This window comes from Oryctolagus cuniculus, chromosome 3 (genome assembly GCF_964237555.1).
Source record: "Oryctolagus cuniculus chromosome 3, mOryCun1.1, whole genome shotgun sequence".
NCBI lineage: Eukaryota > Metazoa > Chordata > Mammalia > Lagomorpha > Leporidae > Oryctolagus > Oryctolagus cuniculus.
The window spans coordinates 22,409,434-22,481,124 of NC_091434.1; the positions used below are offsets into that span (position 1 = coordinate 22,409,434).

The window sequence follows — 71,691 nt, forward strand, 5'->3', positions numbered from 1 at the left end:
GAGATGCTGCCCACTCGGGTGTGAGTGCACACAACTTCTTGAGGATAGAATTGCCTCCACTCAGTCTAGGGCCATCCTTGTGTAGGGTAGGGATGATGCTCAGGGCAGGGCCTGATGGAAGATCCAGAGGAGACCCAGTTTGAGGTGGGGCTGCAGCACATGTGGTGGTCTCCAGGAAGCTGTCAAGATGTCTGGAGTGAGAGAGAAAGTGAAACTTAGCTGCATGACCAGGAGCAGGTGCTCCGAGTCTTTAGCCATGTTGAACCAGCATGGAAGATGGCAGGATTCAGATGGTGTACATGGCTCGGATGTTGGCAGTCATCCACTCCTTATCCCTGCTGACTCCCTGCCTCACTCACATCTTTTCTGTTCTCTCTTGAGGACTTCTCTCCATCCGCCTGCCTCAATCCCATCTGTGGCTCCATATTCCATAGGTGAGAATGTCTTTGGCACCTCGTCTGGAACCCCTGCCCACACGGAGTGAGTGGTGCTCAGAGCTCAGAGTACCCACAGGGGCTGCTCAGGAGGGGGCAGCAGCCTCTTGAGGCCCCACTCTCTGCACATTCTCTTCCTGCCAAGGGGCATCTCCTGGGCTCCATCAGCCCTCGGCTGAACAGTTCACTGCTTCCCCAAGCTGCTCCCCACTCACCGTCACTCATTTCAGTTGCCCTCTCCTGTCCGTTTCCCTCACCCACCAGGACTCAGAAATGATGGGCTGGGAAGGGTTCATGTGCCTGCACCTCTGCAGGAGCTGTGGGCATGGGCTGTGAAACCGTTCATTTTTGAACCAGAACAAGGCAGCTTCTCCCACAAACCCACAGGCTCACAGGAGCCAGGCAGAGTGGGAAAAGGCCACTGCAACCACACTTCCTGAACCAATACATTTGCAGTTTGGACCATCCTGCAAAATGCATGCAATATGAAGATTACATGTACTATCTCTGCTGAGTCTGGAAGAGACGTGGAGCAGGTGTTCACACAAGGGGTACCCGATTGCCTTGGTTGTTTAGCTACGGAGATCAAGAGACAGTGGGGTGGAAAGCCCAAGGGGCTGGGAAGTCGCACGTGGTGACCAGCCCTTCCTGCAGATCAGTACCAATGCTCCTCTTATGTCTGACATCCCAGCATCAATTGTAGATGTGCCTAAAACATAACCCAAGTCAGATGACACTTCCGAGAGGCGCCGCCCTCAGGACATCATCTCTGGATCTTCAAAAGCTAGTTCCAGGAAGAAGTATCCCTTTCCTTAGCAATAAATCTTTTTGGCTCACGCTGACTTATCCCTGGGGACTGCCAGCCAACAGACTCAGTAACTCAGTAATCACACACTATGTATATGACATGGCCATATGAGGGCCACACAAACAAATGAAGATGTGAGTTCCCTGGCCTCCTGTATGAACTCTCTAAAGCAGCTCCTGCCCCCAACTTGTCTTGGCTGCTCTTTTGACCAGTTTTCCTGCCGGGAAAGCCCTGTCCACTGTTGTACCTACCTCCTCTGAGAAGCCTGATTCTGCTCAACTTTATTGACGTTTTCCTTCCTTGCCCTCCCAAAGCCCCAATTGCCTGAATTTTTTTACTGGTCCCTGCGGCCTCTCTGCATTGTTGGCTGCCTTCTTCTATACCTCCATGGCAAACACCACGAGGGCTCCAGGCAGATCCTTCCATATCCCTGTGGGAGCTCTATGAACACTCCCAGGGGCCCATGTGAGCCACCCTTCATTGGAGGGCTCCCTGGAGCCTTGTCCTGCACACAGAGAGCCTGGCATACCTGGGCATGGATGACTCCAAAGGATGACCCCCACCCCCTTCCTCCAGGGCATTTATCATTCAGGATCTAGTCGCACTAAGCAGAAACCACACAGTCGCCGGCGCTGTGGCTCAATAGGCTAATCCTCTGCCTTGCGGCGCTGGCACACCGGGTTCTAGTCCCGGTCGGGGCGCCGGATTCTGTCCCAGTTGCCCCTCTTCCAGGCCAGCTCTCTGCTGTGGCCCGGAAAGGCAGTGGAGGATGGCCCAAGTGCTTGGGCCCTGCACCCCATGGGAGACCAGGAGGAAGCACCTGGCTCCTGCCTTCGGATCAGCGTGGTGCGCTGGCCGCAGTGCGCCAGCCATGGCGGCCGTTGGAGGGTGAACCAACTGCTGTCTCTCTCTCTCACTATCCATCACTATCCACTCTGCCTGTCAAAAAAAAAAAAAAAAAAGAAAGAAAGAAAGAAAGAAAAGAAAAGAAAAGAAACCAAAACCACACAGTTACTGTAACAGAGAGAATTTAATAAAAAGAATTAGTAAGTACATGTTGAGAACTGGAAAGGCCAAAGGGAATATTAAGGATTCAACGAGAAAACAATTATAACACCTAACATCTTCGGGGAAATAAAGGAAGCATCAAGATTATTAAAACTTAAAAGTTTGAGAAATATACCCACCAACCCGATATGCAGTCCACAGGAAAGGGGCCACTGCTCTGCTGGGGCTAAAGGCAGGAGAGGGTGAGAACCTAGGACCCAGACCTGCAGTCCCATGCACAGAGTGGGAAACACTGCTGATGGGATTTTGAGGGGAGAATAATGGGCCTTAACTACAAGTGTTGGAAAAACTGCAAGTGGGAATCACTGACCATCTCTGGAAGGAAACCATCACTTCCGGGGTGAAAAAGCATGGCTTTGTGAGCACAGGAGCAGTCAGCATACAGAGGAACAGAAAGAAAGCAGGAAAGCGCACAGGTCATCCCAAACCAGGGGCTGCCCTGCAGAGACAAGGCTAACTATGGGCACCTAAGAACCCTTAGAACCATACACTTGCAAGGTACACAAATCCCAGGACTACTTGAAACTGAGAATAAAGCCAAAACCAAAGAAGAAATCTTCTATTGTGACCCAATATGCTCTTGGTCTGATGCCCATACTCAGAAAGGACACCCCTCTTCCTTATGTGGATTAGTTTATTCTGGGTGACAGTAAACAGGATGTCAGCTTAAGACACTTAACCCACTGGGACATTGAGTATGGAAATTATCGACCATCCCAAAGAGAGGGTCTTAGGGAACAGCTGGCATAGCCTGCCCTTCTCCTCTACCCAGCAGCAGATGTTAACAGATCAGGGGTCAGAGTCTCTGAGAGACCATGAGCAGAGCATGGCGGGCTAGCCCTGGGACCAGAGCCATTCACTCAACAAGCATGGACTGAGTGTCTGTGAGTCTAGCCATAAGTTTAGATCCTAAGAAAACATCAGGGAATGGGAGACATGGAGAGTAGGCTGCCTATGGGAAAGAGGTTAGAAGGCCTTATTTGCCACTTATCTGCAGTCCTCATCAAGAAGCAAAGCTCTCAGCAGGAGCTGTGTTTTAAAGGGAAGGCTTGGAATGGCAGAACACAGGAGGGGTAGAAACTGCATTTTCTTCCACACTTCACTGGACATTGTAGTTCTGAAAACTCTAAAGTCTTCCCAGCCTCTGCCTTCCATCTCCTCTTTCCTGCTCTCTGGGACTAGAACACCCTAGAACATTGTGTCTTGATGTTGTGGATATATATATGTCTATGCCCACACTCTCTTTTGAAAGGCATTGGTGTCTGCACTGGAAAACACACTATGTCCTCCAGTGGATCTGAAGAACTGACCTGACAGTGGTAGGGGCCAACCAGCTTGGAAATCAGTAATTCACCTGACTATCACTTGAAAGTAAAATGAGATGAACTTTTAAAAGGTGTGGTGGGAAGCCTCAGAGGAAACTGAGAAATCAGAATTAATTTGGGGGTTGAAAATGCTTACATTCTGTTCCTCACATTTCCAATGATGCCACACCCATTTTTTTTTAGTGGTGACAGAGGTGAACCTGCTCTGAGCCCATAAAATAAGGAGAGGCAAAGAGATCAAAAAGGAAGACAAAAGAGGCTTTGCATAAAGTGATGATTCAAGATCTAGCTGGGACAGGGAGGGTCTGTGTGAGAACTCAGAACAGGGTGCAACTTAAAACTCATGAATTGTTTGTTTCTGGGGATTTTCCTTTAACATTTTCAAATTGCAGTTGACCACAGATAACTGAAATTTCAGAAAACAAAACCAGTGATGGCTGGGGGTTAGAGGGGGTGAGGAAAGCGCCTTCTCTTGGTAAAGCATAGCTTTAAGTGTTTTATGTGCACATACAGGTGCTGTGTTCAGGAGGACCTTATAAACGAGCATTTTTGGAACTTAGGTAAGAGAAACAATCCAGAAAAAAAAGTCATCATTCCTTTTTGTTTCTGATAGAATGGTACCCTAACCTGTTCTAAATAAATAGAGGTCTCTAATGTGTTACAAGTCTTCTAGGGATTTTACAACCTCTCCTAGACACTCACTCATAGGTCATTGCCAAAGTTCACCTTTAATGCATTCACACAGTGCTCATGGGGCCACTCTGGGGTTTCCTGCAGCTATGCCTAGTATGAGAAAGGAAGAACCAGGGTTTATTTTCTTTTCTTTCATTCAAAAGGTACTTGTTGAGCCCCTGCTAGGAGCTAATATCTGCAGCAGGGAGGTCCTCTCCTACCCCAGAAAGACAGCAAGCTTGTCTTGGTACCTCCAGTCTTGCTACATACATGTCAATAAAATCTATCCAAAAATCAATTTAGAAAAGAACATATCCTCTCTGACCCTATAATTTCAGTCCTATAGCTATGTCCTACAAAAACATAAAAAACACCAACAATAGGAAGATGTAAATCTTTATATATTTTAATAAAAATTAAAAATTGGAAATACATTTAATATAAAATGTTGATTAACAGATTATGAAAATCCAAATAGTAGATTATGCAGTTGTATGCACTTGTGTGCCTACACAGAGACACACACACACACACACACGCACACACACGGTATCTGGCCATCTTCTGTTGCAAAAATTACAAGACTACAGATTGCGTAAGTTACAAAGAAGAGAAGTTTATTTTGGCTCACAGATCTGGTCCAAGTCAAGCGGCCAATCAGCTGATGGCTTTCTTTCCAACAGAGTCCAAAGGCAGCACAGGGCATAATTGGCAAGAGACAGGAGCTTGTATGTGTGAGTATGTATCCTATTTCTCTCCCTCTTCCCCCTCCCCTCTCCCCTCTCCCCTCTCTTTCCCTCCCCACCTTAGTCTTCTTACAAAGCCACCAGTATTCATTCCTGCAGCTCCATTCTGATGACTGCCGAATCCTAACTTGTTTCCATAGGCCCCAGGTCTAAACACCGCAGTCAGATCAAGCGTCCACTCTCAGTGCCTCACAGTGGGGATGAAACTCCACCATGAGTTTTGGAGGAGGCAAGCCATAGCACAAACAATACTTGGTTTTGACCAAGGCCTTAAAGAGCAAAGAAGAAAATAGCAAAGAGCAAATATTCTCACACGTCTCAGGTACCAGGCAGCCAGGCAAAGGGGCCAGTAACATTCCCAGGAGAAGCCTTCAACACACGGAGATGGATTTGGTGGATCCATGAACCCAGCCACCCACATCTGGAGGGACACTGCTGAGGTGCATTCCGCAGAGTTCCTCAGAGGGTCCCTGAGGCCGTGGAACCCTACTTGTCCACAGCAGGGATCAGCTTAGTAACTACGTCTGTTCTCCCTCCCTGACCCACATGCCTTATCCCCTCCCTCCTGCTTCCTACAACCTACTGCTTCCCACTATAGATCAGGTCTCAAGCCCTTACCTCAAGCTTGAGCCCCAGGGTTTTGGATATCAAAAACTCAGCAGGGTGGGCATTTGGCACAGTGGTTAAGAAAAGCCCACATTTCATATCGGAGTGCCTGGCATGGAGTCCCAGTTCTGCTCCTGATTCTAGCTTTCTGCACCCTGGGAGGCAGCAGGTGGTGGCTCAAGTACTTGGGTCCCTGCCACCCACGTGTGCGCCCCAGATTGGATTCTCAACTCCTGACTTCTGCCTGGCCCAGCCCCAGCTGTTGCAGGCATTTGGGGCAGTGAATCAGCAGATGGAAGATCTTTCTCTGTTGGTCTCTATCTCTCTGCCTTTAGAGTAGAAGGAAAACATGCTTTTTAAAACTCAGGAAGGAAGTTATATGCACAGAGATTCTGTTTCATTTCTCACTGAAAACAAGAAAATGCAAAGTGAAAATGTGCCTGCCTGCTTTAAAGGAGGGAGGGAAGACGCACTGAGAACATTCACAAACTATTCAGTGAGTTATCCCAGCACCCCATCATCATCATTGGCATTGTGACTGTCAAATACCAAGTACACAGAGGACAGATGGAGTTCCTGCCCGTCAAAGACTCACAACACTGGAGAAAGATTCCTCTGCCCAACACAGTCCTCTGCTGCTTCAGCTACTTAGAAAGGGGTCATGCTTTGGAGACCAACCCCAGTGTTCTAGCCACCACAGCATGAAACTGAGTGCCAGGGACAGGAAGATGAGAATTTGTTATGACTCTCCTGTTCCCAGTCTGGAGTCCAAGTCTTATCCAGAGAGAGGGCTAGGTTCTCTTCGCCTTAGTTATAATTCCTTAAATTTCCTCATGGATTTCGAGCTATGCTGAAGGAGAAAGTCGGGGCTCTGGGGCTAGGAATGAAGTGGCCCTGACATCATATGGTCCTAGGGATCTGACTGAGAATTCGCAGGCAAGTAGGTAGCTCTGTACCCAATCCCAGATGCTTATCCTTAGTTCCCCTGTGCATAAAATCAAGGTGGCCTGTGAACTGTTTGGGAAGTACAGGCGAAAGAGATGGATCCAACAGTTAGTTGTGTTAGCCACCAAAGCTCAGGACAGAGGGTCCTAAGAGGCAGGGAGAATAAACAACACCAGCAGAAATTGTGCAGACAAGTTAAACAGTGCTTCTCCATGTGAAAAATGCTTCTGAGCTCCAGCCAGTTGGAATCCAATGCCGACAGGTATCACAAATGTTTAGGAGCAACCAAGAAGTTCAAATCCTAGATTTTACATGAAAACACCTGATTTGCCAGTGGTGGCAACTAGTTCAAAATTTTACTCACCCCATGTTTCCTTGCATTGTACAGCAAACAAAAGGCATTTATGGGGTAAATGCATTATGGGCCTGAGCCTCCAGCTGAACGTAAGTTATCAGTAAAATCAGCATCTGTAATTGGAGACTGTATTACCAGTCCATAGTAATGAACAACTATAACATTTTTGAGGAGCAGAAAGACTGGAGAAATATTTTAGGGAAGGAGCTGTAAATTAACAAGAAAGGACTACATGCAAATTCATAAGCTTATGATTTTTAAAGGGATTTTGAGCCAGTTTCAGCACTTGATCTTGTGAAGTGAAGATAACAATGGCTGCAATGTCACGACCAGCATTGCATCAGACAAGGCCCTGCTCCTATAAATAGCTGGTTAGCTGCCGTTTTCTGTCACTGGCTTCACTGCGTAACACACTGGCTTAGGATTAGTAGGTTCTGTGTCCAAACCCCAATTGTGTAGTCCTACCCATTTTGAAAATGTCTCTTTTATAAGGAATCCAAAACTACTGCTCTCACCAAGACAGGTAGAAAAATAGCCCATTACATAAAGACATTGATAAAAAGGCAAAGGCTCCTGAGTAGAAGGAATAAGAGACCACAAAGGGTTAATAAATCTGTTAGGCTAAGGAAGCATAAGACTGACAGAGGAGACCCAAAGGAGGATCAGATCACTCAGGGTGGGAGCTAGAGGAGGATGAGAGGAGCAAGAGGAGTGCTAAAGGCAGCTCTGACTACCTCTGTCTTGGTGAGATTCCTGTGAAGGTATAATAGTACTGCACAGACTTGGTCCTAACTCAAGCACATCCTAAGCCGTATGATCCTAAAAATGAATCACTCAACCTATTTCAGTTATGAAATTGGAATATTGGTTAACCTGAAGGTGCACTTGATAATAGTTACCCTAGGATCTGCTGCAGAACTTCACAAGTGCATCCCTGGGCCACATCCAGCCAGTGGACATTTTGGTGAAATTTAATTGGAACACAGCCATGGCCATTCACTTACCCGTGGCTGCCTTTACCCACAGAGATGAGCCTCTGTGCTATATGATCCTTTCCCTTTCAAGGAGTCCTCTCTAGTGGCCCTCATACCTCCAACAACTCACAAAAGCTCCTGTGAGGTGTAACTGGGTCATGACTGCTTACATCACTCAAGGCTGTCATCAATGAATCTTGACTGTCCCTAGACACTAGGTTCAAACTTTCACATCCTCTAGTTCTCCTCTGCACATGCGAACATTGAGAAATACTAGCTGGACACATGGCAGGCATGTTTCCCAGAACTGTTACTTTTATTTTAGTTTTCTCTGGTTTTCCCTCCTAGACTACAAGCACTGTGACACAGGAGTTGAATCAATAATAAAAGGAAGTTCTATGCAAATTTAGCAAAAAGAGTGACTGTGGTATAGATGACTGGCACCAGAGTGAAGCAGGAAAAGCTGTTGATCTCTTTTGCCTTTTCCTTCTTATAGTTGGGCTAGCACATGCACAATACCCCACCATCCCAAGACTTAGTTATTTCAAATAATATAACTATAACATTACCACAACATACTACTGCTAGATACACTTATCCTGCTGCCATAGTACTGCAATATCCTACCTCAAGATGCTCTGCTCTTGGGTCAGAACATCTTCAAGAAACAAGCTATCATCTCTTCCCCCTCCCACATTAAGACCAAATGTCTTGGTGTATCAAAAAGCAAACATGATCATTAAAGAAGCCCGGGGCGGGTGCCGTGGCTCACTTGGTTAATCCTCCGCTTGCAGCACCAGCATCACATTTGGGTGTCGGGTTCTAGTCCCGGCCACTCCTCTTCCGGTCCAGCTCTCTGCTGTGGCCCGTGAGGGCAGCAGAGGATGGTGCAAGTGCTTGGGCCCCTGCACCCACAAGGAAGACCAGGAGGAGGCACCTGGCTCCTGGCTTCGGATCGGCACAGAGCCAGCCATAGCAGTCATTTGGGGAGTAAACCAATGGAAGGAAGACCTTTCTCTCTGTCTCTCTCTCTCTCTGTCTATAACTCTACCTTAAAATAGATTAAAAAAAAAAAAGAAGCCCAAGAAGCTCATCAATATCCAGGGAAAAGGGCAGGACTCTAGGACCTACCTAAACTGGCTGAACAACGAAAAGGCAGCTCCTGTCTCTTCCAGCTGCTTCATCTTTCTTATTCCAAATGTTAACACCATTGAGATTTTTAAACTTTATTTAATAGATATAAATTTACAAAGTACAGTTTATGGATTACAATGGCTCCCCCCCCATAACTTCCCTCCCACCCGCAACCCTCCCATATCCCGCTCACTATTGAGTTTTGAGATCTTAGGCCTGCAGATTCACTTTAGACCTGCATATTTTTTTAAATTGGAATTATGGAGGCTGACACTAAATTCTGGTTAAGGCACTACCTGCAATGCCAACATCCCATATGTATGACGATTCAAGCCCAGGCTATTCCACTTCCAATCCAGCTCCTTGTTAATGCACCTGGGAAGTGATAGACAACCCAAGTCCTTGGGCCCCTTCCACCCTGGAGGAGACCTAGATGGAGTTCTAGGTTCTTGGCTTTGATCTGGCCTTGCCTTGGGTGTTGTGGCCATTTGGGTAGTGAACTAGCTGATGAAAGATTCTCTCTCTCTCTCTCTCTCTCTCTCTCTCTCTCTCTCTCACACACACACACACACACACACACATACACACCCCTTCTCTCATATCCCCTTCTCTCTTTCTCTCTCTGTAACTCTGCCTTTCAAGTAAACAAGTAAATCTTTGAAAAAATTGTATTTGTCATCCTTGGGGGAGCTAAGCAGGTTTTCTGCACTTGATGGTAATGAATAGGAGCTCAGAGATGATCTGGTACCTTTATGTAAATTACAGAATTTCAAGTTTTATCACACAAGAGATTCCAAACAGCTGTGAGAATTATTTGATTCTGTGCCCCAACACTATTAGGAAAAGCTCAAGAATATTGTCTTTTAAAGAGTTCCCAATATACAAATGCCTTCCTAGCCTTTGTTATGTTTTTACTTTCTTGCTTATAGTTCTTGGGCTTCATGTTGGCACAACCTGGGCTTATCTCTAAAGCAAAGTTTATTTTCATTACTGACTTCAAATGAAGCTAAATGTGTGAGCCAATGGTAATATGGCTGTTGTACTGCCCAGCCCAACCTGTTCTGCCCCAACATGGAGAGTCTATCAAACCAAGACAGCTATTTTTATATCCAGAAAGCATCTCAACCTATCCTAAACTAAAACCCAACCACAAATTCCATTAGTAAATTTCTCATAAAGGATCAAATGATATATTTATGTCCTCTTGAGTCACTTCACTCGCCCTCTGCCCAGCAAATCCAATCTATCCTCTTACATGGAAGAAAAAGAAAAGGAAAAAAAAACTCAATTTTTTTTTTTTATTTTTTTTTTTTGACAGGCAGAGTGGACAGTGAGAGAGAGAGACAGAGAGAAAGGTCTTCCTTTGCCGTTGGTTCACCCTCCAATGGCCGCCGCGGCCGGCGCGCTGCGGCCAGCGCACCGCGCTGATTCGATGGCAGGAGCCAGGAGCCAGGTGCTTTTCCTGGTCTCCCATGGGGTGCAGGGCCCAAGCACCTGGGCCGTCCTCCACTGCACTCCCTGGCCACAGCAGAGGGCTGGCCTGGAAGAGGGGCAACCGGGACAGAATCCGGCGCCCCGACCGGGACTAGAACCCGGTGTGCCAGCGCCGCTAGGCGGAGGATTAGCCTAGTGAGCCGCGGCGCCGGCCAAAAAAACTCAATTATATCTCAGGGATCACAGACCACTCTTCAGCTAAGCAATAACACTCAACAACAGTGTTTTTCAAGGAAAGGAGGGAAATTTTATTGAGGGACCCTGGGTGGAGAGGAAGCGTCAATGATGATTATGGTGGTCCTGGGTCTGCAGCTGAGGCGACTTGTCTCTGTGTCATCCTTAGGGGGATAGGAGACATAGTAAAGCACAGACTCAACCAGCCTCTTCAACCAAAGCAATGATGTATCTGGCTGACTGAGGAGAAGAATGACGAGAGGTGAGATGTACAGTCCATAAAGTCACACGTTTCCCACACTGAGACCTTCTGAACTCAGTTTCCCATGGACCCCAGGATGCAAGGTTCAGAGTTTGAGAAACCTATATATTTTTTTAACTTTTTTAAATGAACATAAATTTCCAAAGTACAGCTTATGGATTACAATGGCTTCCCCCCCATAACATCCCTCCCACCCGCAACCCTCCCATTTCCCACTCCCTCTCCCCTTCCATTCACATCAAGATTCATTTTCAATTCTCTTTATATACAGAAGATCAGTTTAGCATACATTAAGTAAAGATTTCAACAGTTTGCTCCCTATCTTTGAAAAAGTAGATCCAGGGGTTATGTCGAAAGGACAGCATTGGAAGGAGGCTCTGTCACACAGAGAAGACAGCAATGAACACAGAAAATCTGATTTTCTACAGGTCTTCCTGGTAAAAGTTTGGCAAAGAGCTAAGTGCTTTTTCTTGGGGAAGTGCTGGTAAGTGATAAAGGAAGAAGCTGCTAGGGAAGAGCTTGGGACAATCTTCACAAGGTGAGGGAAAAGCAATGCTTTTCACAAAGGCATGATGTTTTGGGAAACAGCCCAAGCCAAGATGACAGTTCCTCAGTTTTAAGGGTCCCCTTTGAAACCAGAGAATGGCATCCATACCTTGTCTTCTTGATCTTTTTCTGGAGCAACTTCTTTGTTTTTGGTCTCTGTGGGAGATCCTTCAGACGACATACTGAACACTTACACTGACAAAACTTCACCATCTTACATTTCTCAACTCTGGCCAGTAGTGAGGTTCTGGTTGAATCAACAACCTGTATGCTGCCCCCCTTAATCTCTCCCCCTCCAGGTCCATTGGTCCCAGGCAGTCCATTCATCACACCCTTTATATAAGTAACCATGACATGGGCCCTCCTGGTAAAAGGACCTGATGATTGATGATGCCTTGTCACAATGGTTGAAAGTCAGCATGAAAGCTTGGTTGGGTGTTTGGGGAGTACTGAGATACTGGGATAAAATCAAGAAAGTATCTATTAGCAATGCCTGAATCAGCTGGCTGCCTAAGGATATAGGCCATAGTAATCTCCATGAAGGATACAAACCAATTCAAATTCTCTTCAGCTTTCAAACACAGGCCCAGCATTTTCAAAGCCCTTGTCTGCTGCACATTTACGTATACACTCTGGGTTTCATTCTTATTCTAGAAAGAGATCTTGAGAAGGAACTTAAGCAATGTGGAATTTTTTAATGTAATTATTGAAGTGCATACACACACAATAAACTGCCCATATTTCAAGAGCACAATTTGAAAAGTTTGACATGAACCCATGACCACACATCAATATAAGCAGCATCTCCAGCACACACACCTAGTGGGTTTCTTTGTGCCCATTAGCACTCCCAACTACTCCATTCCTCAACCCCCACTCCAACTCCCAAAAATGTACAACTTAAATTTCTAGTCCAACTCATTTTTTTTAAAGTCACTATCCCTGCCACATTCCCCAGAGCTCTACAAAGTACAATTTCACATCTGCGAAGCTTAATATTTGGGGAGAGAAGACACATATGCAAATAAAAAGTTCTGGCCAGAATCTGGTAAAGGACATAAAATGTGCCCAAAAGATGCAATATGGGAGATTGGAGCAGAAGCAACCATAGAGTTTGGAATGTTTGCTTTGATTTTGAGGGACACTGGACATTTAATAGGTAAAGATACTAACAAAAATTAGTACAAATTTCTCATGAATGTGTTTTTCTATTCCTTAAATAATAACCCAGTTTTGTATAACAGCAAAGGTTGCCTAAAAGAGAAAATAAGACCCAGCTTAAAAATTGAGTTTGGGGTGGGGTGAAATTTAAATGTTCTGATAAAAACTATATTTTGTAGACAGTAGGAGTTTCCAAACTTTTCAAACATATTGGTGCCATGATTAGTCTTGTTTCACAAAGTTGACCTAGGGAGGTGTTGGGTCAATGTTGTGACATAGTGGGTTAAGCTACCACCTGCAACATCAGCATCCCATATTGCCAGTTCCAGTCCTGGTCATTCTGCTTCTGATCAACTCCCTGCTAGTTTTACTAGGAAAGCAGCAGAAGGTGGCCCAAGTACTTGGGACCCTGCCTCCCATGTGAGAGACCAGGATGGAGTCTTCAGCATGGCCCATACTTAGCTGTGTTGGCCATTTGGAGAGTAAACCAGTAGATGGAAGATTCTGTCTCTCCCTCTCTTTCTCTCTGTCATTCTGCATTTTGATAGCTGAAGGTCACGAGACATGATTAAGGACCCTGGATGGTGGAAACTGGGCATCAGGAAGGGAGGCTCAACAGCTAGCGAGGAGTAGAAGAGCCCAAAATCACACTTGGGTTTCAATGCTATGTAAAGTGACTGTTGGGTCATGCCAACCAGAAGGATCAGATTGGCAGAGAGGCCTAAGAGAGAAGTGCAAACCTGGTTTTAAAGCCTTATCTTCCAGAAGACCAACCTTTTACAGAGATGGCATGGGAGGTGGGGGTGGCAACAATTCCAGAGGAGGAGTGCGGAGTGGGGCAACAACAATTTCAGCACCTCCCACAGTCCCTCTAATATCCTGCCTCTTGCAGAATCTAAGGGGCAGAGCATTCTACAATTCCTTCGTCATTTTTTTAGCTAAAGATCTAAGGGCTTTGTCCTGAGAGAGCAACAGAGGCTGAGGAGAGGAGGAAAAGAAGGAGGCAGAGACCTACCTTAACTAGGTGTACACAAACCTGTGAAGCCGGTTCATTTATTCCATGTCCAACTTTCTTTGTCAAAATTATTAAAACTCCAATTGTTTTCATGACGAAATAACTCAGATACTGAAGCTACCACACAGAGTTCTGCAATCATGATTTCTAATCTTAGAGATCATTTGATAGATCTATGTGTTCATCCATTCATCACATTAAGGATCTGCAGCTATTCCCTAACCACATTTTTGGCTCTTTGTGTTCTGTGTTCTTTACTGTACATGTATGGGGGAGAGCACCAGTATGAGGGATGGACCAAAAGGAAGTGAGGAGTATGTTTCCATGGAATCCCAAATTTTTATTAAAAAGACGCCTAAGAATCCTCTAGCCTAGGTAACTTCATGGATTCTCCTTCCTGCCCCAGCAGCCGGAATAAATACTGACTTTGTGAACAAAATAACCTTATTCAGGAGCTTTGTCTTGTCAGATCTTAGGGTTCCACTTCTCATTTGGCAGGGATATATTGAGAAGCTGTTGTGTGCCTATCTTAAAGTACTGAAAAACAAATGGAGGGGCAAGAATTTGGCCTAGCAGTTAAGCCCCTGATTAGGATGCCTATACCATATATTGGAGTTCCTGGTTTCAAGTCCTGGCTTTGCTCCTGATCCTAGCTATTGCTAATGCAAACCCTGGGAGGTAACAGGAAGTGATGGCTCAAGCAGTTGGGTCCCTGCAACCCATCTGAGAGACCTGGGTTGAGATCCAGGCTCCTACCTTTGGTCTGATTCAGGCCAAGCTGTTGTAACTGGGAAGTGAACCAGTGAATGGGAATTTTCTCCTCTCCTCTCCTCTCCTCTCCTCTCCTCTCCTCTCCTCTCCTCTCCTCTCCTCTCCTCTTTTTTCTTCTCTCTCTTCTCCTCTCCTTTCCCTCTCAACTAGTTTTTATAAAATATTTAAGAAAAAAATAAAATATGTAAAAATTCATCTAATATTAATTATTCTAATTCCTTATACAAGAAAGCCTCAATCTGTTTATATCTGTGAGACCTTGGGCAAATTACTTAACCACCTGATCCTGGAGCATGGAGGTAATAGTACATACCCCACACGGTTGATGTGAGAATTAGATGGGTTAATATCTCTAGATTAATTGCTATATTCCATGCATTGTTCCAGGAGCAAGCTGTTATTATCAAGACTCTGTCCTACAGAAGTGTAAGGTGCCTGAAGGAAGATGAGAAAAGAAGTAACAGGACTAGTCCAGACAAGGTGTTACTCCCTGTAGATTTAGCTAAAGCTGAAGAAGGAAGCTGAGATTAGACAGGGGTGAAGGACAAACGGGCAAGGTGAGGCTAGAACAGCAACAGGAAGGCCTGTCATTGATTATGGTAGAGCAACAGTGGTTGAATAAAAGCCCTTCTTCTGAGAATTGTAGCCCAGAAGGGTTGGAGAGTGTATGTTTTAGAAAGGCTTGTGTTCAACTGCTCAAAAACAGCCTCCGTCTTCTACTTCATCACCTCCTATCTCTCTCCTCCCCACTGTATCCTACCCACACATCCTACTATGTCTCTGTCCATACCTCATTGCCAAATGTTGTACTGAAAAATGAGATTTAGTTCGTCAAGTGCTCCACACAGACAGCTAGTAAGTCCTAAATCAATGTTATGACTACCCCAAGTTTGGCAACTTCCACCTTTGAAAATCTGTTACTTTTCAACTCTACTTCCCTCCGTCTGCTTCTTCACTCTGCTTTCCCAGCTCTCTCACCTAAAAATCCCAAAAGCTAACAAATTCCATGATTTTGTGCAAGCACAATTTTGTCCCTAGAGAATCTCATCCACTCTCATAGATTTGACCACACAAAACTGCATCTTGCCAGTGCCCAAATCTGAACCACCAGCCTCCACTGTTCCCCCGAGCAACCAGATACCTGTGTCTCAATTGTCTACAAGGAACCCACATGGATGCTGAATCTCTCTGCTAGACCTGTCAGCCTCAAAGCTAAAGCCAGTCTTTCTGTCCAAATATATTTCCTACACCTGTACCCACTCAGTAGTCACTCATTTGGGGCAGAAGTCTAGGACTCAAGCTTTCGTTCTGTACTCCCCCACATCAGTCACATCAATGTTTTCGTAATCTACCTCTTCCTCCTCTTCTCCATCACTGACTTGGGCAGTCTCAGATAGGCTTTCATGATCAAGTTTTCTGTAGACAACTCTCTTCAAGATGAACATTAAGTAAAAGACCTCAGTCCCTGGGTCATCAGCCATCTTTCTCTACTCTTCATCATGGCACAAAATACATCAGGGGATTTCCTGCAGGTAGAGCATGAGCACTCAAATTAAGTAGCTTTAGATTTAAATCCCAGCTCCGCCCAGTAGTGCTTTTGTGTCCTTGAGCAATTTCCTAAAGCTCTGAGACTGTAAGGAAGGAATCTCCAACTGGGCATTTAGTTTTCTCTTCAGTAAAATAATAGGATTTCTATTAAATCCAAGTCTTTCTGGCTTTCACTGATGGAAGATTTTTAAGACTAGAAGAAATAAAATTACTTGTCTGTGCTTGGATCCATAAGATCTGCTTAAATGTTGAAACAAATCTTACTGAGTCCCATTGCTCAACTCCTGTAGATTGGGTTGGTGACCTCAGATAGACTTTGTGACATCCCAGAGTGGGGAGGACCAAGTTACCATGAATGCAGTTTCTCACAGGTAGATTCCTCCTGACTCAGAGTTGAGAAATTCATCTTCTTCAAGTAAATAACTGGAAAGCTTGGGTCAGGTTCCTAACTCTCGTGACTGAGTGTGCCCATGATAGCAGCCACATTAGAGTATATTAGAGTTACACTTGCCCTAGGACTTGGCCAGTTTCCTGCAAGACCATAGAAGAGAGCACCAGCGGAGGAGAATATGGAGGAGAAGAGGAGGAAGGCAGTGATTGGCAAGGTTGTGGGTGTGTGTGTGAGGGATGGAGAGAGAAGTAGTACCAGCTGTGGTTGGAGGATGTGTGCAAGCTGAGTGGGATGGAGTCACTGCTGAAGCGGCTCCATTTGTGCTTGGGGACATGGCAGTAAGAAGCAAATTGTTTGTGAGTTTATCATGCCTGTTATGAATCCCGTGTTTAACCAGCTCTCCGGAACTATAAAGTTGAATGAGAGGGATTTTTAAATCTCATTATCTGGGTATTTACCTTAAGAAGGGTCTTGAAGCAAGGATGGAGAGACAGAGTGGACTTCCTTGTGAGGGGACCCATGTATCACAAATGGCTCTTGTTTCAAAGGGACACCAGGTATTCGGTTTTGCTTTCAAATTTTTATTTATTTAAGAGCCAGAGAGACAGAGTGAGCACAAGAAAGAGAGTGAGAGAGATTCTATTTGCTAATTCACACCCCAAATACCCACAATGACTTGGACTGGGCAAGGATCAAAGCCCAGGACCAGAACCACAACTCAGATTTTCTACATGGGTGGCTAGAGTTGGAAATCAAAACTCCAGGTACTCCAATGTTGGAGGCAAGTATCTTAACCACTAGGCTCAGTGCCTGCTGACAGGATCCTAGGTTTAAGCTTTGGTGTCATAGTGTTGAAATTCTGAAAAATTGCCTTAAAAGGAGCAAGCATATTCACCTTGCACTGAGCCCCACCAAGATTGCAGCTGGTTCTGGGGAAACATGTTCCTTTTTTTAACCTGGAATAGATGTCACAGAAAGTGACATGTAAGCTACACCAAGTCATACCTAAAACGATAACAAAACCCTAAGGGAAAACCTGGAAAATGTCAACTTGACCATGTATACTCACCTGCAGAAACTGCTGAGACTCTCCCACACAGACCCGGAACCTTTTAAACCTCAATTTCATCTTGCTTCCTTGCAACATGAAGAAGATGCCTCTCACTATCCCAGGAAATAGTTATTACTGCACCAAGATACAGTCCTTGCAAGAACCCCAGAACACCTCTGCAGCATTATCCTCCACACTTCCTCCCAAGTAAAAAAATGAGGCTGCCTAGGAGCAAAAACTTCTTGACAATAAAATCTGAACACTGAAACACTCAAAGGTTTCTGGTTCTTTCTTTGATCCTTACTGAAAACGAAGGGTTTGTTTTGAGGATTTTTCTAGACAATCACATCTGCCCTCCAAGCACAAAGATGTGTGTAGATGAAGTGTTATTAACCTCTGTGCTTTAGGCTACATAATTTCAAGACTAGAAAGGGCAGAAAGTGAGTTACCTTGCTTCCTTTTCTTTACTGTAAATCCCACTAACCCAACTTTTTGAGGTCTCCAAATATGAAAATTCTGACCAAAACACCATGGTGAAACCAAATAGGCAATGATAATGCCAGAAAAGACTCAATTTTCAACTCTACCTTTCAAGGATCTCAGGTCACAAATCAAAATTTAACTCCTGTCTCCTCTTCTTCTGCCTCTATTGGTCACCATTAAGACTAGGAAATAGAGGTTCAAGGCCACTCAGATATATTAAGACTGAATTGTGATGCTCTCTCTTGACCCAAACCTGATCAATAGTTGTAACGGGGCACTGGTGCTGTGGCACAGTGGGTTAAAGCCCTGGTCTGCAGCGCTGACATCCCATATGGGCACCAGTTTGAGTCCTGGCTGCTCCACTTCCAATCTAGCTCTCTGTTATAACCTGGGAAAGCAGTGGAAGATGGCCCAAATCCTTGGGCCCCTATATCCACATGGGAACCTGGAGGAAGATCCTGGCTCTTGGCTTTGGATTGGCTCTGTTCTGGCTGTTGTGGCCATGTGCTGAGTGAACCAGCAGTTGGGATTCTCTCTCTCTCTCTCTCTCTCTCTCTCTCTCTCTCTCTCCCTCCCTCCCTCCCTCCTCCCTCCTTCCCTCTCTCTGCCTCTTCCTCTGTAACTCTTTCAAATCAATAATTTTTTTAAAAAATGGTTATAATAGGTATTTACATTAAAAATAAGTCAGACATACTGAGGAGCTCTATTCAATGCCTTCTACCAGCATGGTGGTCACAATGCTTTGACATCCTCAATTATGAAGTCATTGACCACATGTGGTAACACTGATCTGTCTCCCTGGTTCTTTTCCCCCCTTGGTAGCAACTCTGTCCCATTTTAAAGGACCAGATGTCTTATGGTATATACACTATGGAACAGTATTTAGAGTGTAAAAAAATGAAATTCTGTGTTATGCAACAAAATGGATGCAACTGGAAACCATTAAACTCAGTTAAATAAGCCAGTCCCAAGAAGACAAATACTATATGTTTTCCCTAATTTGTGGTAACAGAGTACCTAAAAGGTAATGTATAGGAGTGAGATTGACATTTTGCAGTGGATAATTGTTTACAGCTCTTATCTCTACTGATGAGAATCGTGTCTTTTTTTTTCATACTGCTGAACTCTTTACTTGGTGTAGGGTTAATCTTATGAATATAAAGTTAACTGAAATAGATCATTATAATAATTACGAGTAGAAATAGGAGTGTGAGGAGGAAGGGTGTGAGCATAGGCTGGAGGGCAGGTAGGGTGGGAAGTATCATTATGTTCCTGAATCTGTATATCAGAAACACATGAAATTTGTATACCTTAAATAACATTTTAAAAAAATAAACTCAATGAACTGATGGCCCCTGGCAGGTGGAATGATTTTAAGGAGACATAGGTCCTGTCTAATGGCTCCTAAACACGAAAGAAGGGATGAGCAGAAAAGACACACACACATATGGCCAGAAATTCCAATTGTGCACATGGTACAGTGGCAAGAAGCCTGAACTGGGGATTAGGTAATCTGGGCTGGGGATCAGACTCTGCCTATAATTTGTGACTTTGGCAAGGTTACCCTTCATACTTGAATATATTTATTATTAAATTGTTCTCTAGCAACCCTGCAACTCATAGTGCCTTGTTCCACTTGGTTGATGAATTAAAACACATTTGTTCCTGAAGACCACATGAGGCCAAATGTTTTAATGTGTGTGATATTTCAGTGCCTTTACTTAACCCCTTTCCAATACCCAGGATGCAGCCCTACTTTCGTCGTTAGTCGAAGAGAAATGTGTTCTCAGCATATTCTGGAAAGGGACACTGTTATGCATGCATATTGAGGTTAATGTGGGCAGGGAGGCAGCTAATGTGAAAACCTTATTTGTAATATTCTGAAACATAAAATTTGGATTTCATGTCCCACTTCTGCAAGTGGTCTTGTTGTTATTCATGATGTGGGAAGGCAGAAATAATGGACATTCTCAAATAATTTTTAAAAGTCAAAAAATAATGAAAAGTAAATGAGAATTTGAATTTACCTTAAAATGAGAGCTTTAAATTGGTTCAGAGGACCTCCAAATTCACACCCTGCTTTTAAGAACTCCCCACTTTGTTCCAGTTTTCCTGTCTTCAGTATCAGTTTCTATCACTGTGATCTTAACAGCATATGTATGAAGGAAAAGCAAATTGAACAGAGAGTCAAGGTCAGATTTATTTTTAAATCCATTAGGAAAGCCATTAGGGAGCTGTGAGCAGTCGCCCACCTGGGGATCGGAATCCTGGGGTCCCTCCCTGGCTCTTCCACTGCCTGGGAACAGCCCCTGAAACAAAGTTTTGGCCTCCCAAAGGAACTGGGCAAGATAATCCCTGAGGAGCTGACCACAGCCACCACTGTTGTGATGAGTGTCCCACATTTTAGCAGCCCAATGAGCTCCTAAAAAAAAAAAAAAATAAACCAGGAATTGTTTGTAGAAAGACAACTTGGGGTTGCAGTGGGAAAGGTAGGAGAGGGTCCTAAACACATAAATGAGGACAAATACCAACAAATCTCAAGGCAGAATCCAGCCCATCCTCAGAACCAAGATGTCGTCTGTGTTTTTCCAGAACTGAATGGGAAGAGGTGAATGGAGTTGGGGACTTTCCTTCTTTTTTCTCTAACAACCACCTCTTAGCCTTGTCCTCTGATCTCTCTTGATTCACCCCTGAGAGATCAGGTGTGCTCAAGGATCACAGAGTTTTTCCTCCTGCAGAGATTCCTCTCTCTAGGGCTTTCACCTATTCCAGCCTGTCCTTGACCCCTTTCTTTACCTGCTGTAACAACAGCAGCAGCAATGGAGTAGAAGACAGCATACCGTATGCCTGCAAACAGGGTAAAAAGGTCCCTGCTTCCCAGCTGAGGTCAACATCTGGAGAGGCTTAGATTTCAGAGAGGGATTTAAACTGAGTCATCAACATGTGTAAGAACTGTCAGCAACTTTCCATGCTCCTTCTCCGTAACCCCCAAGTCCAGCCTACTGGGAAGATCCAGTCCCATGGAGACATCCATTGGACTCCCCAGGAAAATTAATGGAGTGAGTTTGAATTGGAGAGGTGAAATGGGACCCAACTAGTGACCCGTCTTCCAAAACAGTAACGCCCTGAGCCTACCCTTCTTAACCTAAGAGGCCAGTGGGAGTGCTGGCCTTCAAGCCCTTCCCAGCAGTACTCCCTTGGCTGTCCTTCTAGGTTGTGAACAGACCATGCTGTCCATCAACCTGTCTGCAGGCAAGCTAACAGTCACCCTAGAGAGAGAAGGGGCCAATAGCTCCTCTTCAAAAAGTCTAAAAATCCAGTTCTCTCTCTCCATGACCCAACAACTATTAGAAAATACCTTTCATCAATGCAAAAGAAAACCAAAAACAAGAGAAACAGAGAGAGGAGCTGATTCCTGTTGAGGGAACCAAGGTGTCAAAGGGAGAAAGCATTTAGTGGGCCTTCTCTGCTTTGTATGCTTACTCATTTGAAGTGGCTCCCTTGTCTTCTCTGTGTTTGTTTCCTCATCCCAAATGAAGCAGAAAAGGTAAGAAGAGAGTCAGCAAACTGGATTAACAGATGGCTCTCAAAAGAAGCCTCCCTCTGGGCCTGCTGAGGGTCAGAAGTGACCTCACTGTGCTCTATCTAAATTGCCATTGGCTCAGGCAACAGTGGGGCAGAAACGGAAAGAGTGACAGAGGCAAGCAGCAGTGGCCAATGCTCAGCCCTGCTCTGTCTGCACCCCAGGAGGTCCACCAAAGGAGCCAACCCAAACACCCCCTACAGCCCCACCCTTATCTGGCCTCTCACTTTCCCCTCCACTGCACCAGGCTTTCTGCAGCTCAAGTTTCTCAGCATGGGTGTCTGAAACCAGAACTGCTCTTCAACTCTACGCAAGGGAGACTTTCCTGTTTGCTTCTTTGTCAGTTCTCGAGGCTGGCTGCCTTCTTTCCTGTGATCTCAGCTTCTCCTTGGCAGGGTGGATCTTTTGGGGGTGGGAGGGACTGGGGAGAGAAATAGTATCCAATCTCCAAAACCATCCAGAAAATGCCTCTCAAACCCAAGAGGCCAGTCCCTCTGTCAACAGTTTAGGCAGCAGAGCCAGGCCTCGGGTGAGCACTGAGTGCCAAAATGGTATGAGGGAGACAGTGTCCTTTTGACCTTTCCCTATCTAGAAACATTTCTACTTATGCAAAGTCAGTCTGATTGTGCTAGTCTGTGTGTCCTCACTGCATACCAAAGAACTACATTGAGCAAATAGTCACTGACCTTCTACTCTCTGCCATGCTAGTGCCTATAGGAAATATACCGGAAATCAAAGACAACCCTAATACAAAGATGCCAAAGTCAGATCATCTCTGAAATTCCCAAACCCACCTCGTTTAGTTATGAAATAAGAAAGTTAAAGTCCAGAGAATTCCAAACAGGACCAGAGCCAAGACAATCTGTCCCTCAGTGGGGCCAAGATAACATAAATAACATGGCAATAAAGGTACAAAACAGGGTCTTGTACAGTTTTGATGAGCTGTGCAGACTTTAAGGCCAATGGTGTAGGGATAATGGACATTAACTTTCAAGTGACAATGAAAACTTGATAAATCAGGGAAGTCTTCCTTGGAGATATGGAACAAAGTGAGGAGGAATAAAATAGAACAATAAAAGGACTTTTTATTCATTTAACAAATACATTTCACAAGTACTTACTGAGCTCCAATTCTAATGGCAGCATTGTAGAACCTGGGGCTACCCAGTGGTGAACAGAGTTTCTAAATTCCTGCTTTCATGGAGGTCTGTGCTTTCATAGGAATGTGCAGAAACCACTAGGCTGGAGTAGACACGGAAACTCCTGAGACACAAAGGGTAAGGCAGCATCCTCTTCTCCAGAGCTCTTCCTTCTTGTCGATGAAATCACCAACAGAAGGTCTACAGAGAGACCTGCCTGGAAACACGAAAATGAAAAGTGTCACTTACGGTGGCTACTCAAGAAACGTGAGTTTCAAAGCATGATTTATCTTCTTATCCATAGATATCAGAAATGCAGAAACTGGGGCTTGAACTGCATTCTCTCTTTTATTCAACCTACTTTGCTGAGACTCCCCTTCGCTGGCATACAAAATATAGTTCTTGAATGAGGATAATGGCAGTGGAGAGAGAAGGGTCACAAAGAAGAAATCACTATTAACTTTTATTGAAATTTGTTCCAAAGAACTAAAACATGATTTATAAAAGTGAGAGGAGAAAAGGTTGGAATGACAAATCCTTTAACGCCACATACCAGTTATCATTCAGTTTCCCTACATGGATATCTCAAAAAAGCACTTTAAATTCAACATAGCATGTTTTAACCCAAATACATGCTTATCACCATCCCCATGCCTGGTCTTTATCCCCGGAGTGGCACCAGCATCCAGACAGCTATATTACACAGAAACAAAAGCTGTACCCTTAACACCATTTGCTCTCACCTTCCAAATCCAATCCATCACCAAGTCTTTGTCTTTTGTCTGCTTCTGTATTTCAATCAACACCTCTTCATCCAAGTCTAAGCCATTATCAGATCTTTCTCCCTATTGAACCACTGCTATTGACAATAGCCTCTCCCTTTATTCACTCGACTCCTCCAATAAATCAATAGCCCACCCACCAGCTGCCTGTCTCATTGTGCCAACCCTCTAACATTTTTCAAGGCTTCCCAGTGTACTTGAGCATGGTTTGGTCTCTGCCTCTCTTTTCAAACTCATCCCACACCACGCTGGGAGGTTCCCTCTGCCCCTCCTCCAGGCAAAATGAGCCTCTAAGTAATTCCTCACTGATATTTATGGATACTAGATTAATGGCATCTCATGAGTCTGAAAGTTCCATGAGCACAGGACTCACATGTGTCATTATCCACCATTGTTTTCTTAACACCTAAGCTCATGCTGCATCCTATCTAATCAATAAATATTTGTGGCTGAATTTTTTAATATAGTGAGGCCAGTGATTCTGAACCAGGCTGATGTTGCCCCCTGCCCCCACTCCCTCAGCCTCTCAAAGGAAAAACAGCGATATTTGGACATATTTTTGGTGATGGCATCTATGGAGGCTCTGCTGGCATCTAGTGAGTAGAGTCCAGGGAGGCCAGGGACGCTGCCAAAGGAGGACTCACCAAGAGTTATCCAGCCCATTGCGTCGGTGGTTCTTAGACTGAGAAACTTTTAGATGAAAGAGAAACAATATTTATGTTTTGATCATACTGAGTTGGATTTCCTAGAGTCAAGTGCTTGTTGCCTCCAGATGCTTTGAGACTTAAACATGTATGCATACACACATACTCAGTGGGTACTAAATTCCCTACAAGCAGGAGACATGTATTTTAGTGGTCTCTTGTATTCCTCAAATGCCTGGTATTGAGCCAAGATTTAATTGCTCATAACTACCTATCTGGAAAGCCTTACCTAACCTGAAAAACATCTCAAAATTGATGCCAACATTTGAGCTGCATGAAAGGGACCACTTTATTTCACATATATGACCAAAGAGTAACAAAGGCTAGTGACATCACAAAAGAGCACTGCCTACCTGCTAGGCCACGCCCCTTCACAGTCACAAAGGCCAAGGCCTTAAATACCCACACTCTCAGCTCCCGGGCCTTGCAAAGCCCCTCATTTTGGCAGAAATTACAATGTCGACCAGCCGCAAATTAAAGAGTCATGGCATGAGGAGGGGCAAGAACCGCTCTCCGCACAAAGGAGTCAAGAGAGGTGGCAGCAAAAGAAAATACCGGAAGGGCAGCCTGAAGAGTAGGAAAAGGAGCGATGATGGTGAGCGAGGGATGAGTAGGAAAGTAGTCAAACTTGGGAAGATGTTGCTCCCCAGGCCCTCACATCTGGAGGCAGCCTACATATGACCTTGAAATCTCAGCAGAGATCCTTTCCAATGATTAAAACCCTGCTTGGGCAAAAAAGTTTTGATGGGTGTTTTCTAATGGGTATCACTCTTGCAACCTGTCCTTCCCCCACAGCCAACCGCAATTACCGCTCCCACTTGTGAACTTACCAGCGGGCTCTGTCCTGGTGGGCTTCAAACAGCACCAGGCAGCAATGAGAGAACAACAGAAGGGGAACTGCCAAGGAGGCCTGAAGTTAGACCAAAGCCAGAGAAGAGCCTATCGAGTGTGGATAAAATGCCAATTGTGACAAAATGAGGAATGTATATGTTGGCTGTTTCTCCCCAACATCTCAATAAAATTTTGAAAACTAAACTGTTTCCTTTGATCTTTTGGTTGGAAAAACTTGGAATCCTGAGCAAGGCAGACTTGGGGAAGAATTGGCCCAAATGAAACCATTAAACATGACTTGGAAAATATCAAAGTAATTTGTCCTTACAACTCCTTCCCGTGGTGGCCCCATTCTGGCCATCTCCATATTTAGGTCTTTTTCCCAAGGCATGGACTCCCTCCCCAATATGGAAACAGAGTATAGGGAGAAATGAGTTCATCTGAGTGCCAAATATGAGCCAAAGGTCACAAGCTACTTTTGTCAAGGGACTTCTAGCATAAGGAGACACAAGCTGAAGTTGATTTGGCCCAAAAAACATTCAGTGGAGGCTCTCAAGTCATTGGGAAGCATTAGCAGGCTGTTAAGAATTGGGAGGTGTTCTGAACAGAAGGCAGCATGAACTTTGTAAGGAGAACACAATCATCCACAATCATCCTATTAGTAAAGTGGAAGTGATGAGGGCTTTATGCCTAGACTTCTACAGGTTTTTTAGTAATAAGCCACATTTTCAGATGGACGCAACCAGTAGCTAGAGATTCAAGCCACAGTGAGTGTTGGTCAAGTTTGCCTGAAAATAGGAATTATCTCAAATCTTGGTGGATTTTATTGGCACAGAACTGCCTTTAGCTCTATAGTCAGGCAAAAAAAAAAAAAATTCCTAATGCCTCATTTTACCTTGACCTTGGGTTGGGATATGGTTTACAGTTGTCTGGCCAGGGATCTAACGCCACCTCTCAGCGTCAGCTCAGAGGGGGTAATTTTTTCGGAATGAGCTAGTACCAGAACCAGCCACCCACATGGATTCTGGAGACACAATCAGGAAAGGACATCATCCAGAAGGAATGAGAGGACCATGAGGTCCAATAGGAAGTTTCCAACAGTGGCAGGGAGAGACGGTGAGACCCAGTAACAGAAGGAGAAAAGGGGACACTGGCTTGATCCTCTTGCAGGTGCATGAGAATAAAGACGTTGGGACATTTCAACAATAGAATCCAGATCTTTTCACTTGTTGGAGGATATGGTCCTTACTGTCCTGTAGCTCTAGAGAACACACACACTGCTCCAGGGTTATCGCCTTACCAGCTCACATAATCAGTTTCTGTTACCTCCAGGCATATGGATACTTCAAACTCATTTTCAAAAGGGAACAGGAAAAAACACCCTTTCATAATCCCCCTCCACTGTGGTTATGCCTATTTCACCTCCTCAATGTTCCTCTGATCTGTCCTGGTTTCTCTAAGCTCAGATTAGCCTCAAAAATTTGTTTGCCCCTAGCTGTTTATGCAGAACTTGACAGTTCTGTAAACTCCTTCAGAAATGGCCAGTTCTCACGCGGATCTGGTGCCTTCCAGGGGATTGTTTGCCTTCATATATATAAAACCTGAAGTCTCCTTGCAACACACAATATCCATAAAATAAGCCCCAAACCTAAAAATTGGTTTTTTGATGTTGAGTAAATTCTTCCAAACTTCTGCTCATAGGTTAGGTTCTCAGCCAGCAGAAAGTGAGGCAGAATGAGAGGCCGACATGTGTGAAGGAAAGGGGGAGGAGCTGACCAAAGCACTAGCCAACCCACCAGGAAAAGAGAGCCAGTTAGAGTACCACAACAGTGGGCCACAGTGGCCAGGCCTTTACACACTTGCCTGTTCACTCATGCTACTGCACTCATAGGTAACCCTGCCGAGGCACTCCTTAGAGCAAACGTCAGTTAGAGGTTCACGTGATCACATGTCTCACAGTCTGGACCATGTACCTCCTGTGTCTACTACACTTGCTTTCTGTTCCCAGCTCCAATCCCCATGGTCTTTCACCCCTGCTTCTGCACAGATCACTTCCTTGCCACTTCCCGATTTAACAGTGTGCCATCAGCCTTCCAATGTTGTCACGTGCAGCTCACCCCTTTGCACCACACACTAAGATCATAAGGCAAAGCCAACAGAACAACCCAGAAGAGCAGTCATGTTGAGACTGTGACATCACTCCCCACAGGAAACTTGTTATGACCAAAGAAGTCAGCCTGGTCCGGGCAACTCTCCATAAGGGTCTTCCAGAGGAGCCAATGAAGAGACTTTACTGAAGGGAACAGTTTACAGAGGCTAGACACTACAGCCTAGCACTGGTAGCTTCAACATTAGATCTGAAGGAGCAGAGAGACAAAAAAGTGTCAAAGGAGTCCAAGGACAGCCAAAATTTTGTGGTGGTGGAAGATGGGCTTCCTGCTAAAAACTATCTTGGGGATCACAGCTATCACCAGCATCTCAGAAATGGGAATGAAACATCCTGGTAGTTCTCCAAACTCCTGCTGATGCTCCCATTGACCAAGGTAAAGCAGAAGCCAGCAAGCAAGTGATCCCAGGTGACAGAGAAGAGAAGGGCTGGCTAAGAATGTTGGGAGATAGTTCTGAACATCTCATGGTGCTGGCTACTGCCACACTGTAAGCAAAATTTCTTCTTAGAAGTTTGCCACTGTTTCTCTCCTGCCAGGCATTGTCACAGACCAAAGTCTTTTCAGGAATGAATATCACAGGAATGCAGCAAAGGGAAAAGGGTGCAAAACTGAGCTAACCACCCGGGACTACCAAACCCTCAGCTGGGACAGAATGTGTTTTCATGTCCTTTGCATGACATTATTTTTTCCAAATCAATACAGTACATCACCATTCTACCACAATGTTATATTTCCATAATTTTGTAAACACAGAAATCATTGAATTAATCATTAGGGTGGGCATGCGGTGAACAGCCATGGGCTAGTCAGGGCAGACAAGATCCTTGCCTGGTGACTTCGGCCATTGCCCTGTTCAGTTGTGAAGGATTAGTGGCTGCTCATTTGCAGTCAGAACGTTTTCCAGGTCCACATGCTGGAATTGGTCCAATGCCTGTGTTGACCAAGCCCCTGCCCTCCAAGAGCCTTCATCCTGTCCCTCTGTTTATGGCTCCTGCAGACTCCACACCTGTGGGTCTTTTGACTGTGGTGACGTTCCTTTGGGAGACTAGAAGATCTCACCCCTGGGTGCGTTTTCTCCATCTCTCTAATCAAGGAAGACTTTGTTCCCTTCCCCAGTTTTCTCCAGAACGTCATGTCCTGAAGTCATGACTTGTTTGGCCTTTTTGGAAAGTGAAAAATTAAAGAAGTCTAAGTATCTTGGCCACAAGTCCCTCTGGGTCACCTTGACCTTCCTGTGCACTGACTTGGATGCAGGGCCTCAGCTCCACTGGCCACAGGGTCCCGTGGGGATGGTGAAGCTTAGGAGCCCCATGTGTGAGTGGAGAAAACACGAGGAGCTATGGAGAGCACAGCTGACTCCCACCTCTCAGCCCGGGCCTTTGCAGATGACCCCAGGAGGGATCAGCCACAGGCAAACAGGAAGTTCTGGGGAAGTGCTCAGGGCTGTGCTAGGGAGGTGAAGTCCTGGAAATGGCAGCTGGGAGGAACTCTGTGTGCTTTGGGAGTGGTTGTGGCAAGTCAGACATGGCCTGGGGCTCAGTTGGCAGGGCCACCCAACCAATGGGTCCTTTGAGACCAGAGGAGAGCAGTGGCCTAAAAGCTCTGCTTCACTCACTGGCTTTGCAATCTGAGCACTCACTGCTAAGGCCTCTTCTGGGGCAAGACCCCAAACAGAGCAGAGTCTTCCTTCCTGACCTCTAGGGGCATGGAAACTTAGTTCCCAGCTTGGTCCACATCACCAGGCTGATGAGTAGAAAGCTATTTTGGTTCCATAGAGCCTACATTTCCTTGTGTCTGGTCCCACCAAGCCTTTCTCTCTCCAACATTAGCTTTCTCCTCCAGCTGAGCCATTCCTGTTATCTTAGCAAAGTGTCCCAGAAGCAGTGTGCTTGACCCCTCTCTCCTCTGCATCCTGGTGCAGGAGAGAGAGTCCAGAACCAAAACCAAGGGTCTGGATTGCATCAGAGCCAACTCCTCCTACTTTGGGGACTTCTGTGGCTTTGCACATTCTTTTCCTGCAATAGAACCTCATCTCTTTCTATGGCCCAGCTCCAGGAGAGTGATACTGAAGCCGCACCTTGGACAGGAAGAAGTGAGGCATTCTGGGCAGTCAGCATGGTGTAGGATGAAACAGATGGGCATTATACTGAGTTGGCCCTGCATGTAGGTGTCCACTGTACTGGCTAGGTGATCTCGGGTGAGTTTTCTAACTTCCTTTAGCCTCATCTTCCTTATCTGTGGAATATCAGTCTTAAAGCTGACCTCACTGGGGGTTTAATGCTATAAATTATAAGCCCTGAATAAATTGTATTCTCTCTCTCTCTCTCTCTCTCTCTCTCTCTCTCTCATAGTGTTTTAGGCATCCTTGAGCCTGTCTCACACCAAGTCATGACCCTGCTTCTCAGATCTTACTTTCAGGAGGTCCTATCCCACAAGGCAAGGCTGGCCCCACACTGGCAGACAGATCTCTCTCTGGCAGTGCCTGGCTTGCTCTGCAGAGAGCTAGCTCCAGGCTCCCATTGTGACCTGGCACCTCTCCACCTCTCCTGACCATTTTCCTAGGCCAGGCCCAGAGAGCAGAGAGCATGCCCCTGAAGCTTGTTTTCCTCACCTATAAAATCAGGGAGCTGGGGATGATCTTATATCTCTAGCTAGACTGCAGGCTCCTAGGAGCAGGAGCCAAGCCATCCAAGAGATGTGCATACAAAGACACAACTTTAAAAAAAATCGATAAGTCCACCTCTTAATACACTGCAAAAAATATCTGAGTATGAATGCTCATGAAAAGAGACAAAAGTGGATTAATAAATTCACTAATTAGGATCATGCTTCTTCTTTTCCCCATTAACAACAGGTAAGTACCTCTCTAATTACCTATGAAGTCCTCAGGATTTTACCAACAAGACATAAAGATCTTAGATTCCACGATCTGCCAAGGTCATCCTCAAAAACTCTGAATAAGGCCTTTTTAGTCAGATGAGGAAGTGGCCCTGCCTTTCTTGAACTACTGTTTTCTTCGGAAGCCCAGAAGAACACTACCACACCAGGTACCCAACAAGGCTTCTGGAAGTCTGGTGTACAGAGCATCACCCGGGGACTCTGATGAGCTACAGATTCTGATTCTGTGGGTCCAAGTCTGCCCAAGACTGCATTTCTAAGATCTCAGGTAGCAGATGGTACTGGTCCATGGACCACACAGTGAACAACAGGGCACATGGAACACAGTTGGCATCCCAAGATACAAGTGAAAGAGAAGGTAAGCACCCTAAGGTCCCTTCCAGTTCTTAAAAAAAAAAGTCCTAAGATTCTAAAGGATGAGATTAGAGAAATGCAGAATGCTGCCGCTGTGTCTGATTTCTTCCATCCCAGGAAGAGAAAGTAGCAGCATTGCATGTGGACAGTGGGTTGGCCAGGTCCAGGGCTTTCTCTGCTGTCTCTGACCTCTTGGCAGCCCAGAGAATTCAGTACATGGGGCCTGAGTTGCCCAGAGAAACTGTGAGCGAAGATGGGAGAGAGGAGATGAGAAAAAGCTCTGCCTTCAGTGAGGCTTCTCCCCCGTGGCCACCTCTGGAGGCCTGGAAGGGGATCCCTGGTTTGACTACAAATCCTTGCCTGTTTCCTTTTCAACTTGCTCTTCTAGTCTGCAGACCATGAATCACATCCCACTCCACCACCTGCCACTCAAAATGTGCATCTGCTTGCATTTGGTTGAGACCAACAGCAACAGATGGCAGTTAACCTAGAAGCAGGGGGAAGCAATCCTTTGGAAGGATGAGATGGAGCTCAGGGGACAGAAGGAAACACTGGACAGGGACCTCACAATGGGAGCCGGTCAGGCAGCAGATAGAAACCCAAGGGTGTTCTCTTTTGATTGAAATGTCTCCAATTGTTTTCCATTCTTACATCACTCCCCTAAAAATTCAAGAGTCCCAGGAGAAAGAAACTGATGGCCATGCTTGTGTTGCCATGAGGAAAATAGAGACTGTTGCCCAAGAAGGGGATGTGTGTGCTGGTCAGTCAGATTGACGATGTTTACCACAGATACAGAATCTACTCCCTGCAATGCCAAAGGTTACAAAGAACAGGTAGAAACCACATTCCTGAACACACACAGCAATATTCTTGGCCCTGGAGTGCCCCTATAGCATGCAATTTTTCCTGTAAAAGGTCTATCTTAGCACAACAAATTTTCTTAGGAATGGACAACATACACTCTACTTTCACTGCTGGTACCAGAATTTGCCTTTGGTCTCACCTCTGTTTTGCCCCTGTAGGAAGTTTTGATCATATCAGGCATCAGCAGCAGTTGGGATGGAAAGGAGAGTCTCACCAAGCTGCATTGTGGGGCAGACGCTGGATGGATGCCCAGGCTCACTTGCCAGTGTTCAGATTTTATATTTATGCCTCAGAAAAAGTAGACATGCCTGTGAATTGTAGCTCTCTGGAAGATTCCACAATGGAGACTGGGATGTCCATGAGACCCAGGAGTCCAGGAACACAACACCAGTATGTTCAGAAGACAGCCTGACTCCAGAGGGTTCCATCGAACTCCTAACAAGAACAGCTGCCCTATTTCCTGCCTCCAACTCTGAGCAGGAAACAAGATGTGCGCTAGCCGACTTAGTAGACAGAATCTCACTGGGGCTTAGATCTGCAGTAGCCACTGGCCCCATGTAGCTCAAAATATACTACTTTGAACAGAGATGCATTACATTCTCACTGTAACTTATGCCAGCTTTCAAAGACTTAGTATGAAAAAATAGAACATAAAATATCTCATAAATGATTTTTCACATTGATTTTATGTTAAAATTTTTTTGAGGCCATCAGGTTCAATAAAATAAATAAAATTATTTTACATGTTTCTTCTTTGTAAAATGTGGCTACTAGAAAATTTTAAATTATCAATGTGACTCTGTTGCACAGAGCTGGCCCGGGCTCCCTGGATTTTCACAGCTCAATAACTCCTCATCTCTCATGCTTCCATACTGAGCCAGGCTCTGTGCTGAGCAAGCATTGAGCAGAGATGAATAGAGCTCATTCTCTACCCTCACCTTCCCAATCCATCGCAGACACATACTCACTCTTCTCTTTTGATTAATTTAATGCTTTAGTAATAGAGGTTTACAGGGGGTTCTCGTGACCATCCTGTCCTTACTGCGCCAAAATTATTGTGTTACCTGGATGTCTGGGGAAAAGGTTGCACACAGTTGGATATTTGTGTATTTCCAATCTAGACTAGCTTTTAATGTCATTGATTGGTTTATGAGTATATGCTTACAAAATGCAAATATACAAAAACTTTAAATGTTCTTTTTGACATATCAGGAAATTTTTATGTGTCATAGACAGAGGGGCATAGCCTGACATCTTATTAGCTCTGTGACCTACTCATACCTCTGCCTGCTAACTCATACAGAGGGGCAAAAAGTAGAGATGAAAAAATCAAGAGAGTGGCACGCAACTTTAAATCCTAACTATGGTATATTCCATGAGTTTTTTTGAAAATGGCATAGTTTCAGAAACTTTCATGTCTAGGAATAATAACAGCAGAACTTGTTATGTCCGAGACTCTCCTAAAGCTTTATACCTATTAACCTCTTTCATTCACCTTGACCATAATTCCAGGAACTAGATACTACTGTGATTTCTATTTTAGAGATGAAAAAGTAATTTGTCTAAGGTCCCGCAGCTAGTGAACTGGGATTTGAATGAGATCGTCTTCTCCAGATCTGTGTCCTGGAGTCACAGGAAGGGGGATTGAAGCCTAGATTTCATGGACGCATGTGTGTCCGTGTGATGGCTCAGGTGATGGAAGAGTCAAAACTAGACTCTGTGGCAGACATTTGATGCAAGGGTTAAGATGCTGCTTGGGATACCTGCATCCACAGATCCAGCTTCCTGATAATGTACACTCCAGGAGGCAGTGGGGATGATTCAAATACTTGGGACCTTGCCAGTCACAGGAGAGACTGATACTGAGTTCCAGGCTCCTGGCTTCAACCTGGTCCAGCTCTAGCTGTTGCAGGCACTTGGGAGTGAGCCAACAGATAGAAGATCTACCTTTGTCTCTCTAAGTGGGTCTGCCTTTTAAAATAAAATGAAAATTAAAGTTTTTTTTAAAAAAAGAGAACTCTGTTCTCACTGCCCCAGTATCCCTACCCTCCAAATCAAACCATGGCAACATCCAAAATGAACAGAAATTTTGATAGCAGACCTAGGAGCTTGGGGATGGAAAATGAGGAGAAGTAGGTGGGATTTCTCATCTCTCTTGACCCCGGTGGAAGCAAGGCCAACTGAGTCACACCCTGAGTAATGAACAACAGCAGAAAGATCAAAGGTGTTGACATCAGCCTATTCTAGAACCACATCTTGTCACAGCCACTTAACAGTTGTGGAATCTTGCACAGGTTACCTAGCTTCTTTGAGCTCTGTCCCTTACTCTGTAAAATAGGGCTAAGAACACTTTCTTGTAGAAACAGAATGAGAATTTATGTAGAATCCACGGGCAAAACAACTCACACTATAACTGGGGCAATGTGAGTACTTGACAAATATTGGTTCCTCTCAAGATGCCTTCAATCCCTTCAACTTTAACTGGAACCAAATAAGGCTGCCTGAGATGTCTACAAAAGGGTCTATGGTAGAGCAAAATAACAAGGGTCTAGAGGTTTGCCTCAGTGCATGAAGAGGGGAACCTCCACACCACTCCCTACATCGCAGGTTGGGCAAGGGTTACCACCAGGGGATGTGCCCATGGCCTCACTCTGTGTTGCTAGAAAGAAAGAGGAGGATTGTGAACTCTCGCTTGGACCACAGAGGCCCTTTGTATCTCTCAGGAGAGGGAAGGGTGGGGCCTCAGGCTGGGGGAGCAGGGTTGGGTGGGGTGATCTGGCAGCCTCAATGGCGTCTAAGAAAGGCTGGCTTGATGCCCAGCCTGGTGTGTCGCAAGGGTTGGTGGGCAGAGGTGCCCTGTGAGGTGAGGACAGGTGTGAGCAAAGAGCAGAGACTTGGAAAAAGAGAGAGCTGTATTTTACTTCTTTATGTCACCTTGCATTTTAACTCATTCAATTCCATTTTTTTAAGGTATGTGGGCATAGCCTCATTTTCCATTCTTTGGTTTTTTCAACTAAAAGGCAGGCATTTGCAATGTCATGGAGTTCCACAGAGGGTGCCCTGGGCCCTTCTTCTCCAGCTCCCTGCACACGACACAGACTGCACTGATTCCCACTGAAGAGACAGAAACTTCACAAATGGCTTGGACCCTTGACTCCTAGAGACCAGAGACTGCCTTGTCTTAATTAGGTCTACTTGAGTTTCCTACTTTCCTTCCAAGGAAGGTAATTAGGCCAAAGACCTAGGGGAAGCCTCCCTCTGGAGAGAGAGCTCTCTGTATATGTCTCTGTCACCTCTCTCTCTGCTGTTCCTCTCACATTTTAAAACACAGCTCCAAGCATCTTTTCCTAATCAGCTGAGGCAGAGATGGATCGGCCTCATGGCCTCTCAGTTTCTGGCTCACTGTGCTTCCCTCTCTAGGAGTCCTCAGCTCCTGTGGATGCAATGATGTTATGGCTGCTGGGTGTGGCCTCAGGGCTCTAAAGAGGCAAATTTCCCTGAAGACAGTCATAAGCTTTGTCATCCACATTGCTTGCTACAGGGTCTCCTCCCCACTCAATCAGTAAAGGCTCACTGAATGTCTGCTCTGTACCTGGACTATAACTTCCCACCCCATCTAGGATGGTAACCAGTGGTTCATAAATGTCTGTGATGTGAGGCCAGCGCCGCAGCTCACTAGGCTAATCCTCTGCCTTGCGGCGCTGGCACACCGGGTTCTAGTCCCGGTCGGGGCGCCGGATTCTGTCCCAGTTGTCCCTCTTCCAGGTCAGCTCTCTCCTGTGGCCCGGGAGTGCAGTGGAGGATGGCCCAAATGCTTGGGCCCTGCACCCCATGGGAGACCAGGATAAGTACCTGGCTCCTGCCATCGGATCAGCGCGGTGCGCCAGCTGCAGCGTGCCAGCTGCGGCGGCCATTGGAGGGTGAACCAACGGCAAAAGGAAGACCTTTCTCTCTGTCTCTCTCTCTCACTGTCCACTCTGCCTGTCAAAAAAAAAAAATGTCTGTGATGTGAAAGGCCTGTATGTCAGCTCTTGGTGCTTGTGTTCAAAGAGTGGCCCTCGTAAGAGGTCACGTGCCTTTGAGGTGAGCCGGATATTAACACCAACAAGCAGTTCTTCACCAAGGATGTGTTAAGAACCTGAAAGATGCAAAGCATTGTCCCAGGCCCCTCTGCTTGCACACCAGGAGTTCCCAACCTTGCTCATTCAACAACAGCTGAATTTTCAGGGTAGTGATTTAGTTAGAGCGGTTAAGGGAGAGCTCTGTAAACCCAAACTGGTGCTCCAGTCCTGGACATAGCCATGAGGACAGTGTGATGTGCAGTACTCCACTGGGATATCAGCCTCTTCTGGAGTGCCTAGTACCTAAGAGATGCTCAACAAATGTGTGTTGCATGGAGGGACAGGGGAGTGGTGGTGACGCTGCTGACCAATGACCACATACATCTCCACTAGGAGGAGGTCCCCTCAGACCCATTGTTTATGTTCACATTAGAAAATGAGAGCCAAAGCGGCAAGAGGGTGTGGAAAGTTCAGGGAACTAAGGTTTAGGAAACCTGGACACCCTGGTTTTCACAAAAAACTCAGAGAAAAAGCTTCAGTAGGAATGGTGTTAGGGAAGCATCCAATGCCACTCCACTGCCTGCATTCCCACCCCAGCCTGCACTGACAGGGTCAGATCCAAACAACATTTCACATTCATTATCCCATTCTTATGTAATTCCCAGATTGTAAGCTTCATGAGGCTGGACACTGTCTTTAGGTTTGTTTCTGAAGGAATTTCAAAAATATCATAGGGAAATGGAATTGAAAGGTAAGTTTATTTGGTGCTAAATATTTTACACCAAAAACTCATATATGGCCAGTGCTGTGGCTCATTTGGCTAATCCTCTGCCTGCGGCGCCTGCATCCCATATGGGCGCTGGGTTCTGGTCCCGGTTGCTCTTCTTCCAGTCCAGCTCTCTGCTGTGGCCTGGGATAGCAGTAGAGAATGGCCCAAGTACTTGGGCCCCTGCACCCACATGGGAGACAAGGAAGAAGCACCTGGCTCCTAGCTTTGGATCTGCACAGCGCCGGCCATTTGAGTGAACCAACGGAAGAAAGACCTTTCTCTCTGTCTCTCTCTCATTGTCTGTAACTCTACCTGTCAAATAAAAAATAAAAATAAAAATAAATAAATAAATAAATAAAAATTAAAAAACTCATGCATAGATTTTTTTTCACATCAGACATTTTTTTCCATAAACTTTTCAAAATAACCTCATCCTATTTCTTTCTCACTGGCGTTAGTATCCCCAGCATCCACCACTGCAACTGGATTACCTGATAATTATCTGTTAAGTACATGGATTTATTCTTTATATGTGTTGCTTCTCAATTCCATGCAAACTTTTCCCTGGAGTCTGAAGTAACTTCCACTGCAAATGCAGCCACTTTGTAACAGTAAAGTTGGATTTGACAAAGCTGATCAGAACTGAGAATGGTTGAGTTCTGTCCAGGGAGCTGGTGGGGACAGAAAAATATATGGCTGTTGAGGTGAAATAAAGAGATCTGGGTATAGAGAAGGATGGGGTGTCTGTCAGACCTCAGACTAACACTCATCTGAGCTCAGAGAGTGAACTTGAGGGCCTTGCTCCAGGGTGCAGTTGTGGGGAGAACAGGAATGAAAGAGTCGGCTAGAGGAACCAAGAGAGTTTGCAACCAGCCAGCTCTGGCCAAAGGACAGCTGGGAGAGAAGTTTGCACCTGACCTTGGGGTGGTTTAACCATAGCATGCCCCTGGAAGGAACTGGGCACCCTTCAGAATCAGAACTAAGAGAGGTCACTTGGGTAGCCAGAGAGTGAAACACAATCTGACATTTTTTATTCTGATCTGGGTAAAGTCGTACCAACCTGTGTGCCTTTAGATTGTCCAATATATAAACTATATATTCAGATTTTTTTAGCTCAAATCAGAAAAATGAAGCACTGTATTCTGAGGCTGATTCTTCATCAAGAAAGACTTTAGATCTTCAGTAGATCACAGTTCCAAGGTCTGATCTGAGAAAGAAAACTGACAAACTGAACAATGCAGCTAACATGTCGTGTCAATGCCCATAAAATGTGAGGGGAATCATAGGGTTATGTCTCGAGCATCCAGGCAGAAACTTGGGCCGTAAAATTTTTGAAACCCTTATGGTAAAAGTTGAAACATATGCCAAAAAATAAATTTAAGAGCTGATTTATTAAAGATGTAAATAAAAAAAAAAAAAACAAGGAGGGGGGAATAGTGAAGATTCTTGGGATACTACTAATGTTTGGTTCTTAATCTGGGTGTTGTTTATCATTGTGCCCTGGGGACAAAAAAAGTCACTTAGCTGTACACTTGTGTGCATTTCTTGGTATTGTATACTGTATTTCAACAATTTTGTTTTAAGTAAATGGCCTAACAGTGGGACCCAGAAATTTGACCTCTTGACATCTGCTATGGTTTGAATGTTTATATCCTTCCAAAATTTGTTTTGAAGCCTAATCCCCAATGTTTTAGCATCAGATGAGGCCATTAGGACGTGATTAGGCCATGAAGGCTGAAGGACGAGTGCCTTATAGGGCTGCAGGGAGCTGCAGGCCACGTCCTGCTCTTCTGTGTTCTGCCATTTGGGAGCATTGCGTGTGCCCTCTCTGAGAAACGTCCTGGGAGCAGACACTGGGTCCTCACCAGACGCTAAACCTGCTGCCGACTCGATCTATGTTTTTCACTTTCATAACTGTGAGAAATAAATTTTTGCTTATAAATTGCCCAGTCTTAGGCATTTTGTTATAGAAGCACAAACTGACTACGACAGTATCTGTTCTAGAGAAATCCTTATAAACCCCCACAAGAGCTGTTGAGTAATGCAGCAGCATTTGAGGTTAGCAAGACGCAGGAGCTGCCATTTAGCCTAGTGGTTAAGCTCCCCATTTCTTGTGTTGGAATAAATGGGTTTGATTTCTGGTTTCAACTTCTGATTCCAACTTTCTACCAATGCAGGCCCCTGAGAGGAAGTAGTGATGTTTCTAACAGCATTCCTGTTACCCGCATAGGAGACCTGGACTGTTTTCCTGCCTTCTTGTCTGGTCCCAGCACAGTCCTAGCCACTACAAGCATTTGGAGAGTGAACTAGTGGATAGGAGTGTTTCTCTCTCTTCTCTCTCTCTTTCTCTCTCTCTCTCTTCTCTCCTCCCCTCTCCTCTCCTCTCCTCTCCCCCTCCCTCTGCCCTTCTCTCTTTATCTATGTATCTGACTTTCTGCCTGACAAATAAATAAGTATTTTTGTTTAAAAAGTTACTGACCCCCTTAACCTAGAGTTACTAAACGAATAAAAATAGACTAGCAATAAAGCTTAATGTAGATTATTTTTCCACCCTTGGGAACTAGTCAAATGCAATAAGTTATACCTACATCATGACATATTCTATAGTAATTGGTGTTGTGGTTAAAAAGCCATTTAATATGCCCTCATCCCATATCAGAGTTCATGGGTTCAAATCCTATCTCTGCTCTTGATTCCAGCATCCTACTAACACACACTCTCAGAAGCAGCAGGTGATAGTTCACATAGCTTGAATTGCCAGCTGCAGCCTGGCCCAGCCCTGACTGTTGTGGGCATTTAGGGAGTGAACTAGTGGGTGAGATATTCTCTCTCTCTCTCTCTCTCTCTCTCTCCCTTAACCTTTCAAATAAGTTAACAAGCAATTCTGAAGTAGGTGTGTGTGTGTGTGTGCATGCATGTGCATAGACACACACAGATGTCCTAGCATGGATAGATTTCCAAGTCATGTAATTAAGTGGAGAAAAAAATACACACAGCATGATCCCCTTTAAATTTAATAGGATACTCTCTATATTTCAAAATAAGGTTAGTATGTCTGTGTGTGTATAGACACACATGCATGAATATAACTGTATGCATGTGTCTGCATGAGGGCACTTCAAAAAGTTTATGGACTCACAGCAAAACACAAAGTGTAAAGTACTGTTTGAGTACTAGTTATAGCATTAATTTACATTGTACAACACATTAAGGACAGAGATCCTACATGGGGAGTAAGTGCACAGTGACTCCTGTTGTTGACTTAACAATTGACACTCTGGTATATAAAGATAATTGAAAATGAATCTTGATGTGAATGGAATGGGAGAGGGAGCAGCAGATGGGAGGGTTGTGGGTGGGAGGGAAGTTATGGGCAGTGGGGGAAAGCCACTGCAATCCAAAAGCTGTGCTCTGGAAAGTTATATTTATTAAATAAAAGTTTAAAAAAAAAGCTTATGGAAAATAAAATTGCAAGTTAAGTTCATTTTAGCACAAAAAAATTGAATCCATGCGTAGTTTTTGTATAATATACATGCTCCATGAACTTTGTGAAAATTGTGTGTGTGTTTACAAGCATATAAGCACATGTGTGCGTGACTTTGCACATGGTTCCAAATGTTTAACCACCCTGTTGACCATGATCATCTCTTGGGAGAAGAGAAAATTAGTGTTGAACAAAGGAGACTTTTGATTTATGTGTGTTGTTTTAATTTTATCACACATTACTTCTATAATTAACTTTTTGAGAAATTTCTTCAGGCTGTGAGCAATCTCTTTCTGGCAAGAAGTGGAGACATCAGCAGTCCTGCAGCACAGAGAATCTCTTTGTTCTGTGGAGATGGCCCAAATGAGGCCTTTAATGATATAAATGGGCTCTGCAGGTGGTTGGCAGGACTGAAAGCCCTTTTGGGGTATATGTGGGTGGGTAATATTCCCTGCATTAACATGTCCCCATGCTGGAGCAGAGCAGGCTGGGCCAGGTGGCTTTTGAGGACACGTGTCCCAGCTGAGAAAAAAATGAAGACCTCAAGAGATGGTGGGCCAGTTAGGTCTAGCCCAACAACACCATGCTGAGTACCTGAACTCCCCATGGTTTAGTGCTTTCGGGATGAATGACTCTGGGATATTTGCATAAAATCCTTCACGAAACTCCAGCTATGAGTTGCACTCTTTCAATGAAGGCCTGAGTTTCAAGCCACATTTCCTTTGTGAAAGCACTCTTACAAGCCAAGGATGGTGGTTCTTGTAAAGGCCGTCTTGTTGGCACTGTATCTGTCAATAGGTCATTACTGATACACAGTAAAACTCTTTTGTAGATGTATTTTACATCCCGCTACTTCACTGATCTTGTACCAGTCCTCCAAAATTTTCAGTCCACTCATTTGGTGGTTTTAGATATGTCATCTGTTATTGGCTGAACTGTGCCCCCCTAAAAAGTCATATATTGAAGTTTTTTTGTTCTTTTTTTTTAAAGATTTTATTTATTTATTTGACAGGTAGAGTTACAAACAGTGAAAGAGAGAAACAGAAAGAAAGGTCTTCCTTCCGTTGGTTCACTCCTCAAATGGCCACTACGGCCGACGCTGCACCGATCCAAAGCCAAGAGCCAGGTGCTTCCTCCTGGTCTCCCATGCGGGTGCAGGGGTCCAAGCACTTGGGCCATCCTCCACTGCAATCCCAGGCCACAGCAGAGAGCTGGACTGGAAGAGGAGCAACCAGGACTAGAACCCGGTGCCCATATGGGATGCCAGCACCACAGGCGGAGGATTAACCTAGTGCGCCAGGGCGCTGGCCCCATATGTTGAAGTTTTAATCCCAGCACTGCAGAGTCTGACTGCTTTTGGAGAGAGGGTCTTGAAAGGGGTGAGTGAGTGAAGATGAGGACGCTGGCATGGGCTGTAATCCAGTCTGGCTGATGTTCTCATAAGGAGAGGAAAGCTGGGGACATCAGACGTGTGCATGCAGAGGGACAACCTTGTGGAGATACAACAAGGGGTAGATGGACACAAGTCAAGAAGAGAAACTCAGAAGAAGACAAAACTTTTGACTCCTTGATCTTGGGTCTGTATAGCCTCCAGAATGGTGAGACAATAAATTTCTAGTGTTTAAATCTCCCAGACTGTGGTATCTTGTCAAGACAGGCAAGAAAACCATACATCATTACACAACTTGAAAATAATACAGTTGATTGCTCTTTCTGGCTAGTTCTACCACTTATTCCTATTTCCTGCCACATCACATTGGCTAACATGTGCATTCCTTAAAGTGCTTCATGAGAGGGCCAGTCCTTGTTGGCCTTTCCAGCAGGCCTGTTTTTATCAATTAAGTCAATGAAGGGCATTATGTTTCATTGATGGGTCCTATGAGGTTGATGTATTGTCCTGGTGATCAGAGAAGCAGACTGAGGGTACATGAGGATAAGTTACTTGTCTGGGGCCATAGTTAATAATCAGACTATTCTACCTGCTGCCGAGCAACTGGTCAACAATGAAGGAAGAAAAATTTATATTAGGATAAAATACATATTTGCTAACCAATGCTACAATTGCTCCTCTCTGGGGTTTCATGCTTCCTCTTCCTTTAGGGGAGGTTGTTTACTCCAAATGCAAAATAGAACACAACAGCTGGACAACAGATCCTCCACCTTGTAGGCATCTGCCTTCCCACACCTTTCTGCTCTGTGATTAGTGAGGTGAGAAATCACAGTGGAAGGCGCTTAGTCTTGTGGTTAGCCTCTAGATGGTCCAGATGTGTTGCTGCCCCTGGGTACTCAGGAATGTGGGCTGCTTAGTGATTTGTGTCGATGCAGGTGATACAGTGAAAGTGATGAGAAGCCTTTGCAAGGTTTGCTTAGAAATAGACACGGACTACAATCTTCTTCACTCCCTCTTGTTCTCTTACTACCTCATCAACAGTAGGCTGTAAGTGGCCATTTGTGACAGGGGCCAGAGAGAGGCCTCTGTCCAACAGCCCATGGGGAACAGGAGTTCTGAGTTCAGCCACCTGTGAGGACTGTGATCCTGACAGTGAACTTGAGAGGGGAGGTTAGGAGCAGATTCTCCTTCAACTGAGGTTTCAGTTGAGAATGTCCCCTCCTAACACCCTGACTGTGACGTCTTGAGATGCTAAGCCAAGGGATCCAGTGAAGTCACACAGAAACATGAAAGAATAGGTACTCTTGGTTTCAATTTTGGGGATACATTCTTATACCACAATAAATAATGAATGCGTTCAGTCCGGAAGTGAAGAGCCTGGGCCCTAGTCTCAGCTCTACCAACAGCTTGCAAGGAACCTTCAGGAAAGGTTTCCATGTCTGGAATCAGCCAGCCTCCTTTCCCATGAATGGGTGATGTGGGAGCGATGTCTCTGACTCTCGCTTCCAGCTCCATAGCATCATTTCACATCCCGACCATGTGCCCTTCAGGCCATGGCCCTTCCTTAGGGCTTCGTCCCTCTGCCCTTTTCAATCCTACAGTGAAAAGGAGAGACTTCCCTGAGGAGAAGAGGCCCAGCCCCTGTAGTCCAGCCTCAGCCTTCCCTGGAGGCAAAAGGAAGAAATGCTTCTGCCGCTCACGCACCAGGAACTGCCCGTAACGTTTAGACTCTTGCCAACTGCTGCTAACTGCTGCACTCAGTGCTCAGTCCCCCTGTCACCTGAGGACACCCAGGTCACATGTGCTTCCTGGTTCCTCCAAGTCAGCTCCAAGAGGCTCTAACAGTCGGTCACCTGGCTTCAGAGGCAGCCCAGCAGGGTGCCCTTCCGCCTGGAGTGCCCAGAGAGTGCTGGCTGCAGTCACCTGGTTACATTCCTGGGCAAGTGATTCACAGGACTGGGGAGGGGCAGGGAGGTCGTCTCTCTGTGGGTGGAGCAAGAGTTAGGACTCAGGGCTGCAAATCCCCATAATGCTGCTGGATATGGAAGAGGATCCCAAAGCTAAGCTTCAGGCCACCTTCCTATAAAATAGAGGGAACTCCCTGAGAGATTTCTACTCCTGCTACATCTCTGACATTTTCATTTAAGCCTTTCCTCCTACCCTTACTCTGCAAACCTGTCTTCACACCTACCCTCAGCACCCCCAGCCTTTCCTTCAATGTCACCACACCCCCGAGAGAGAATCTGAGGCTGGGGGCCGCTTCTCCATAGACAAGGGCATGGTAAAGGAAAACTACTGGTGAGATTTAAAGACAGAACATCTCCCTCTGTTGCTTCTAGCACTGCTCTTTAGAAAGCGCTTGTCTGTGGGGTCCTGGTGGCCAGGATGATGGCACTTGTGTCCTCTGTAGGAGGAAAATAAGAAACATAAAAAGAATTTCCTTCTTTAATGCTTTTTGATCCTTTCTTTTATTTCCTCCACTTTCATTTGTGAAAGTAATCCAGGAAGCCCAGTGGCACATTGGTGCCCAGAAGAGCACAAAGCAACAGAGGCCCTGCACCTGCATGCTGCTCTTTCCACTACACATATAAGAAAATCTCATTCAAATAGCTCAAACTGTAGAAGGAGCTTATTGGCTCTCCTTGCTAAAAGGAATGAAGCATAGATTGGCTTCAGTAGTTTTACTTCTCTGTTTCAGTCTCAACTTCACCTTAACAGGGACACCCCTACTCTTTTCACAATGACTGCCAACAGCTACCCAGGTCATGGATTCTCCACACACATCTAGAACCAATGGAAGACCATTGGCTCCAGCTTCCGCAACAAGTATCCTGAAGTTTCACTTAGACTTTATTTGCTTAAGTCACCCCAGAGGCCATCATTACTAGGAACTGGAGGTGCTGTTTGGCTTAACATCCCCCACTGCTCCAACAGCAAAAGCAACTTCCCTTGAACCACATGAATTCCCAAACAAATCTGGAGGGAAGGAGGGAGGAAAAAGGGACCCTGGGAAGATAACCAACAAGTGTCTGCTAGGGATACAAAGTGGTTCTTCCAGTTTAGAGCCCCAGGATTTTAAAGGGCTTACTAGCCACACCATCCACCCTTCCTGGACTTATGGATGATGACAGAAGGTCACACCCCATCCAGGTAAGTGTGCCCAAGCACACATGCAGTCACTCGCTCCCTTTGGAGTCTGGTTCTTCATCTGGATAATGAAAAGTAAGAGCACAGAATCTCTAAGTCCTAGTCCTCTTCCAAGACTCTGTGTACAAAGTAGATATGCCAAGAGGCCCCCTTACACCACGTGCAGACATGTGCTGTTATTTCTGTCCTTCTTGGGCCCACCTGTTTGGACTCTGTTCCCAGGCAACCCTTGACAACTGATTTTGGTTGGGTTTGGTCAACAGAAGATACCAGCAGGAGATGAGGAGTTGGGAAGAGAGATCCAGGGACATTTCTTGCTCCCCCCACGATCTGGGCCACAGCTCTGACAGTATATGTCCCTCCAAGGCCATGAAAGTCCCTTCTCTGCAATTCCAGATCTCACTGGCATTCTGGTCATAATGATCCCTCCCTCATGGCCTCAACATTTTTATTGCTTTTTATTTTTAAACTTGCCTGCACCTTTGTAAGTAGTTATTCATCAGTGTCTTCACTAGCTTTTTTTTTAACGTTTAAACCACTTGAGTTGGATACTGGAACACTGACTGATATAATATATATACTTGCATTCCTCTGCACATACCCATCTAGGCAAAAAATAAGAATTCTTTATCCTTATATGCATGTGCACACACTCAGACAGAAATAAATGACTATTACTCTAGGGATGCAAATAGATTTTATTTTCTATAATAATACCACTCAATCAGTAGCAGCTGTCAGGAACACAGAGTTGAGGAGGATTCTGAATCCACACAGTAAGTTGAATAGTGGCCCCCAAAAAACATATGCCCATGTCCTAAACCCCAGAGGCTGTGCCTGTGACCTTATTTGGAAATAATGTCCCCACAGATATAATTAAGTTACGGGTATCAGGATGAGATCATCCCAGATTTAGGATGCACCCAATACCAATGACTGGTGCGTTCATGAAAGAAAGGCATAGAGCAATTTGAGAAAGAGGGAAGTGACCCCGTGAAGATGAAGCCGAGGTTGGAGTGATGCATCTATAAGCCAGGGATTGCCAGCAACCAGCAGCAGCTAGGAGAGAGGCATGCAGGAGAACGTCACTCAGAAGCTCCAGAAGGAACCAACCCTGCTCATACCTTGACTTCAGACTACTGGGTATCAGCCACAACACTGTGACAGAATGTGTTTGTGCTTAGACGAAAAGGCCTGTGATCATTTGTGCAGCAGTCCTAGGAAGAAAATAGTCTGCAGCCTGACTCAGCTCACTGGAGCGTCACACAAAGTCCGGGGCTGGGATCCGCCATCACTGTTCCATCTAGTTTGAACACCTTGGAGATCCATCAGCCTGTAAGAGTGTCTGTGCCCCAGTGGCCTTTCTTATGGAATCTGTTTATGTGGGCATCCTACACTCCAGGAAATCAGTGACACCCACACACACCATATGTAGCACTTGAGAGAGCACTAAAAGATGACACAAGCAAGCTCTTACACAGGTACGGTGAGGCTCTCAGCTTTGCTTGTAAGTGTGTGCAAAGGCAAACAATCCCACAGTCTAAAGGCAGAGTCTCTGTCTGCTTCATTTAGTCTTCCTCTTCTCCACTTCTCCCTGTGCCCAATACCGCCTTGCACACACAAAGACTAGGATAAAACTTGATGAATGAGTGCAGAGGAGAAAATGAAATTAATTGGTTACTTAGTGAGTTCCTAGGCTATGAGTCGGAGCCAAGAGAAGCAAGTTGCTCTTGGATGCACCAACAAATCCCCTTACTAATCTACTCTTTCAAATAGGTGTGAAACGCTAGACTGAGAATCATAAATCTGTGGGAAAGTCAAGACTTAAACCAAATTGAATTACCCGTGCTGAGAACTGGTGCAAACGTGTCTTACCCACATCCTCAGACGCACTGTCATTTTAACATGCTTGGATATGTAAGAAGAACCAAGTGATCTTCTTGTGTTCTTGAAACATCTTAATTTGATGAGCAGCTGAAGCAGCACTGTGTGGAGTTAAGGATGAAGATTCTGAAGCCAGCCTTCCTGGACTTGGATCCCAGCTGTGTCACTGACCTTCAGTGCAGCCAGGGGAAAATGATTTAACCTCTCTTTGCCTTGGTGCCCTCATCTGTAAAACAGAGAGGGTAATATTGGTGCCAGACTGTTTTCCAAAGCACCTACACTATTTTATATTCCCATCAGTAGTGTATTAAAGTTCCAATATCTCCATATCTTCATGAACACCAGTTATGTGCCTTTTCTATTCTAACAATATTGGTGGTACGTAGCAGTGCCTCATGGTTTTGATATGGTTGTTCTTTAGCTAAAGATGCTCTAAAAATTCTTTCATGGGAGCTGGCGCCATGGCTCAATAGGCTAATCCTCCACTTGCGGCACCGGCACAGCGGGTTCTAGTCCCGGTCGGGGCACCGGATTCTGTTCCGGTTGCTCCTCTTCCAGTCCAGCTCTCCGCTGTGGCCCAGGAGTGCAGTGGAGGATGGCCCAGGTCCTTGGACCCTGCACCCACATGGGAGACCAGGAGAAGCACCTGGCTCCTGGCTTCAGATCAGCTAGGTGCACCAGCCGCAGCGCACAGCAGCTGCAGAGGCCATTGTGGGGTGAACCAACGGAAAAAGGAAGACCTTTCTCTCTGTCTTTCTCTTTCACTGTCCACTCTGCCTGTCAAAAAAAATTTTCTTTCATGGTCTTATTGGCTGTTTGCATTTCTTAATTTATTACAATAATATTTTACAGTTTTCAGAGCATGCATTTTACAGTTTTTACATTTATTTTTTATTATTTTGATGGTATCATAAATATTTTCTTAATCTGCTTGAATCACTCATTGAAAGTGTATAGAAATATAAGTGATTTGTGTGCTTAAAAATAAAATTATTTAATCTCTCTTTGCCTAGATTCTCTCATCTGTAAAATGGGAGGAGGTAATACTAGTATTACTCCATTGGATTATTGTTCAGGTTACTATTTGTAAACTGCTTAAAATGTATGGAAAGAGTTCTCTATAAATGTTTGCTGCCACCAATCCTTTTAGCAACAGATTCCTCTTGATTGATGGACAAATTCCAGCCCAAGGGCATTGCTCTTGGCCTCAGAGTGTTCTGGTTTCAGATAAAGACCCTGAGGATCATTTAGACATGAAGTGAAGCCAGGGAACCATGCCCCTCTCGTGTCTAGAAAATGTCTACTGCTCATACCCTGCCGTCCTTCCACCAGTAGTAACCCATCAAAGAGTGCAGGGAGCATGCATTTAGGGCTTATGCAAAGATGAGAGAGCAGTAGAGTCAGGAAGAATGTCCTCCATTCTCCAATACAGACAGAAATATTGCAAGAAGCCCTGGAGGCCGTATGTGAAATGCCTTCTTTGCCTAGCGTAGCCCTCAACTCCTTCTCGCCCCTCTTTCTGAGCTGAGAACACTGTCGTTTTGTGAAAAGAATAACAATGATGCATATATGCCTATAAATGGAAGATGAAGTGGTGACTGAGGGCTTCCTCCTGCCAAGGAAAACAAGTGCAAGGCAGCTGCAAAGAGAGAAGCCAGGGGAGCTTGCAGACTCAGAAGCTCTCCACCTCCCTGGGACCCGGCTCTGGCCTGAGCAGGCCTGCACGTCTGGGAATAGCAGCTCCATGGCCCTGCGGGAGCAGCCTGCCAGGAACCTCGGGGCCATGGACCAGGAGTTGCTGGGAGCTGAATGCTGCAATTTGCCATGGGAAAGAAAAGAAGCAATTGAAGGTGGTGGCCCGGAGAAACCACTGTTTAATTTGACAGGCAGCAACCGAATGATTGCTAGGCACAAGACATGGAACTGTGGGGCAGAAGCAGCAAGGCTGTAGTGTTTTCTGCCCTCCAAGTCCTAGACTCAATGGGGAGAAGGCCTGTGCAAAAGAGAGTGAGATAAATAGCAGCACCTACGCCCTTTCCAAAGCATCGGTTTCACTTGAAATCAGGAAGAAGTGGGTTCCCAAGGAGCAGGTGGGTGGGGGGATGCAGCAGGGAGAAGGTCATATTCAGTTTTGAAGGAGTGACATTGCTGGTTCATTTTAAAGGAAGAGCAAGATTTTGAAAGGTGGAGAAGGTGTCCCAGAATGGTATTCTGGGCAATAAGACTCATATGGCACCACATGAAGATACAGAAACCCAGGACACTTCTCAAGGGAAGCAAAAGACCCCATTTGACAGGCTAGGTACAAATGAGAGAAGCGTGCAAATGCACAAATGAGTGGGGAGGACCCAAAAGCTGGGCTGGGAAATCAGCACCGGGCTCAGAGGCCCAAGGAGAGTAAGGCGAGCACGGGGCTTTAGGAAAACTCTCTGGCAGCCAAAGGCAATGGCTTGGAAGGAGGAAAGGAGACTCCAGCCCTTGGAAAGGATATCTAATGGGGTTTTTGTTGGCAATTATGGAAATCTAAATTCTCTACCATAGCTTAGCTATGAGGGCCCCCTCTGCTATCCCTCCTGCCTCATCTTGTGCCCCTTGTGGAATGCCCCACCAACACTGGCTGTCTTCTTGGTCCACCAACCCTCTTCAGTCTCAAAGCCTCAGCTTGTCTCCAAGATGATCGCCATCAATTGTTCCCCCCCCTGCATGCACCAGCCATTCTGCTGTACTCTAGGATGCATTCTAGGCTAATCTGGGACTGCTTTGATCAACAGAATGCTGCAAAAGCAATACCACAGCAGTCAGTGAAAGTCCAATCTTTAAGAAGATGGGAAGATTGTTCCTTCCTGCTCACTCCACAGGAAATCAGGCTTCATAGAAGGAGTTCATGAGCCCTCCATGCTGTGAGGGATATCAAATCAGCCATGCGGAAAAGCCACAGGAAGAGAAATCAGTGGTAGCCAACCTCTAACCATTCCAGCCAGCCTAATACAAGTTCTAGACGCATGTGAAAGAATTGTCTTGACTATCCAGCAAGTCAAATCCTCAGATGACTGCAGCTCCCAACTGCTACCTGACTGCAACTCTGTGAGAACCAAGACCTAATAGAGCCCCATCAGTGCACAGAGTTATGAGAAATGAGCATGACCTTTTGTATTAAGTGAGTGAATTTGGGAGTAGTTTTGCCCTTCTTGCTCTGGGATGTTCTTTCTCCCTCGCCCCTACCCTCCACTGCCCCATGGCTGATCCTTGTCAAGTATGTCCATCCCACTTCAGGGTCTTCCTTTCATCTGGGCCCTTTACAACCTGAATATTATTACATTATTCCACACCTTCTTTTCTCCCTCCCCAAAATTTCTGATAATTGAATTTTATTTTGTGGCTGCTGCCTCTCTCCCTTCACTAATCATGGGCTCTCTGAGGTCAGAAGACATGGATGTTTGGATCCCTATTTCGTCACCACACCTAGCAGATAGTATGTGCTCCATAAATATTTGAGCAACTCTTAATCTCTCTACACAGCAGAGGAACACTGACAGAGTGATGATGAATCTCCAGAGTCCCAGTAGACTCCCAGACAAGTAAGTGAATAACTACATAAAGCCACAACATTAATCTTGGTGCAAGAGGATCACAGCTGCTTGAAGTGTCTTTGAAGTCTTTGTTCTTTCTCTATTCCACAAAACAATTGATTGAACAATGGCTGCACAGAAGTGGCTTATTACTCCTATACATTTCAAACTCTAAACATATGCATTGAAATAAAATTTCTGCTGTCTGGATCGGAGAAAACCCAGTCTTGCTTAGGTTAAGAGATCCTGTGTCAGTATCCTTGAAGGTACCATCTAGGACCTGTGTTCTGGAACTACGTCACCAACTCTTTTAAGCACTGTGCGTGGTGTATAGCAACCATCTGATAAATAATTGTTGAGTGAATTGATGTGTAATACAAGGTACTTATGACCAAGTCATGAAAAGAATAACCCATCCGCATTCAGAGTTGCTAAAAGGAATTTGACTGGGGCAGATTGGCAGAGAGGAAAGTCCTAATGAAAGCCCTGAAGACCCGGGGCCATATACTTCTTGCCCCCTAACCCTGCTTCTACATCCTCTGGCCTAGGTTTCCAGGTGCTTGCCGTTGGGCAGAAACTGGGAATCTCTCAATTGGATCTCAGTAGAAATGGCAAAGGAGGGAGAAGAAGAAAGATAAACAATTGCAGAGGAGGTGGGAGGACTCAGGGAAAGATAAAGGCAGTATGCTTCCAACTTCAGTCTCTGACAGTAGGAGGAAACCTTTGTGACTTGTGATTGTGTAATCTTGTAATGAAATCTCCCATTGTCTACAGGAGGAACTGGGGGGATAGCAAGATCACAGGAGTCACTGAGTTTGAGTTCTAAGGGAGCACAAAGATGTGGCTGGCTGGGATTCCCTGTTTCATATAAATTCCCACCACGCCAGACTAAAGAGGGCTTAGGAATGGGCTACACTGCCTCCCCTGTCTTTCTGTTCTCTCTAGACTCAATTCCCCACCCTTATCCCACAGCACACAGCAAAGGGGCTGCGTGTGGAGCAGTTGCCCTATAAGTCATGAGGGTCCACAGGTGGGGAGAAATGGGAGAAACTCCCTGCTCAGTGTGTAACCCAGTGTGGCTACGTCTCTTCCTTGCAGCTTGTTGGTCTCAAAGGAGGAGTCCCCAGGGCACCCCAATCACCTGCCTGCAAGTCAACGGGAGCTAGCGGGAGGAGAAGGGCTGTTGCCAGAGGCCAAATGAGCACTGACCTCCAGCCCTGGCAGCAGGGGTAGCTGCTGTGTCCGTTGGCCTTCGCTGTGACCCAGCCCTGAGGGAGCATCTGTAGCTTGGTGGTTGTCTGGGAAGAGGCCATGGGAAAGTCCAAGGGCAGCCACAGCTCTTGACAGCCATCCCAGAATCCCACTGGAATGCCCTGCCAGAGCACACTGAGCCCTAAGGTCTTGGTTTTATGCTACTTTATTCATTTTTAGTTTTTGGCTGGACTTTCAGTTGGAAATTCAGAACTCTAAAACTATCTCAGGACTCTAAAACTATCAGTTCCAAGCACGCCACCCAGCTCCCCTGCGGCTGATAACCTGTGATCAGGCTCCACAGCTCAGCCTGCAAATAAATGAAAACAAACAAAACAAAACAATAAAAACAAAGCCCTCACCCCCACCCCAAAACAAGATCCACAAGCAGGGAAGCAGGGACCAAGGCAACAACCCAAATCCCTGCCTTCAGTCCTGAATTCTTGCACCGTAGCCAGAGAAATTCATCTGGGGACAAGTCCTTGCCTCACTCACTGCTGAAAGCCCACTACCCAGAGCAGCTCAAGCACACAGTAGGGTCTCAATAAATATTTGGCTGCAGAAAAGTATGGACTTTCTGTCTCTACAAAGGGAATCTCCAGGCAGAGTGACCTCTCCCAGGCACAAGGCAGCTCATTTAGCTTGTGATGGGAAGGCAAGGGTTCACCACCTCTGGCCCATGGGCTAAACTGTGTTTTTAGTACAGTCCATGAGCTAAGACTCTTTTTACTGTTTAAAATGGTGGGAAAATGCAAAGGAAAGAAATATAAGTGAAACGTGGAATTTCAAATTTCAGTGACCAGAAACAAAGGTTTACTGGAGCACAGCTGCTCCCAGTCGCATATCGGTGCTGTCTGGGGCTGCTCGTGTACATTGGCAAAGTGAGCACTTGCCACGGAGACTGTGGTCCCTGAAGCTGAAAATATTTGCTATCTGCCTCTTTACAGTAAAAGCTTGCTAGTGGGGTTTAACATTGTTTCTCTCTCTCTCTCTCTCTCTCTCTCTCTCTCTCTCTCTCTCTCTCTCTCTTTCTCCCCTGCTCCTCCTTTTAAATAAGAGCTTTCCTCCAATGGTTCAAATCACCTTTAGTGGAATAATTTGCATGTCTTACAGTGTTTCTATCTGAAAGAAGAGACCTGCTCAAAGACAAAGGATGGCGAGGGAAGAAATTTTTGAAGTGAGCGAAGGGTTCGAAAAGAGGGTACCCTAAAGAAAACCTTGGCCACTGGATGATATTCCTAAAGCCCAGAGCTCTCAGCAGGCCTCCAAGGAAGGATACAAAAAGGGAAATTTCTCTGAGTTCATATAAGGACCTGTTGTCTTACCCTGAAATAGCCATGCCCCCTGCCCAGACATGCCTTCCCCCGTCTTGCCTCCCTCGATGCCTCGTCCATCCTGGGGAAGTGTGAACATCGCTATCTTTGGAAGCTTTCCATGAGCCATCCACAGTGTGCCCTACTCAGCTCTGTTGAGCAGCAGAAATCATGGTGCGGTATATTTAGATCCAGACATAGCAAATGTCACCCATCCCTGCCTGCATACAAACACAGACACTCATGGCAGACAACCCTCATCAGTCACAACAATCCAGTCAGCAAATAAAATGACCACTGCTTGCCATCGCCAGCGCTATGCTTGCCTCCAGACAATGGGCTCCTTGCAAGAACAAATTCTGTCTCCGTGGTCTGTATTCCCCTGTGCTAACAGGACACCTAACTCAATCATGGGAGCCAGTCCTTGCCTCCTTTTCCTCTCCTTGCCCTGTCAAGTCGCTGGGAGGTGCAGAATAGAATCCAATGCTCTCTCTTCTAAGATGCTTCTGAGTACCTCCCCAGCACCCTGTAATGGAAGCAGAGCTCTTAGATGGGAAAGCACTTCTAGAACTGGAGCCTGGAGTACAGATCAGGGGGATGTCAACCCCAGCCAGGGTCTCCTCGCGGAGGCGTCGCCTCAGCTGTTGTTGCCTCTCTCTTCCTCTGATCAGCTAGGAAGGTCTCCCACCCGACCTGAGTCCCCTTTCTTCACTCTGTGCAGGAGGAGAAAAGATCAACAGTCCCCTATGCCCCAACACAAACTCCTGATCCTTTCCAAGCCAGAGGAAAGTAGCTTTCTAAACCTCTTTCAAGAAGAAAAGAAGCTCTCCTCTTTTCAACAGGTATTTCCAGCTACTGGCAAGGGAGTTACAAGGAACCTAAATACAATAGCCTGTCTCCTGGCAGCTGCTGTTACCCCAGCAACCCCCAGCTTTGACAGACTGCCTTGGATACCAAGCGCCTTGGAGACAGACTTCTCAGATCCCACTCCTCAAAGGATTCACAACTCTTGTAGGACAGTACCCTCTTTTGATTTAACTGGAAAATTTTTTTAATTATTGTTCTAAAACAAATAACTACAACCTTATTAAATATCCAGCTTACAATACTGTGGGCATAGACAATTTAATTTAATTTTATAAGCAAAAAAGTAATTTGTGTGTGAAGTTACAAATGGGAGATTGCAATTGAGGGGACCACCAAAGGGATGTAGAGCATATTTGGAATGGTGGTTCACAAACCTCAATCAAAATGCACTCGCCTGGGGAACATGTTCACATGAGGACACCCAGGCCCTGCCCCAGAGATCCTAATAGTGTCTGAGTTGAAACAAAGATCATTGCATAAGCTCTTATGGTGATTCTGAGGGATCTTTGAATTTGGTTACCAAAGATCTGAAGACTTCTTCTTGTGACATCCACACCATGCTCTAAAGATCTCCTGATCTTGACTCCCTGTCCCCAAATTTGAAAGCCAAAGTGACAAGCATTTGTATTATTTCAAAGAAGTGGAAGACACAGAAGCCTCTAGGTACCCCTGTGCTATGCTGGGTGTTGTACAAAGGGAACTGGGTTGCTTGGAGCCCTGGGCTGTAGAAGGTCTTGATGTCTATTTGGGGTTTGCTGCCTACTTTATGCTGGGTTCTGGGTCTGCAGGCTATTGCCCAGGTAGCAGACTCCAGCTGTCTCCAGAGTTACAAAGTGTGATGTCCACCACATCCAGGTAACAGGAGCAGACAGGCAGCAATAGCTGGGATCTGTATGAAACCTGGGGTGGCAACCTGCTAGTGAAGAAGAGGTCCCTGGATGTGAGCCTTTGCAAGTGGTCTGCTCACACACTACTTGGATTGGGGTCAGCTACTTTCTTCTCCCTGGACCTCGGTTCCCTCAGCTATGGAACAAGGGGTTGAAGTAGGTAGGGGCATAGATGGGTGGAAGAAATGTGGGTTCTGAAGGCAATTTAGGTTCATCCTGGACTGGCTTTGTCACATCAGGGAAGTGACTAGGCTTCACTGTGCCTCAATTTGCTCACCAATAAAATGAGTCTAATGGTAGCTTCCTTGTAAGGCAGTTGTGCCAAATAAGGAGATGATATGTGCCAGGTGCTTGACTTAAATGCCACCTGAGATCCCACACCCAAACACACATGTCACTCCAGCTCGCTCACTCCTTAGCAAGCAATCTGATAAAGTGGATGCCAAATTCTGGCAGGGATGGTTTGAATAAGGTAAAGAGAAGTGGAGATCACCATGTACATGCAGACAGAGAGGAAGGGAAACACAACCTTCTAATGCAAATAGGGTTTGACTTGGGATTTGACAATTGTGTAGAAGAAGGAACCAGAGGAAAAACCCCGAGGAACAGAAGAGAAAAGTCAGGGAGACAGAGTTGGAAAACGTATGGATTAGACCCAACTCTCTCAGTCCAGCTTGGCAGCCTTGTTTATCCTTTGCTTCTTTGAATATGAAAGGGGCTGTGATGAGGATGTGTAAAACAAGGAAGCATGCTTGCACAGTGGCTGGAACACAGTAGATGTTCAGCAGATGGATGGATGGATGGAATCCAGGTGGGAAAGTGAGGTAGGAAAAGGAATACAAAGATATCCTTACCGATGAGTAAGCATATCAGCATAACTCAGCAATTTCCAGGACGTGTGATGGAACTATAAACCCATAAGGGATTCCTGGGGTTAGAGGGAGGTGTCTCCTGTCAATTAAATTTAAGAACAGCAAGAGACAGTATGATATATCCCTCTCTTGCATCATTGCAATAAATACCAACATACAAATGATACTACAAAATCCTTTCTAGCTTTATTTACACCTAGTAGTTCTTAGTTTAATTCACTTCTAAGTCAATTTAAGTACATTCACCCTGTAAACTTTGCACTGAATTTGAGCAGGGGTCTTCCTAGAGTAAACTAAGGGAATGGTGACAGAGATATTTGGGAAAATCACCCAGAATTTTATCATTTTTTAAAGATTCATTTATTTGTTTGAAAGGTAAAGTTATATATATATATATATGTGTGTGTGTGTGTGTGTGTGTATGTATGTGTGTGTGTGTGTGTGTGTGTATATATATATATATATATATAGAGAGAGAGAGAGAGAGAGAGAGAGAGAGAAAGCTATCTGCTGGTTCATTTCCCAAAAGCCTGCAATGGCCAGGGCTGCCTGGGCAGGGCTGGTCAGAAGCCAGGATCTTCATCCAGGTTTTCCATGCAGGTGCAAGAGCCCAAGTACGTAGGCCATCTTCTGCTGCTTTCCCAGGCGCAGTAACAGGGAACTAGATTGGAAGTGGAATAGCCAAGTCTTGAACTGGCATGCTGGGAATATGGGATGCTGGCATCACAGGTAGCTGCTTAACATGCTAGAGCACAATGCCAACCCCTCACTTGGACTTTTCTTAGTGACCCCAGTGTACTCAGCTTCAGGACCCATCTGTAACCAATGACTAGACGGAGCACCCTGGGTAAAGCCCCACACGTGTTTCCAGAATGATTGTGCTTACATGCAATCCCTTGCTTGTAAGTCATAGTAGCTTGGGCAAATTCCTGAACCTTTCCTGGCTTCTATTTCCTCATCTATAAAGTCACAGAGCCCATCTCACAAGATCACTGAGAGAATCAAATGAATTAAGACACTGGAAGAGGTTAGCACAGTGCCTAGAATGTATTAAGTGCTGAGCAAGCAGAAAATGACACTGGGATTATTATGCCGCCATCTAAATATCCCCTGCCAGTCGTCCTGCAAATATCCAGAACAATTTGGACATTGACACTGAGAGTGGTGCCAGTTTCTGCCTCTGTGCCTTTAGGGGGTCGGCCTAGAGCCACAGACCAAGAGGAGGTAGGGCCGTTTCGAAGAAGGCAATCGCGGTAGTGCCTGCTCTGTTTCCTCTGAATCCAGAGCAAAGGAAGAGGCCTTTCAGAAAGAGGACGTGTCCTCCTAAACCAGTCTGAGCTGGCAGCATCAACTCCCACAGGCTGGCAGCCGGCCACCAGGAGATGAAGAATCTGCTTAGTCATTTCTCAACTGCGAGAGCAAGTGGCTTGGAGAAGAAGCCAGATCTACCCCTGGGAGGTCAGCCAAGAGCCTCTTGAAAAGAGAAAAGGGGGAGCGCAGAACCCCAGGTGCCGGGGTCTGATCAAAGCTGTGGAGCTTCCAGTTTCAGAGACCCATGTCCTGCTCAAATGCCACTACCCCAGGCTGGGACAGGATGGCCCAACAGCACTCCTGGCCATCAGATAGAGCCCCCAGCTCTTTCCCTTGCTGAAGAATGCTAGCCACCAATGGCAGAAGTCCCTGCAGAGTCCTGTGGTCAGCTCCCTTCCCTAGTCAATCATTCATTGTGCTAATAATTATTGAATGCTTACAATAAACCACCAGGAATACAGATGTGCACAAGTCAGGAAGCGTCCTTCCCTTACAGGTTAACACTTTAGTGGAGAAAGAAAATATACAAATCAGCCAGTGAGGAAGTAAAATGATGTCATGGAATGACAAATGCTTTAAGGATAAATAAATCAGGATGAGGGGGTGGGAGGTCAATGGTTCAGGATCTACAACAGTCAACTCCCTTCAAAGAGGGGCACATGAGCCAGGACCTGGCCAGAGTAAAGGAAGGAGTTCGAGAAGATCTGAAAGGGAAGCACCCTGAGCAAAAGGGCAGTGAGCACTGTGACCAGAGACAGTAATGAGCCCAGCATATGGACGAGCAGCCAAAATGGACATAGCCAGGTGGGGAGATGGACGGAGTGGCAGGAAGTGGTTGCAGGTGAGGTCAGAAACCTTGGCATATGAAGGCAAGGACTTTGGTCGTATTCCAGACACGATGAGAAGAAGTCACTGGGGAGACTTTGAGTGGAGGAAAGTACAAAGAGCTCATTCTGCCTACTCTGTGAAAATAGAGAGTGAGAGGACAGGTGCGAGCCCAGGGAGAAGCCTCACGGGAGAGGATGAGATGTGGGAAATATTTTGCAGGTGGACCCATACAAGCCCTGCTGATTGATAGAATACAGGTTGTGTGTGGAGTTGAAGGGTCAAAGGTTCTCCCAGAGTAGCTTCATTGCTTCTATTTTTTGAGATTTATTTATTGGAAAGCCAGAGTTACAGAGAGAGAGGAAGAGACAGAGAGAATCCTTTATCTGCTGGCTTACTCCTCAGATGGCTGCAATAACCAGGGCTGGGCCAGGCTGAAGCTAGGATCCAGGAACTTCTTTCAGGTCTACGTGGTGGCAGGGGCCCAAGTACTCGGGCTTCTTTTGCTGCTTTTCCCAGGCCATTAGCAGAGAATTGGATCAGAAGTGGAGCAGTCGGTGCCCATATGGGACTCCGGCATTGCAGGCGGTGACTTGAATCCAGCATTGCAGGCTACTCCACAATGCCAGGCCCCCAGTTCCTCACTTCTAAAAACGTGGACGTCCACAGGAGGAAGAAGGAAGACAATTATAATGCACTGGATGAGGTAAGAGGCTCAGGATACCCAGGAGACATCTGCATCTGCTTGGAGCCCATCCACCAACCCTGCAGTCCACAGCAGGAGTATTTAAAGCCCTTTGCAGGGCCGCAGATGCTGTAGTTTAGTAGGTTAAGCCTCCATCTGCAGTGCCGGCATTCCATATGGGCTCCATTTCCTTTCCTGGCTGCTCCTCTTCTGATCTAGCTCTCTGCTTCTGGCCTTGGAAAACACCCGCATGGGAGACTGGGAAGAAACTCCTGTCTCCCAGCTACGGATCAGCCCAGTTCCAGTTGTTGCAGCCACTTGGGGAGTGAACCAGTGGATGGAAGACCTCTCTGTCTGGCTCTCCTTCTCTCTGGCTGTAACTCTGCTTCTCAAATAAATAAATAAATCTTTTTTAAAAAGCCCTTTGCATCCCTCATCTAGACAGGGTTGGATACAGAGCAGATGTATACCACTGAAGAATGACACATTAGCAACATTTACCTTTCTGTTCAATCCTTTCATTTTGCAGGAGGAATCTGAAGCCCAGCAAGAGAACTAAGTCACTCACTCAAGATCCAACAGCAATTTGGGTGTAGAGCCAGAATCAGAATTCAGGTATCATCTACTGACTCCTGAAGCTTGGTCCCCCCACCACCAAATTCAAGTCTTCTTTCCATTCTTCTTATATTGATTTCTTGAAGTTATTCTCTAAAAAGTTTTCTTATTTTTCTATGAGAAAAGTTTCTTATCTGATTTTCTCTGCTAGCAATTTAATTCTCTTTTAATCCCTCTCTTACTTTAAGTGTGAGTGGTGTTGTTACACTTGACTCTTGAAACAATCATGTCAGGCCATTCAGGTAAGTATTTTGGTTATCATGTAGAACACAGGTGTCAAGTGAACCAAATTCTGCTCCATAGGGAGGTTGAGAAAAAACTGAAACCAGAACCCAGGTTGTCCTGAATCTTAGCCCAGAGTTCTTTTCTGTTTGCCCTGAAAATGTCTGAAGCCCAGGTCCTGCTATTTGTTAGCAGCTAAGGGTTGCCCCGGGCTCTTTAGGAAGAGGAAGATGACTAACATCGCCCAAGACAAGTCTTCTCCCATCCACCTAATGGTTCCTCCTTTAAGCTCTCCATTTAGTGGCACAGCTGACCCCCTTCAGCCAAATCCATTTCCTCTTCTACGTGGACACGCAGCTAAACTACATTTCCCAGGCTTGTGTGAAAATAATAAATATACACTCTTTCCAGTTGATCCATAAAATCTTCCAGACTCAATGGTCTATGCCTTCTTCTCTTCCAGTAGTTTAGTGCAGATGATCAGGGCCACTCTGGAGCCAAGCATCAAAGATGGCAGAACCACAAGGCGAAAAGGTCCTGGATCCCTGCATCACCTCCTGGAGGAAAGGGGCCTGCCCACCGAGGAAACATGTGTTACATTTGTGAACTTCTACTGTGCATGACCCATTATACACTTTAAAGTACGTTTTTTGTTTTTATTTTATTTTTTTTACAACAGCCTATATATTGACCTGAGTTAGAGACAATTGTCTGTGGCCTGGGAAAATCTCCAGAGTATCCACATTCCAACACCAGACCATTAGCATCAAACTGTCATTGAAGGAAAAATATCAGAGACGATAGACAGTGCACTTCCTTATCCAAGAGAGGAAGGTGAGATTCAGAAAGCACACGTCCGGCACTATCCAAGGTCAATGCAGCTCAAAGGTCTCTGCACAACCACAGCACTCATTTCCCATCTCCCTGTCCAGTGCTCTTTTCAGGAGACCAAGTTGCCTCTCCATCAACAGGTGGTGAGGACAGCTTCTAAGACAGCATTCAGAGCAGGACACTGATAAACGTCTCCTGTGCTGTAACCTGAATCTCTCTGTTAGTGGGTTACATCCATCTCTTCATGTGCTGCCCTTAGGGAAATTAAGCCTGGTGGCTGGTTACCCGCCTTGCTATAATAGCCTTCCTGACACCTCCCGGGTGAATATTAAATTACCTGTCAGTGTCCACCTGTCCGGTACAGCTATGATTTCATCCAGCACCTCTTAGTATCAAAAGAAGTGAACACAACTCTGATCATATAGCCCCATATCCTTGGCCATGGGGGTCAAAACGCCAGTCCACCCTGGACTGGCCCCATCATCCGGTTGGTTCTTCCAACACTCAGAAGGACAGTGCTCTGGGGGAAGGACTGGGGGATGGTTTCAGTCAAGTCCATATTGCTATAGATACTCTGCCCCACTCTCACGTTCCTCAAGCTCTCTGAGCACAAAGCTGGAGACAGCACAAGCTCTGTTTCAGGCAGGGAGTATACAAATATACATTTTTCAAAGACTATCCCTCTTGTCTTAAATTTCTCATGAGGTTTAAGATCCACATCCCTATCAATATAAGTGCTTTGACCCCTTATCCCTAATGTATATTATGTCTATTAAATATCTATAATAGGAATTAGTTTTCTATACAACATAACTTGCACAAGATGGAATATTTAAAGGATGGGTATTTTAAAAACATATCAATAGGAATGCTAAGAAGTTTCTCCTTGAATTTAGTGGGCCATTCTGTATACTCCCCTCTTTGGAGAACATTTGTTTCCCCCAAAGCCATTGAATCAAAGTCACAAACTGGCATTCCGCAGGCCAAATGTAGCCCACAGCTGTGTTTTCTTTGGCTTGGGCAATATTTTCTAAATTTTCTTAGTTCCCAACACTTAAAAACTGGACAAGTTCACCAAAAAAAGCTAGAAATATTTCCCCATTTTATTTACTGCTTCATCCACAATGTCTGTTACATAGTAGACACTCAATAAATATTTGCTCAATTGAATTTCCAGGCTGGCATTTCTTCCTGGTAGTCATCACCTGGGACTGACTGGTGACTACTGCCTTTAGCAGGGTGTTGGCTCCCCAGACCTGAGCCACAGTCCCCACTGTCCTGTACCCAACCAGCTTTACTCATACCTGTTACCTGCCTGGCCCCTGTTGGTATCTGAATAACTGCTCCTATCTTAGGGTTTTCTGGTTGTGTGATGGCCTCTGTCACCCTCCATGAGGTCAAACAAAAATGATATTCCATCTGGAATCCAAGGACACAGATTTTTGGCTAATTCTGCCAATTTCCATCCTGGGGGAATTTGCTCTCTGAGCCAGTTCCCCTAAGCTGGAAAGTAGAAACAGTTCTACCTTCTTTGCAAGTTGCTTGACAGTCAAAACAGATGAGATAATACTTGTGGGCCGTTTGTTGATGGCACCGTATTTAAAAAAAAAAAAAAAGTGTCATTGTCACAGTTGCATTCATATTCCAAAAGGACTAGTGGAGGTGCTGGGGCTGGAGATTCCTGACATTAACCTCTTAAGCTGACCACACATCCTGCATTAACCTATCTCTCTATCTACCCCATGCCCAGCCTTACCCTCCCATCCACCACTGTGGATTACAGGTGTAATGGGAAGACAAATGAAGGAACAGGCTAAAGATTAAGGGAAAAGCCACAGCCACAGGTTAGGTTCAATTTCTTCTATTCAATTTCTTCAATTCCTTTCTTTCACTCTCATTTCTAAGTCAATAAATCCTGTGACTTAATGCACTGTCAGATGTAGTGTCTAATGCCTCTCTCCTGGAGACCATCACTACACCTAGTGTCCTTCCACTCTACATCCTACAGGCTGGTCCTTACACACTGAACCCTGGTCTGCTTGCATCCAGATCTCTCACAGACACTGAACCTTATTATTCATCCCTTGAAAACATGCCCAAGAGAGCTTTTCCTCTTGTACCCTTTATTAGCAAGGAGACTATTCCCATCTTCCCTTCCTTCCTTCCTTTCTCCTTTCCACCTCCCTCCTTCGCTCCCTCCCTCCTTCCCTGCCTCCATATTTCCTTTATACCCTCCTTCCTCCCCTCTCTCCCTCTTTCCTTCCTTCAGATCCCACAGAACATGCTTTACAAACCTTGTTCTAACCCTTGAGGGGCAATAGGTAAGTTTAACACATGGAGAGAGAAAAGGAATGGTGAGGCCACTGCGTTTCTATCCTTCAACCCCACCCCACATCCTGGTCCCAGAAATAAGTGCAAATGACTTTCCTCTTCTGCAAAGGACACATGTAATACCTTCAAAGAGCAGAAAGTTCCCAAGTATCTCTTCTCGCTTATTATCCCTAATCAGTCTGGACCCAGAGCACCCAAACTTGAGCCTACAACAGACAGAGTTAAACCAAGGATGTCCAAGAGGACCCTACCCTAAAGGGAAAAAATCAGAAGGCACACTGTGATCAGGCAAACTCTGGTCTCCAAACTCAGATAAAGACTTTAACCTGCTCCCATCCCCACAGAAACACAGACTCGAGTGTGTGCTTCTTGCTAAGTCAAATTCCCATGAGTGATCTGAATCCACATTTTAACATCTCAAGTCTTTCTACTTATTATTACTCATTCCATTTATGGAATTTATCTTCCTACCTACAATATAAAATCCAGGAGGCTTGAGGAGATATCCTATGCTTATTTGATTTTCCTGAGTCTCTAGTTCTCAGGGATATAGAGGAAGTACCTGACAAGTGATACTAAATAGTATTTAATGAAATCTCCTCTGTTCTTACTCATCCCAGGAAGGAAGGGTGGTAAATAGGAAGGCTGTCAACCTACCTCCTCCAGCTGACTCACAGAATCAACCAACATCCTCCACTCCCATAAGAAACTGACCAGGGAGGCCATGGCACCCTCATGGCTCAGAGCTGAGGCCCACCTTCCCACGTCTGTGTACGTCTGTGCTCACTGAATTTTTGCTCCTGAAGAATCAGTTGTTTTCTCAAATTTGTCCATGCCAGCTGTACATGTTAAATAAAGATACCTGGACAAGTACATGTTTCCTACTAGACTGGGAACTCTGCGTTTGCCTTTCTAGGTCCAGATTCTACTTCTACGTCCCAGGAGGCTGACCTACATGGACTGCGTCAGTCAGGCTTCCCTGTTCTCTGGCTTCTGGTTGGATTCAGCCCCAAGGGAGATGTGGAAGTAGAAGACAGGAGGAAAGAGAAGTTGGATTATTTATTCCCTGAATCTCCTCCCTGGAGGTCTTCAGCCTGATAGTGACTGAATTCCTCCAGCCCAGATTTTAACACTTATCAGGCAGCTACCTGACAACGTTAGCCATGGGATGGCAGAAGCTGATTGCTGTTGCCATTTGCCAGTCATTGAAGGCTTCACTACTTTTTGTTGGTTTCCCTCAACCCTGCCTAACCTTGACCATTCCTTTGAAGTGCGCCATCTCTTCCTGTCCCTACGGAAGATCCCGCTACCAACAACCATTCCTCCCTCCACCTTCTCTAACAAAGCCCCACCTTGCTTCATTACCATGTGGGGATCATCTGTTTGATGCCGAGGTGGAACGGAAGAAGATTTATGGGTAGGCATTTGACACAGTGGTTAAGACATCACATGGGATGTCATTATCCTATAGAATGCTTGGGTTCAGGTTCCAGCTCTGCTTCCTTTTTTTCCCTAAGGTATTTATTTATTCAAAAGGCAGAGTTACAAAGAGGGAGGGAGGGAGGGAGGGAGGGAGGGAGGGAGAGAGAGAGAGAGATCTTGGATCTTGGATCTGGGCCAATCCAAAGCCAGGAGCCAGGAGCTTCCTCCAGGTCTCCCTTGCGAGTGCAGGGGCCCAAGCACTTGGGCCATTTCCTCCTGACTTCCCAGGTCATAGCAGAAATCTGGGTGAGAAGTGGAGCAGGGGGCTAGCGCCGTGGCATAGCAGGTAAAGCCACCACCTGACATGCTGGCATCCCATATGGGCGCTGGTTACAGTCCTGGCTGCTCCATTTCTGATCCAGCTCTCTGCTATGGCCTGGGAAAGCAGTGGAAGATGGTGCAAGTCCTTGGGCCCCTGCACTTGTGTGAGAGGTCCTGAGGAATCTCCTAGCTCCTGGCTTTGGATCGGTGCAGCTCCAACCTCGTGGACATCTGGGGAGTGAACCAGTGGATGGAAGATTCTCTCTCTTTCTCTCTCTCTCTCTTAAAAAAAAAAAAAAGTGGAGCAGCCGGGACTTCAGTTGGTGCCCATATGGGCTACTGGCACCACAAGCAGCAGCCTTACCTGCTACACCACAATGCCAGGCCCCCGGCTCTACTTCTGATTCCAGCTTCCAGTTAATATGCACCCTGGGCAGCAGGAGCTGATGGCATAAGTAGCTGGACCCATGCCACCCATGTGGGGGACCCAGATTGAGTTCCCGTTCCTGGAATTAGCCTGTCTTAGTCCTGGCTATTGCAGGCATCTGGAAAGTGAAACAGGATGCAGGAGATGTATGTGTGTGACTCTGTCTCTGCCTACTTTTCTTTATATATATATATCCTGCTACTTTACCACACTCTTTTTTTTTTTTTTGACAGGCAGAGTGGACAGTGAGAGAGAGACAGGGAGAAAGGTCTTCCTTTTGCCGTTCGTTCACTCTCCAATGGCTGCCGCGGCCGGCACATCACACTAATACAAAGCCAGGAGCCAGGTGCTTCTCCTGGTCTCCCATGCGGGTGCAGGGCCCAAGCACTTGGGCCATCCTCCACTGCACTCCCGGGCCATAGCAGAGAGCTGGCCTGGAAGAGGGGCAACCAGGACAGAATCCGGCGCCCCAATCAGGACTAGAACCCGGTATGCCGGCGCCGCAAAGCAGAGGATTAGCCTAGTGAGCCGCAGCGCCGGCTTCTGCCTACTTTTTGAATAAAATAATTAGACAAAATCTAAAGAAATTAAATAATCTAATCTAAAATTACAGGTTTTTGAGTGGTTTAACTGGGAAGCTGGCTATCTTAGCCTAATATAGTCTGAGAAATCAGATTTCACCCCCAAAAATTTCACACGTGTGGGTAGTTTATTAAAAAATGTGAAGCTAGGAATTGGTGTTAGGTGCAGTGGGTTACGCCACTGCTTGGATTCCCACAGCCCATATTGGGCTGCCTGGGATTAAGTCCCACCTCCAATTCAGATCCAGCTTCCTGCTCATGTGCACCTGGGAGGTATCAAATGATGGCTGTAGTACTTGAGTACCTGCCATCTATGGGCAAAACAGAGATAAAATTCCTGGCTGTTCAACTTATATTTGATCAAGGACCCAAAACCAATCCCTGGAGTAAGGACAGTCTATTCAATAAATGGTGCTGGGAAAATTGGATTTCCATGTGCAAAATCATGAAGCAAGACCCCTACATTTCACCTTACACAAAAATTCACTCAACATGGATTAAAAACATAAATCTATGACCCGACACCATCAAATTCTTAGAGAACATTGGAGAAAGCCTGCAAGATATAGGTACCGGCAAAGACTTCTTGGAAAAGATCGCAGAAGCACAGGCAGTCAAAGCCAAAATTAACATTTGGGATTGCATCAAATTGAGAAGTTTCTGTACTGCAAAAGAAACAGTCAGGAGAGTGAAGAGACAACTGACAGAATGGGAAAAAATATTTACAAACTATGCAACAGATAAAGGGTTGATAACCAGAATCTACAAAGAAATCAAGAAACTCCACAAAAACAAAACCAACAACCCAATTAAGAGATGGGCCAAGGACCTCAATAGACATTTTTCAAAAGAGCAAATCCAAATGGCCAACAGGCACATGAAAAAATGTTCAAGATCACTAGCAATCAGGGAAATGCAGATCAAAACCACAATGAGGTTTCACCTCGCCCCGGTTAGAATGGCTCACATTCAGAAATCTACCAACAACAGATGCTGGAGAGGATGTGGGAGAAAAGGGACACTAACCCACTGTTGGTGGGAATGCAAACTGGTTAAGCCACTATGGAAGTCAGTCTGGAGATTCCTCAGAAACCTGAAGATAACCCTACCATACAACCCAGCCATACCACTCCTTGGAATTTACCCAGAGGAAATTAAATTGGCAAACAAAGAAGCTGTCTGCACATTAATGTTTATTGCAGCTCAATTCACAATAGCTAAGACCTGGAACCAACCCAAATGCCCATCAACAGTAGACTGGATAAAGAAATTATGGGACATGTACTCTATAGAATACTATACCGTAGTGAGAAACAATGAAATCCAGTCATTTGCAACAAGATGGAGGACTCTGGAAAACATTATGCTGAATGAATTAAGCCAGTCCCAAAGGGACAAATATTATATGTTCTCCCTGATTGGCGACAACTAACTGAGCAGCAAAGGGGAAACCTGTTGAAGTGAAATGGACACTATGAGAAACAGTGACTTGATCAGCTCTTGTCCTGACTGTTGATGTACAATGAAATACTTTATCCCTTTTAGTATTTTTTTGTTCTAGTACTATTGGTTGAACTCTGTAATTAACACACAATTATTCTTTTTTTTTAACTTTTATTTAATGAATATAAATTTCCAAAGTACGATTTATGGATTACAATGGCTTCCCCCACATACCGTCCCTCCCACCCACTACCCTCCCCTTTCCCACTCCCTCTCCCCTTCCATTCACATCAAGATTCATTTTCGATTATCTTAATATACAGAAGATCAGCTTAGTATACATTAAGTATGGATTTCAACAGTTTGCTCCCACACAGAAACATAAAGTGAAAAATAATAGATGATTTTTTTTAAATGATGATGAAATTAGATCAGACCTATTGTCATGTTTAATCCCAGTGAGAGTTAAGTTGGGAGTTGATAATTTCTTTTTTTTTTTTTACAGAGGATCAGTTTAGTATACATTAAGTAAAGATTTCAACAGTTTGCACCCCCATAGAAACACAAAGTGAAATATATTGTTTGAGTACTCGTTATAGCATTAAATCTCAATACATAGCACATTAAGGACAGAGATCCTACATGAGGAGTAAGTGCACAGTGACTCCTGTTGTTGACTTTACCAATTGACACTCCTGTCTATGGCATCAGTAATCTCCCTATGCTCCAGTCATGAGTTTCCAAGCCTATGGAAGCCCTCTGAGTTCTCCGACTCTTATCTTGTTTAGACAAGGTCATAGTGAAAGTGGAGGTTCTCTCCTCCCTTCAGAGAAAGGTACCTCCTTCTTTGAAGACCTGTTCTTTCCACTGGGATCTCACTCGCAGAGATCTTTTGCCAGAGTGTCTTGGCTTTCCATGCCTGAAATACTCTCATGGGCTTTTCAGCCAGATCTGAATGCCTTTAGGGCTGATTCTGAGGCCAGAGTGCTATTTAGGACATCTGCCATTCTATGAGTCTGCTGAGTATCTCACTTCCCATGTTGGATCACTCTCCCCTTTATTTATTCCATCGGTTAGTGTTAGCAGGTACTAGACTTGTTTATGTGCTCCCTTTGACTCTTAGTCCTTTCATTATGATCAATTGTGAACTGAAATTGATCACTTGGAATAGTGAGATGGCATTGGTACATGCCACCTTGATGGGATTGAATTGGAATCCCCTGGTATGTTTTTAACTCTATCATTTGGGGCAAGTCAGCTTGAGCATGTCCCAAATTATACATCTCTTCCCTCTCTTATTCCCACTCTTATGTTTAACAGGGATCACATTTCAGTTAATTTTTAACACTTAAGAATAACTGTGTATTAATTACAGAATTAAACCAGTCATATTAAGTAGAACAGACAAAAAAACTACTAAGAGGGATAATGTATTAAGTTGTTCATTAACACTCAGGGCTATGCTGATCAAGTCACCGTTTCCCATAGTGTCCATTTCACTTCAACAGGTTTCCTTTTTGGTGTTCAGTCAGTTGTCACCGATCAGGGAGAACATATAATATTTGTCCCTTTGGGACTGGCTTAATTCATTCAGCATAATGTTTTCCAGAGTCCTCCATCTTGTTGCAAATGACTGGATTTCGTTGTTTCTCACTACGGTATAGTATTCTAAAGAGTACATATCCCATAATTTCTTTATCCAGTCTACCGTTGATGGGCATTTAGGTCGGTTCCAGGTCTTAGCTATTGTGAATTGAGCTGCAATAAACATTAGGGTGCAGACCGCTTTTTTGTTTGCCAATTTAAATTCCTTTGGGTAAATTCCAAGGAGTGGTATGGCTGGGTTGTATGGTAGGGTTATCTTCAGGTTTCTGAGGAATCTCCAGACTGACTTCCATAGTGACTTGACCAGTTTGCATTCCCACCAACAGTGGGTTAGTGTCCCTTTTCTCCCACATCCTCGCCAGCATCTGTTGTTGGTAGATTTCTGAATGTGAGCCATTCTAACCGGGGTGAGGTGAAACCTCATTGTGGTTTTGATCTGCATTTCCCTGATTGCTAGTGATCTTGAACATTTTTTCATGTGCCTGTTGGCCATTTGGATTTGCTCTTTTGAAAAATGTCTATTGAGGTCCTTGGCCCATCTCTTAATTGGGTTGTTGGTTTTGTTTTTGTGGAGTTTCTTGATCTCTTTGTAGATTCTGGTTATTAACCCTTTATCTGTTGCATAGTTTGCAAATATTTTTTCCCATTCTGTCAGTTGTCTCTTCACTCTCCTGACTGTTTCTTTTGCAGTACAGAAACTTCTCAATTTGATGCAATCCCAATAGTTAATTTTGGCTTTGACTGCCTGTGCCTCCCGGGTCTTTTCCAGAAACTCTTTGCCTGTGCCAATATCTTGAAGGGTTTCTCTAATGTTCTCTAGTAACTTGATGGTGTCAGGTCATAGATTTAGGTCTTTAATCCATGTTGAGTGGATTTTTGTATAAGGCATAAGGTAGGGGTCTTGCTTCATGATTCTGCTCGTGGAAATCCAATTTTCCCAGCACCATTTATTGAATAGACTGTCCTTGCTCCAGGAATTAGTTTTAGATCCTTGATCAAATATAAGTTGGCTGTAGATGTTTGGGTTGATTTCTGGTGTTTCAATTCTGTTCCATTGGTCTATCCATCTGTTTCTGTACCAGTACCATGCTGTTTTGATTACAACTGCCCTGTAGTATGTCCTGAAATCTGGTATTGTGATGCCTCCGGCTTTGTTTTTGTTGTACAAGATTGCTTTAGCTATTCGAGGTCTCTTGTGCCTCCATATAAATTTCAGCACCAATTTTTCCAGATCTGAGAAGAAGGTCTTCGGTATCTTGATTGGTATTGCATTGAATTTATAAATTGCTTTTGGGAGAATGGACATTTTGATGATATTGATTCTTCCAATGCATGAGCATGGAAGATTTTTCCATTTCTTGGTATCCTCTTCTACTTCTTTCTTTAAGGTTTTGTAATTTTCATCGTAGAGATCTTTAACGTCCTTGGTTAAGTTTATTCCAAGGTATTTGATTGTTTTTGTAGCTATTGTGAATGGGATTGAACTTAGAAGTTCTTCCTCAGCCATGGCATTGTCTGTGTATACAAAGGCTGTTGATTTTTGTGCATTGATTTTATATCCTGCTATTTTGCCAAACTCTTCTGTGAGTTCCAATAGTCTCTTCGTAGAGTTCTTTGGGTCCCCTAAATAAAGAATAATGTCATCTGCAAAGAGGGATAGTTTGAGTTCTTCCTTCCCAATTTGTATCCCTTTAATTTCTTTTTCTTGCCTAATAGCTCTGGCTAGAACCTCCAGAACTATATTGAATAGCAGTGGTGAGAGTGGACATCCCTGTCTGGTCCCAGATCTCAGTGGAAATGCTTCCAACTTTTCCCCATTCAATAGGATGTTGGCTGTGGGTTTTTCATAGATTGCTTTGATTGTATTGAGGAATGTTCCTTCCAAACCCAGTTTGCTTAGAGTTTTCATCATGAACGGGTGTTGTATTTTATCAAATGCTTTCTCGGCATCTATTGAGATAATCATATGGTTTTTCTTCTGCAGTCTGTTAATGTGGTGTATCACATTGATTGTCTTGCACACATTAAACCATCCCTGCATACCAGGGATAAATCCCACTTGGTCTGGGTGGATGATCTTTCTGATGTGTTGTTGCAGTCTATTGGCCAGAATTTTATTGAGGATTTTTGCATCTATGTTCATCAGGGATATTGGTCTGTAATTCTCTTTCAGTGCTGCGTCTTTTTCCGGCTTAGGAATTAAGGTGATGCTGGCTTCATAGAAAGAATTTGGGAGGATTCCCTCTTCTTCGATTGTTCTGAATAGTTTGAGAAGAATTGGAGTTAGTTCTTCTTTAAATGTCTGGTAGAATTCAGCAGTGAATCCATCTGGTCCTGGGCTTTTCTTTGTTGGGAGGGCCTTTATTACTGTTTCAATTTCTGTCTCAGTTATGGGTCTGTTTAGGTTTTCGATGTCTTCCTGGTTCAATTTAGGTAGGTTGCATGTGTCCAGGAATCTATCCATTTCTGATAGGTTTCCCTGTTTGCTGGCATACAAGTCCTTGTAGTAATTTCTGATGATTCTTTTTATTTCTGTGGTGTCTGTTGTTACGTTTCCTTTTTCATCTCTGATTTTATTGATTTGGGTCTTTTCTCTTCTTTTTTTAGTTAGTTGGGCCAATGGGGTGTCAATTTTGTTTATTTTTTCAAAAAACCAGCTCCTCGTTTGGCTGATTGTTTGTAATGTTTTTCTTGATTCAGTCCTGTTGATTTCTTCTCTGATTTTAATTATTTCTCTTCTCCTACTAGATTTGGGTCTGGTTTGCTGTAGGTTTTCTAGATCTTTGAGGTGAATTGAAAGCTCATCTATTTGGTGCCTTTCCAATTTCTTGATGTAGGCACCTATTGATATAAACTTTCCTCTTAACACTGCTTTAGTTGCATCCCATAAGTTTTGGTATGTTGTGCTGTTATCCTCATTTACTTCCAGAAAGTTTTTGATTTCTCTTTTGATTTCTTCTATGACCCATTGTTCATTCAGGAGCATGTTGTTCAATCTCCATGTGTTTGCATATGCTCTAGGGATTCCTGAGTTGCTAATTTCCAACTTCATTCCTTTATGGTCTGAGAAGCTGCATGGTATGATTCTAATTCTTTTGAATTTGCTGAGACTTGCTTTATGGCCTAGTATGTGGTCAATCCTAGAGAAGGTTCCATGTACTGCTGAGAAGAATGTAAAATCTTTAGCTGTAGGATTGAAAGTTCTGTATATATCTGTTAGATCCATTTGGGCTATAGTGTCGTTTAAATCTACTGTATCCTTGTTGATCTTCTGTCCTATTGATCTGTCTATTTCTGAGAGTGGAGTATTGAAGTCCCCCAGTACTATTGTTTTGGGGTCTAAGTCTCCCTTTAAGTCCGTTAACAAATCTTTTAGATAAACCGGTGCCTTGTAGCTAGGTGCATATACATTGATAATTGTTATATCTTCCTGTTGAATTGATCTCTTAATCATTATGTAGTGTCCCTCTTTGTCTCTCTTAACGGTTTTTGTGGTAAAGTTTATGGTGTCTGATATTAAGATGGCTACGTGTGGGGAGCAATCCAGACTGGACTAAGTTACTGAAATTAAGACTTATTCTATGCATCTGCTCTCCCACAATATGGCGCTGGGAGAGAAGTAAACAGCTTCCGCACAGCTGCCTCCAGTTCAGCTAATAAACTGTAGGACTTGCTCCTGATTGGAGAGCAGCGTACTCGGCGTGTGGGCAGCCGAGTTAGGATTGGCGGAGGAGGACTATAAAGGAGGAGAGAGACGGCATGCACCAGGAACATCTATGGGGAACATCTAAGGGAACCCGTGCAGCCCCCGAGAGAGCCGGCCGGCGGTGTGCCGCTCCCCTGCGGAAGTGGGGAATGCGGCCAGGGGGAACTGCCCTTCCACGGAGGTGGAAGGGATAGTAGCCAACCCGGGAAGAACCAGCAGCAAACCCGGGGAGGGCCGAGCAGACGAAAGAACAGCGCAGGGTCCTGTGTCGTTCCTCCACGAAGAGGGGGAGCGACAGCTACGCCCGCTCTTTTTTCATTTCTGTTGGCATGGTATATCTTTTTCCAGCCTTTCACTTTCAGTCTGTATGGATCTTTGTTGGAAAGATGTGTTTCTTGTAAGCAGCAAATAGATGGGTTTTGTTCCTTAACCCAATCAGCCAATCGGTGTCTTTTAACTGGACAGTTCAGGCCATTCACGTTCAATGTGACTAATGATAAGTGGTAACTTTGCCCTGCCATTTGCCAAAGATAAGTTCTAATATATGCTTTGAATTCCCTGTGATCTTTTGCTGTGAGCTTTCCTT

At 45.0% G+C, this 71,691-nt stretch overlaps 1 protein-coding gene and 2 long non-coding RNA genes across 8 annotated transcripts; 1 reads left to right on the forward strand and 2 right to left on the reverse strand.

Annotated features, from left to right (window-relative positions):
- Nucleotides 1-10,785: 10,785 nt before the first annotated feature.
- LOC127491565 (uncharacterized) lies at nt 10,786-33,621 on the reverse strand. Of its 6 annotated transcripts, XR_011387114.1 has the most exons (7): nt 24,112-24,456; nt 23,429-23,530; nt 22,668-22,902; nt 18,636-20,107; nt 17,499-17,566; nt 11,653-16,016; nt 10,786-10,975 (listed from the first exon to the last, which is right to left on the reverse strand). It is a non-coding gene; the product is annotated as an uncharacterized lncRNA (long non-coding RNA). The 6 variants fall into 6 exon arrangements; XR_011387115.1 differs by lacking the exons at nt 23,429-23,530; nt 24,112-24,456 and adding an exon at nt 33,388-33,621; XR_011387116.1 differs by lacking the exon at nt 23,429-23,530.
- On the forward strand, nt 24,580-25,206 carry TNP1 (transition protein 1). The gene is made up of 2 exons (XM_002712469.4): nt 24,580-24,766; nt 24,967-25,206. Exons 1-2 carry the CDS (start codon nt 24,628-24,630, stop codon nt 24,993-24,995), a joined length of 168 nt encoding a protein of 55 aa, XP_002712515.1. The 5' UTR covers nt 24,580-24,627; the 3' UTR covers nt 24,996-25,206.
- Nucleotides 33,622-44,817: 11,196 nt separating the features above from the next.
- On the reverse strand, nt 44,818-46,247 carry LOC138848931 (uncharacterized). Its single transcript, XR_011387118.1, has 2 exons — nt 46,013-46,247; nt 44,818-45,196 (listed from the first exon to the last, which is right to left on the reverse strand). It is a non-coding gene; the product is annotated as an uncharacterized lncRNA (long non-coding RNA).
- Nucleotides 46,248-71,691: the final 25,444 nt, after the last annotated feature.

Coding starts and splice junctions, on each gene's coding strand:
- TNP1 (XM_002712469.4), top strand. CDS start 24,628: ATGTCGACCAGCCGCAAATTAAAGAGTCATGGCATGAGGAGGGGCAAG. Junction 24,767..24,966: donor TAGGAAAAGGAGCGATGATG/GTGAGCGAGGGA, acceptor CTTCCCCCACAG/CCAACCGCAATTACCGCTCC.